The 72,089-nt window shown below is 37.1% G+C and overlaps 3 protein-coding genes across 5 annotated transcripts in view; 2 read left to right on the top strand and 1 right to left on the bottom strand.

Annotated features, from left to right (window-relative positions):
- Nucleotides 1-8,828, top strand: part of TMEM181 (transmembrane protein 181) — a gene marked incomplete in the record, with an annotated part of 34,578 nt that extends 25,750 nt beyond the window's left edge. Inside the window, 9 exon segments of the mRNA XM_072409364.1 lie at nucleotides 21-151; nucleotides 274-365; nucleotides 1,299-1,356; nucleotides 2,417-2,519; nucleotides 4,057-4,108; nucleotides 4,339-4,421; nucleotides 4,841-4,930; nucleotides 5,865-5,931; nucleotides 6,773-8,828. Of these exon segments, the coding sequence (XP_072265465.1) occupies nucleotides 21-151; nucleotides 274-365; nucleotides 1,299-1,356; nucleotides 2,417-2,519; nucleotides 4,057-4,108; nucleotides 4,339-4,421; nucleotides 4,841-4,930; nucleotides 5,865-5,931; nucleotides 6,773-6,851 (755 nt within the window).
- Nucleotides 8,829-18,431: 9,603 nt separating this feature from the next.
- Nucleotides 18,432-57,538, top strand: TRIM67 (tripartite motif containing 67). 3 transcript variants are annotated; one of them, XM_072409362.1, is made up of 10 exons: nucleotides 18,432-19,775; nucleotides 33,083-33,178; nucleotides 34,718-34,840; nucleotides 36,692-36,802; nucleotides 40,995-41,154; nucleotides 44,488-44,633; nucleotides 50,297-50,435; nucleotides 51,289-51,592; nucleotides 52,705-52,867; nucleotides 53,235-57,538. In XM_072409362.1, the coding sequence occupies exons 1-10, from the start codon at nucleotides 18,897-18,899 to the stop codon at nucleotides 53,295-53,297; spliced, it is 2,184 nt and encodes a 727-aa protein (XP_072265463.1). In that variant the 5' UTR covers nucleotides 18,432-18,896; the 3' UTR covers nucleotides 53,298-57,538. The 3 variants fall into 3 exon arrangements, with proteins under 3 accessions (XP_072265463.1, XP_072265464.1, XP_072265462.1); XM_072409363.1 differs by having other exon boundaries at nucleotides 18,433-19,775; nucleotides 40,995-41,148; XM_072409361.1 differs by having other exon boundaries at nucleotides 18,434-19,775; nucleotides 40,995-41,148; nucleotides 44,476-44,633.
- Nucleotides 57,539-66,497: 8,959 nt separating this feature from the next.
- Nucleotides 66,498-72,089, bottom strand: part of FSAF1 (40S small subunit processome assembly factor 1) — a 6,928-nt gene continuing 1,336 nt past the window's right edge. The window contains exons 2-7 of the mRNA XM_072409360.1: nucleotides 71,100-71,419; nucleotides 69,711-69,764; nucleotides 68,946-69,041; nucleotides 68,738-68,824; nucleotides 68,100-68,152; nucleotides 66,498-66,958 (exon numbers count right to left, since the gene is read on the bottom strand). Of these exons, the coding sequence (XP_072265461.1) occupies nucleotides 66,829-66,958; nucleotides 68,100-68,152; nucleotides 68,738-68,824; nucleotides 68,946-69,041; nucleotides 69,711-69,764; nucleotides 71,100-71,419 (740 nt within the window). The 3' untranslated portion in view covers nucleotides 66,498-66,828. The remainder of the gene's footprint in view (nucleotides 66,959-68,099; nucleotides 68,153-68,737; nucleotides 68,825-68,945; nucleotides 69,042-69,710; nucleotides 69,765-71,099; nucleotides 71,420-72,089) is intronic.

The raw sequence follows: 72,089 nt of genomic DNA, 5'->3' as shown, positions 1-72,089 counted from the left end.
GTTTCACCTGTTTCTTTCAGATCCATTCTTCCCTCTCACATTCCTGGTTAATAGCTGGTTTCCTGGCATGTTGGATGACCTGTTTCAGTCACTCTTCCTTTGTGCACTTTTGCTTTTTTGGCTTTGTGTTTATCATGGCATTCGAGTTCAGGTACACAATATAAATCTATTTGGTCAGCAATAAATATCTTTTTATGTTATATAAGTGTTAAATACTATGCATGTGACATAACTTTACCTACATTTTTTAATAAAGCTTTCCCTGTCTCTTAGGGTGAAAGAAAGTGTATGACATTCTATTTGCCAAAGTTGTTAATAGTTGGACTGCTTTGGCTTGCTTCTGTGACTCTAGGAATATGGCAAACGTAAGTATTACTTATGGTTTTGTAACTGATTCTGGCATAGTTATTCTTAACAGTAGCTGGGTTTTCATGCTAAAGGAACTGTCAGCTTACATAAAACCAGTGGCCAGAAAATTCCTTAGAGGTTATAAGGTGAAAAAAATGTTTTGTATGTCTTTGTCAATAAATGCAGAAAATTAAATGTTTTGCATAAAATTTTGTAGTCTTACTAGACCCCTTTAAATAAAAATGCTGTTTGGAACCTAAGATGAGGATAATCATTTTCAGGGTTGCTTGCTGGTTAAATATATCCATATTAATATCACAGCAAACCACAAGGACAGTTTTTACAGTGAGTGAACATTTAACAAAGTAGGTTTAATCTTCTGTTTAGAGAACCATTAAATAGTCTTCCACAAGAAATGTTTCTAAAAAATAATTGAAAATTGTTTGAGACCTGTCATATTAAAAAGACTGTCAGTGGTAATCCTCTCAGTAGAAAAAATAAATTTGCTTGGTTGTCATGTTGACCCTCAATATTTGACTTACACTGACATTGATCTTGAGTAAGCAGATGGGTAAATACTGCTGACATCTGCAGGTCAAAGACAAGGAAAAAAATGAGACAGTTGGTCATCAGCCACTGTATGCCCACTGTTTACTGGTTCTTGAGCATTATGAACTCTTTTCAGTCTGCTATTGATTTGTCTTACATGAGTAGAGTAAAATGTTCACCCAGTGATTTTTTTTTTTACCATTATAAATCTGTATGGATTTTTTAAATTGCAATAAGAGATTGCACCACATCTTGTTTGTTTTTATTTGGACTTTCTCTGGATGATATGATGATTACATTTATTTAGGATGGATTGATATATGCACAATCGTTGCATTTTTTAAAACATTTATATGAATCGCTTACAAAAACATTTGAATGTATTATTTTATTTTAAACAGTGTTAATGAATTACGTGATCCAACTTACCAGTACAGAGTAGACACTGGCAATTTCCAGGTAAGTGTTTTGGATACATGTATATTTTGTATAAAGAGATGTGAAGTAGAGTTTTTAAATGTGATTACTGAAGACTATGAATACTTTCAGTATTTTTGAGAGTGTAGATTGTGGGACATAATTTCATTTGGTTTACAAATTCGTTTTATATCATTGGAGATAATGACCCCTTAATGATCTAAAGCAGAACTACACCTGAAATACTCATCTATGCCTGCTCCATCACAGGTACCTCCACCTTCTCCCTTTATTACCTGCACATCCCATCCTAATTGGCTGGGCAGGGGTGATGTAATTCTGTCTGGGCCAGTGCAGGGGAAGCCAAGATTGCAGAGCTTTTTTTGACAGTTCCCCAGCATGATCAGACTGGTAAAACAAAATATTGTAGAAAAGAAATTGCCTGTTTTTTTTGCAAAAATGACCTGCCTCATCGGAATTTTTTTGAAAGGGGAACATTAGTTTGACTTTAACATACTTTGAATCAAGTTAAATTACAGAGCGAAATACATGGAGTTTATCATGCTCAAAATTTTGAGGTAGGTGTAAACCTTACTGAATACGAATACATTTTGTTTTGTTTATTAAACATTTTCCATATTTTAAATACTTTTTACTTTTCATGCCTTTATGCAGTCATTTCACTTCTTGTCACCCTTTCACTTCTTAAAGCTCAGTTCCTGTTATGGACAACAGTGGACCATTTTATTAAATAGACAAGCCATTTCAGTAAAACATGCCTAGTTTTTACCACATATGAAAAAAATGTTATTTAGCAATCCATTGAGTTAGTTCCAGCTTAGACAAAATAACACACAGGACTGAATAGTGACATAAGCCTTAGTACCACCACCGTGTTTGATGGGGACATAGGCATCAAGCATTCCAAAAGTCTTGAATGCTAAAAGGGATAGATGGAGGCTGCAACCCAACAACTAAAGGCAAATAGGGACATGTGCCACTGGAGACTTGTTTATCAGGGATGTAATGAGAATTTGAATTTTGAAAGTAAAAACAATTTCCTTTTGTCAATTAATCATTTTCTAAATTCTTTTCGATTTAGGGCATGAAAATTTTCTTCCTTGTGGTGGCGACAATGTACATCTTATATCTTTTGTTTCTTGTTATACGAGCATGCTCTGAACTACGAAATATGCCATATGTTGGTAAGATGTTTTGTCAAGTAAACTGACTAAATTCTGTACATAAGTGAGAAGAAAAAGTAGGTGTATCTTGTCAGTAATAACAGAAACAGATTGCGTAGCATCTGTGTATGCCAGAAAGTGCCAAAGTTCTAAATGTTTATTTAGAACCGGTCTGTGATAATACAGATTATTCTGTCCCTATTTAGACCTGTCTGATAATATGTAAACAAAACTTGGTTTACAACACAAGTTGTCTTTAAATTACTCAAGAGTAGAAATCAATTTGTATTGAATTAGAAATAAAAGCAGTAGGTAAAGTGCATATCTTATCCACATTATTTTCTGCAAAGTATGAAAAATTCTCACTGTGCGTTGATGTGTTTTAAGGCAGTTCATTTATTTTGAACCGGCTGACAGTATTTTTAATACACCAAAATGTGCATTGTGGTACACTGCATTTGCAGATGCATTGCATGAGCACCACAACTAACCACACCATGGCAAACCACATTACTGTGTATTGTAGTAGTGTGCAAACAGATGTATTGCTGCAGCATGAAAATAGTAATGATGTAGTAATCCTTGAGTGGACAGTAGACAAAGCACCAATGCCGTCAGCTATATTGTGGGTTGCTGTGCAGTCTGTGGTGTCATTAGCTCTACAGAATTGGCATTACAACAATTAGCCTGATTTATTAAAGCTCTCCAAGACTGGAAATGATTGACTTTCATAGGAGAACCTGGATGATCCAGAAAACCTGGAATAGATTTCTTTAAATCATTTGCTATTATTTGGCAAATGTTTTCAATCCTGGACTAGATCCATTCCAGTTTTGCCCGATCACCCAGGTTCTCCCATGATATCTTTTCCAGTCTTTGAGACCTTTATTAACCTCCCTAGCGATAATCCAGAGTGTGGCTCAGGGTGAATATCCATACCAAGAGCGGTACCCCCCGAGCCACACTCGAGGTGGAATTGCCAAGGAGTTTCAAAACCTGGTAAGCAGAGCCCGTGGCGTCCACTAGCGATGCCCTGCATCTTCTTCTCCTGGCGATGCCAGGCGGGCATCTGTGTAACCTGGCGATGCCCGGCCGGCATATGCGTCCCCACCGTGTAAACGTTGGTGACACGAGGCCAGGGGACGCTAATGCTGGCAGGGCATCTGCATGCGAGCGTGTGGCTGGGAGGCAGGACCAGGCGGGAAATTTAAAATACGAAGTATTTTTAAATGTACTGCTTCTGTATTTAAAAATACTTAATATTTATACCGCCAGGGAGGTTAATAAGGCCCAAAGTGTTCACTCCTTCCTCTCCACATCTGGCAGCATTTTTTTTGTGGGATCATCAGGAAAGGACTAATGAATCTTTTCTGTCTGTGTTCCTAATATTTTTTTTCCTTCCTAAAGTAAATGTTTCTAATGAAGCCTTGGATATCAGAAAAACCTGATAGAAGTTTCAAAATGCATGAAATAAAAATGACTGAGGGTGGTATTTAGGTATCGGTTTGGTTGTGCTTCTTGATATTATATTTATTAAAATCTATTTTCTCTTTTTCAGACCTGCGGCTAAAATTTCTGACAGCTTTAACTTTTGTAGTGCTTGTTATCAGGTATGTCAAAGATGTTAATGTATGCATACTGTATCCGCTATGAAAGCAAACATGATTGATTGTGATATAAAAAGGCTTTTCATTGTGCATCAGTTATTAACTTTAATTTGCTCACATACTCAAATGAGTCCTGAGACATTAATAATTGTCAGAAAAATGACACCAGCTGAATAAACCTTTGTGGTCTTTTATTATGATTGTTAATATATTTTCCTCTGTTTGTCTTGCAGCATTGTTATTTTATATCTACGATTCGGTTCACGAGTATTGCAGGACAATTTTGTTGCAGAGCTTTCTACGCATTATCAAAATTATATCCTTTTGCAACTGCTTGCTTCATTTTAATTTTCTAACTGGTTGTAGTAACTACAGAGTAAAAATTACTACTGTGGGTTAGTGTCTGTCTCTCTCTTCATTCTATGTCCTCTTTGTTCTACCTTCTTTCACTAGTCCACTTTTTTATTTATAGTTTTGTCATACAAAAGTGACAGAGGTAGGGGTGGACACACTATAGCACTGCAAGGGTTGATAACTATGGTCATCTCTTATTCACATAATTTAAATATAGAATATTAGTGTGTGTAAATATATTTATAGTTACCAAAAAGTTTTTAGTTTGTTTGTTTTTTGTGATCTGCTACTTTAGGCTCTTTAGTATTTATTGTTGGTTGTCAAAAATCATTGTACATGCTTCTTAGAGAGAAGTCTTTTTTTTCCCTTAACCGTGAACACCAGCGGAGTTCCTGTCCTTCTATGGCCTGCTAAACTTCTATCTATACACTTTGGCATTTGTCTACTCTCCATCAAAAAATGCACTTTATGGTAAATGTTTGGAAATAATTCCTCATGTATTTTCAGAAAATTCTTGTTTAATATTATACCTGATTCATATAGCACCACCACCTTCTATTTTGATGTACATACTACAAACATAAACTGCAATGTAGGAGATGCAGATAAAGTTTAGATGAATTACTAACCTAAAACTATACCTAAAGGTGGAAAATGATGATGAATATATACACACAGTAAAATAAATACAAATCATAGGTGACTTAAATCAAGTTATATGCTTGACTAAAAAAGTAAATTATTACATTATTTGCTATATTTTATATATTATATTATATATTATTATATTTGCTATATTATATAATATTGCTATAATATTTTGAAGTGAGATTACTTCAAGTAGAGATCCACTTAAAGTAGATTGAAGTAAACTTTAAGCAGACTGGTTCTTTATTACAGAAGGGACCGGCTATGTCTCTTCTGCAACAAAACAAGCGTATGTGTTTGAAATAATTTACCTAAACTCGCTTTTGACAAAATCAACATTCTGTTCTCTTCCTGGTTTCAGTTCCTTAGACTTCTTAATTGGCTGGACCAGAATGATGTAACTCACCCACATGTGCACCGGAGTTCAATAATTTCTAAGAAATTTGGCAAATGTGAGTCAGGTTATGCCAGAAATTAGTGTGTTTTGCAGAGTAGACATAGCCTATGTCTTCTACAATAAAGTACCTGTCTGCTTGCATATGCATGTGTTGCTCGGCTTTTTGCCAGAAACCCAGAGCAATCAGGCAGAAAGGAGGGATGATGTAGAAGGGACATTGTCTGTCCTGTCTGATCATTTATTCTTAAAAGTGGATTTTAGTTCTTTTTAAATGAACATGTTGCTAATGATATATAAGGAATATATGATTTGTGCTGTATTATGATAACATACATAAACTGACTTCTATTCCTTTTACAGAATCACAGTTGAAAGATAACCCTGCCTTTTCAATGCTCAATGACTCAGATGATGATGTAATATATGGGTAAGATTTTTTTCTTTCAGTTGTGGGGTACATATTTCATCCCTGATTTATTCACGCCTCATCACCTTTTTGTGGCTTGAAATTTTGCCTAATGGCTGGTGATTTGACTTGACTTTCAAGTGATAAATAGTAGCAGTGCCAATGTAGAGGAATAGGGATTTTATTAAGCCTGAAACACTTTTTTTATTTTTCAGTTTTTCTTTTTTTTCTTTTAATAACAGTGGCAGTGATTTAGGTATGTAAATATTCCTGCAAACTCTGTAGTGGTAGGCACTATTCACAGCAAAAGCACTAAAGTCTGAGAACAAATTGTCATTCTGCAAGTCCTTGGAATGTCTTGTTGACAATGGGGGATAGTTTGGTCTTGTTGGTAAGGCATTGTGGGACTCTGAAGAACAGTAGATGGATATGTTGTTCAAAAATTACCAAAACCAGGTTTTCTTGTGATTAATATAGAGGCTGTACAACCTCTTAAGTGAATGACTTAATATGTCGGATGTTTGGGAGTTTCTAGATTGCACATTAATGGAAGCCGTAATAAGCCATTATGACTATCAAGTTAGCTGAGCTGCTGAATGTAGGATTTCAGGGCTTCTGCTATGAACTTTTAGAATAAATTGCTCCATGGTGCCTGCAGCTACAGAGGTCTGTGAGGCTCTACTGCTTGGTATGGATAGTTAGTTAATTGCTTTAGTATGAGCACACAATCAAATTAGGACCAATCAAGTTGCTGGTACTTGGAGCACAAAACAGATTTGTCTTATTCAGTGCATACATTATTGTAAGCTATATTTGAGGCTTATTGGTGACATAAAAACTTTATATTTCCTTATGTTCTCAGGAGTGATTATGAGGAAATGCCTCTGCAAAATGGACAAGCGATAAGAGCTAAATATAAAGACGAGTCTGATAGCGATTGAGTAGATTGGTATCATCCCGACGGTGTGCCTTTATGTGCAGGAGGAAACATTCGGAAGGATGGACAATTTCTTTCAACCTCAACAAGTTTTTCTGGATTGCTGCTCTTTCCGCAGGGGATTTTTACTTTGTTTTATGTGTTGTTTTTCTGATGACCAAATCCAAATGACCCAAGGGAGCCTTGAGGACAGATGTCAGTCTGTTTTGTAGAGTGTACATTAAAGCTACGAACTGGTTTAAATATTACTTCCAAAGCACAGCAAGCTTTGTCAATATTTTTTATTTAGCAAGTTGCTGGAGTAGCGTGAATCTTAGTTGGAACAAGTCCTCTGCAAGTGTGAGTGTGATGTCTGTATGTTTATGGATCAGATTCATTTTTTTTCCTTTAGGAGATTGTATTTATGAATTTTGCTGCACAATTTCTTTTTAAATGTTGGTGTTATTAAAGGGTGTAAATAAGGTTTACATGAAGGATATCTGTTGAAGTGCTTTATCACACAGCAAAATAATAGGCACTAATTTAAAAAGGGACATTTACAGTGCTAAATGATGTCATTTGATCATTTGTTGAGATAAATATTTAAAGCAGTCATGTATATTAACCCTTGTCCATAGCAGAGTGCTTACCTAATGAGACATTGGGTGTCAGAGTGCCATTTCTCATCCCTTGTTCTGTGAGCCAAAATCTTGTGTTTTCCAGCACATCTGATCATACTGACATTACAAATAAAAGCCTGGAACACCATAAATACCCCACAGTAATTAAGCTACTGTGCTGTTTTCTGCATTATCTTCATTTATGAAAACCTTGACAGAGGAGGATACCAACTGAGCATTGCCAGATCATTTCTGCATTTTGCATACACGTGTAAGTTAAAAAGATGGGAAAACGCCTAGTAATGTTCCAGTCGTGAAGGTGAAACACTCCAGTTGTCTCCACAAGATACAATAAAGGATACCTAAGCTGAAAATGAATTTAACTTGGTTTGGAAACTGAGGATGTATAGATAAGAATGCTTAACAAGAAACTCTCAAGTTGTCAAGCAAATAGGAAGTTGTTGCAGATTTAGTATAACTTTTCCTAGACTGAGTGTGGCCCTGGTAACCTTGATTTATGTGCTCATAAGACATTCTTGAAACTTTAATGATCAGGATATTTATAATTATGGGATGTGTGCAGAATTACAGCCTTGGTGCACATTCTGAGGTATATACTTCACCTTTGTGCTTGGGTTTACAGAACTTAAAGATTGATCATCTATGGTTTATCTGTAGGTTTGGGGAAAATAAACTATGGGTTTCTAAGTTTACAATACAGAGAGGCCATATGAATACATTCAGCTTCATAATGATAATTGGAGGCACTGGACATATAAATTGTCTCTTCCTTGTCTATTGCCAAATTTCTATGCTTTGCTACCATATGCCTTCCCATGGATATCCCCACAATTTACATACAGTGTCATGATCAGCAGAAGCATGGAGAGGGGAGCTCCTAACAATCATCACCACAGCACTAGATGTAAAAAACAAAACCTTGACTACCAATATAAATATGCTTTACCAGCAGCCAGCCATTGTTTACCACTAAACAATTTTAATGAAATGTATGGAAATAAATCTTTCATTTTTAGTATACTGTATGGCTATCTTTATCTTTTAAAATATTGGTGCCTGGGATTGTTACATTTCCAAAACAATAAATAGACTAATATTGGCTTGTAAGTTAAATATGTTTACATTCTGAAATCATCCTGGCAAGAATCAACAGCATATCAAAACCATAATTGTCAGCTGTCCAGGTTTCTTTTTGCAAATATGCAGTAAGTTTGTGTTTTAGGTATATAGTATGCACGTTGCTTAAATGTTTGCCCACGGCAGTAGTTGGCTTATACAGTATAAATTGGCAACGGATACATTTTTTTTATTTCATAAATTATTGTTCCCTTTTTAATAATTATTAAACAATGATGATTCTACTCTGCTTGTTGTATTTTTTTGTGTGAATTTTCTTTATAACTAAACTCCAGAATTACCTTTCTCTCCTGTCATGTAAGCGAAGCTCTGCACACCTCACCTTCCATACAACATTATAACTTGCAGCTGGTATCTTCAGCCAAACTTTCCTGAAAATGGTGCATGTGATTCCACCAAATTATGAATGTTTTAGTAAGGTTTATATTTTACAGGGGTAGTGAGTGATGAGAAGAGAACTCCCACCACCACCCACAGATCTTCCTTTAATTACTTACAGTTTTTTCTCTTCCCTGGAACTTTCCAAAGATATCATCTGGGACTTAGAACTTCATTTTAGTTGATGATACTGCTTTATGTTGAGTTTATTGGAAAATAGACATGTGCCTTATAAAACTGAAACTTAGCTCTGGACAAGCAGCTGAATACAATTGAAAGCTGAAAACAATTCATATCCAATAATCCATGCCTGGGATTTACACAGCTGGGCTGGGTAACTGGCCTGGGCCACTCATTCTCTTCTTCCCCACAACATCTGCTGATTGGACAATGAAAGTATGTCCTTAGCTTTCTGTAAGCCTACACCAGGTGGATTACAATGATAAGTTTGATAAACACCAGGCTTATCAAACTTATCATTGTAGAGAGAAGTAAAAGTAAGAATCTTTTGCTGGGGTGAGTTTCATAAAAAAGAAATGTTTTTTTTTTACCTTTCATGGGCAAATTGCTAAACAAAGGCAAGCATTGGTGAGCTTTAATTAGATATAATCTAAGGACTTTCATATTACCACCTTGCCCTCCAGTTATGTAGGCACTACTGGAAAGTGCAAACAGGTAATAAAGGGGGTTGCTCACTGCTTACTCCTTCTACCAAAAAACTCCTTACGTGACCCTTACTTTCTACAAGTATGCTAAAGAGACCTACATCTACCCTCTGTGGTCCAATGACCCTGCATCCTTTTTTTACCATAAGGCATTCATTAATTAATAAATAAATAAATAAAAAGCATGGTTATGTATTTAAGGTCCCCCTTGAGTCAAATAGCCGCTGGATGCAATGCAATTCCAAAAGCAGGGACTCCCTTTGCACCTCTGGGACAACCCCCTACTGTGCCTTTTGTGGTGCTAAGTGACTGATACCATTCATCAACTCCCTGGTCAAAAATAAAGGGAAAAAAAGAAAACCTTAAACAGTCACTATCAGTCACATCTATTGACTGATCAGCTGCTAATTATTTCATTTTCATATTGGGGTGTAGAAAACACTATAATGTAAATGGGGAAAAAAAACAATGAAAGAAATGCCACTTAATCACACCAGGATTTTATTATGGGAATTATGTTACAATATCCTTGCTGGAATGGTAACCATCTGTTAAATTGATCAGTGTGTAACCTTTTCTATACTTGTTTGGATGAATAAACCCACTGCATCTATGCTCATAACTTTGTATATATCTATATTACTATTACCTCCGTTGGCTACAGATCAGATAGTGTCATCCAGGGTTTTGTGGAACCCAATGGTTCCTCCAGAGGTTTCCTAAATTTTAGTTGATTAACCTCCCATTTGATGGTGCCTGTCTTGTTCCAGAGTCAATGCCACTTGGCAGAGGCAGCTGCAGAATACAACTCTTTAGTTTTACATTTGTATTGGTTAAGTGAGTTGCAAAGCACTGAATATTTTACTTATTCTTGGCAATCTTCTTAACTTTGAACACAATTACATGTACAACTTAATGTAGCTAAACACAAAATCAAAACTTTAATAAACTACACAACTGTTTTGCAATTAGCACAAGCTGGTTCTGTGTTCGATTTAATCCCACCACAACACCACCTGGTGGACAGATTCAGAATGGCAACCACTGCCAAACCCATGTTCCTGTACAATCAACTATGTTTGCACTTTAATTAAACAATTAATCATGCAAAATGTTTAAAAACATACCTCCATAGGGTATTAGCCCATCAGAGGTAAAAAATTTGACCTGATCATGCACTTTGTTTGTCTGTGTTAATTTTTATAAAATTCATCCATTATGCATGTTATGTAATTTTCCAAACATTACCCTGACCATAAAAAGGCTACACACCAATTCTTTGCCTACATTTTCTTTCTACCATACACCTGCTAATCCAGCACCATGTTGTAATTATAGGGTTAATTAACAAAAGGAATCATTTTAGTTCACCCATCACACATTTACTTTGAACCTCCAATCACATGCACAATTTTTTTTCTGATCACACATTTGGGTGTTTGGAGTGGATGTAGATTTCATTGAAAGCTGTAGTGTTAGTCAATCATCTCCTATATGGTAAATCTGTCTGGAAACAGTTTATTTTTTTCTGTAAGAGGCTTAACTGCTTAGTGGTGCTTAGTGTGTATGTCCAGTGGGTTAGTTGGTTTTATATGGTAGAAGCAGGTGGTTCTCGTGTAAGACCTAACACAAGGCTGATGAGCGTTTACACATAAATTCTACATATTTGTAATGGGAGCATGTTTTGTGAATTTGTCTATTGTATGTATGAACACCAATGTCAGACAATGGTCATCCTTACCCATATTCTAATTACTTGATCTGATTATAAAAAAATACTTTCATTGTGTTCTGCCAAAATTAATTGGAACATTCTTGTTATTAAACATATTTTAACATTATTTAAGATGTCAAAAAAACATTAAAAGTACTAATTACCATTTGTAGTTTCTTGAACCATTTAGCAGAAATAATATAATAATGATATGTTCATAACTTAGGTCTATGACAGTTACAGATTTACTAAATGTATGGCATGTAATGGCCTACAACCCAATCAAAGTCTTCAACAGAGTTTCTCAACTAAGGTTTCTCCAGAAGTTGCTAGAGGAACAATAAGCAATTTGTGACTCTCAGGTAAATTTAATTGATATCGATGATCTTTTTAGCTATCTATTTGGGTGACATTCTTCCCACTGACCAGCAAAGTAAGAGACATTCGTCCCACTTACCATCACACTAATGTACTGCCAGCTGTGGATATAGTAATTATAACGGGTTTCCTGAAGATCTGAATGGTATTTTAAGCGTTTCCCCATGTTAAAAAGGTTGTTACCATGTTAAACAGGTAGTACCACGTACTCTATGGTTATTAGTAAATCTAAAAGAGGCTCAACAATCAAATGATACTTTGTGGCCATCTCAGGGGTTTGTATCTAAGACACAAGAAGTGTGAGCTGTTAGAAGACCTGCTGCTTAAAGAAAGCACTCTTCAAAGTCAAATGATGTGTTAAACCCTTGCAGGAGGGGTATTTTTGCTGGATTGGTGCTGTATGCAAATATTATGTTTTTAATCCATGTGTTCTTTATTTCTACATCTTTTTTACATTAACTAAAGTTTCACTTTACAAATTTGCAATCAGAAGGGGTTGTATTTCAGAAAGGGACAAGTGTTGTCTAATCTGCAATAAAACATAATCACCTGTCTGGTTGGCCCCTAACTGTCAAACTCAAATTGCACATCCCAGATTCCCCTACAGATGCTGGGACTGACAGATGGAATCCTATGATTAGAGACATGTAATAAAAAGCTGATCAATGAAATCAATGTAAATTAAAGGTTGGTTGTACATTGATAGGCTCCATGTGAAAAGGGTCTTTACTAGGTCTTTTCCATCATTGGAAAGTGGTAAAGTAATCAGTGAGTACACCTATAACTCTAATACTAAATCTAATACTAAACAATTACTCCAGTAAACATCACTTGTCATGTGAAAACACTTAAACCATTTATAAGCTGAAATGTCACTGCAACCTAATATATATATTAGGTTTTACCCTAAATTTTTGGTGAATAATCAAATCTCGGGAGGGGGATTGTATTTCAGCTTTTTATTTTTTTTATTTTTTTTTTAAAAGAATACGCTATTGCCATATGGTTTGTTTACGTTCTGTTTTTTTCCTTTCAAACTTTTCTGGGATCAAAGAATTAATTAGCTGATCTTGTATTTAGATAAAAGTGAAATTTAATTTACTGTACAGGTAGTCCCTGAGTTAAGGACATCCGACATACGGACGACTCCTAGATAGGAACAGGGCTTCCCTGCTCGCTCGTGTGCAGGATGGAGGCTTGATGGGGGGGGTTGCATGGCTAGCAGAAGATGTCTGAGCTGTTCTACAAACAAGTTGTTTCTTTTTGAACATCAAAGCACAGCTTGCTCCTGAAGTTAATGAATGTCTAGGCTCCCCAAAGTTTTTTTTTTTGTTTGTTTGTTTTTTTGCTCTCTGTCCTAATTGCATTTAATAAAGTAATGTACCTGTTCTGTTTTACATACAAATTCAACTTAAGAACAAACCAACACTCCCGATCTCGTATGTAATCTGGAGACTACTTGTATCTGCCTATTTGTTACTTGGTAACTATTCACTCCAAGTCATTAGTCAATAGGTTGAGGAAGGGTTTACCTAACTTTCTGTACCAGAAACAGGAAATTAGAGGTAATCTCCCAAAACTCAGGCTCAGAATAGCCCTGCCATCAAGAAAATTTCAGATTCTGAAAAATCCTTTGTTGCACCACCAAGAGAATTGACCTGGTTCACAACCTGGAGGAAATTCTGGATTATGCCATAGTGGAGAGATTTAGAATTTTTTACTTTACTTGTGACAATGACCTCACAAACGCTATCCATTTTTTGCCTAGATACATACAGGCTTTAAATGAGCTACGAACATACTGAAAACCGGAGCAGAACCATTTTTCCTAAAGCAATGCATCAAATCTTAAGGTGCATTTTCAAGGCTGCTTTTGAAAATGAAAGGTATTGTGATCCACTGCAACACGTATTGTACATTTCTATGTGTTGCAGTAACAGTGTTAACACACGCATTACTGTAATGCATAGGTATGCCCTTTTTAATTTAAGAATTGTTCTACAGAACCTACAGTTACATGTTATAGGCTTAATCTATTCCTTGCTATTTTCACACAGGGTTTTACCTATGCCTAGCCTGCTTTACCTTGGGATCAGGACCACATTCAGTGGTTGATATGGTGGTCTGGTGTAAAATGCACTGCTGATGTAGTAGTTCACAGTTTTGCTCAGATTTGCATGTTGTGTAATTCAAGGTGCTAAATATGTTGTTGAGGTTGCAAAGCAGACACGTTTGTTAGTATACTGCTTTGTTGCTGAGTTAGAAAACACAAATGTAGTAAAATTACAAAGAAATTAAAATTTAAAGCAAGGCTCAAGGGTGCACAACTATCTATAAAAGAAGGACAGCAGCAAGACCTTTGCTCTTACTGATCCTGGAACAAGATGATCTGCCATGAAGATCACTCTCAATTCACAAAATATTGACTTTAATTTTGAAGAGTTAAAGATAAAAGAATGATGTACTGAAAGTATATAGTGGCTACCATTGCTGACCCCTCCTTCTGAAAATGCCAATTGCCTTGCAGATATGATGACCAGTTGACTTCAAAACTATGATTCACTGACCAGTAGCAGACATGCAGATTAGGTTAGAAGGTCTGACCTCACTTGCTCCATACATGTTACAGGTCATTGACAATATTGAAATCAAGGCAATCATAAGCAGGAAATAACACTCACAAAAGGGGGGAAGCAATGGCTTCTTCCATTATTATTCTTAGTATGGTTTTTTTTTAAAACTAAGGGCTGGTATGAGGGGCCCTAGGCTACATACTCATATCAGATGATTCTTGTCTGAAAATCTTGTTAGGGCTAGTATGAGATGAGAATCTGGCATGTGTACAGCGCTCGTTTGACGACAATCGTAATACAAGTGAAGGGGAAAGAACCCAGCAGGGTGCCGCTCTGTCGTTCTCCCCCTCTCCATAGAGCAGAACGGCGCTGTATGTACATTGCTTGTTCAGTCTTTTGTCCTTAGAAAGGATCGTGAAAGATTCTTCCCAATGACAATTATTGAACGTGTGTACATAACCATAGGGTAGGGCATCTCCTTAATGTCATTACTAGATTTGATATCCCAGTACAAAAAAACAAATGTATCCCAATGCAGAACACACAAGCATCACTAAAGATATTTACATCCTTTACAAATATTCCAAACTAAACTCACCTCTCTGTGCTCTTCCTCTGGTGCTGACATCTTCACCTGGTCCTTTTCCAGGTTCAGGTTCTTTGCCCATTTTGACTGGTAGTACCTGCACAGGTTAACAGGGGGGCATCCATTCCCATCATCCAGCATACCCAGATCCTTCACTGAGCTGCTGTTAATCTGCAAATGATTATGAACCATTTCTTGTTTTTTAGGTTAAGCTCCACTTTATAGGCAAACCCCACTCAAAACATTTGTATTTGTTTTAGATGTGGCAGGGAAGGGTTAGAGCCTCAAGTTGTCATTGCTGTCTGTGTCCCTGGAAAATGTTCTGACTTCCTAATGAATGGACGTAGAAAACACTGTAAGACATTTCTAGGAGAGATAGGAAGAAACTTCTGACAATGTTTTATTGCTGCCTGCACCTTCCTGTCCCAATGCTGGCCATTTATATCATTAGGCATCACAATTTTGCCGATAATGTCACACATAAGAATTAAAATCTGGGAAAATTGTAATTCTTTCTTGTTTTATCCACAACACATTTTGGCGCATTATTTTTATAAAAAAGAAATTGTAAAATCTTATTAGGATACATTCCAATACTTGGATGTACATAATCAGAAGGTGATTTAGGAGCAATATTTTATTTATTTGGCCTGGTTAGTGTTAGGGATCCACTAGCATACAAAGGACCCAGGTCAGAATCTATCTATACACTGCACGTGATCTGGAACAATAAGGCGAATTTCTTGCATAGAAGCACAAAAAAGCAATAAAATGAAATGTCTGTGTGTTCCAAACCATGGATTTAAACATGATAAATAATCCAGCTCACGGCTTACATGCAATCACTAAGCCCTGGGAGGAGGGAGCTGTTTCTGTGTGTTTGTGTGTAAAATGATGTCACCCTGCAAGTGAGCGCTGGATAGCCATGGCACAGGGACACCAATCAGAATGCAGATATAGGGAGGGGGAGGCAATGACAAATACATGGCTGGAGTAACAGCTACTATACCACACTGCTGTGCTGAATGGGATTCTCTTTCTTTAGGTTAGACACATTTAAAGGATACAATTGTAAAAGGCGATTTAGGAAGAGCTCAGCCAAGTCTACCAAAACATCCATCAAATGCCTGTGTGTGTGCAAACCTCAATCCAGGGGGCTTCCAGACAGGAGTGGGAGAAGGGTCATATGGTGCAAAAATTATAAATACAAGAACCCTTTTAGACAAATGGGTAATGACACATTTTATTATATCAGTGGGTGAATCCCCCAAACCTGCACCATCCTTCCAGGTATATATTATTCCAGTATGACCCATGATGAATGGAAGACTCAGACCTAAACCTTTATTATATAGATCAGTAATACACTGATATGACAGTCCTCTGTATCACAATACTATTATATAGGGTACATAAAATGATGTCTGATGGATGAAATCCAGACCTAATTCCCTGCCATGAGGATTAGTAGTGAAAACACTATCACATGGGGCTAATACCATCATCCCTGATGCATGGAATCCAAAGATTCATACCCTTGTTATGTAGATTGGTAGAGAACTGACATGACAATCCTATGTACTATTACATGTGGCATGATCCCTGGTGAGGAATGAAATCCACAGACATAAACCCCTGACTTGATGAATTGACTTAACAAAATGAATGAAAGTTCTAATACATGGGGCTGGACTAATATAATGGGGCTTATAACATGTGTAAATGAAGATGAATGGATTGCACAGAAAAAAGCCCTTGATGATTACTAGTGAACTGACATGACAATCAAATGTACTATCACGTGGGGCAAGTACAATGATCCTGGATGATGACGGTGGTAGGGACAACAATGATTTTTGTGGTAGAGGTGGTGATGATGAGATTGGTGGTAATTAAGAAAAGGGTGGTGGTGATGATGGTATTGATGATGCTGGTAGTAGTGATGATGGTGGAGGTGGAGATGGGCATGATGATAGAATCCACAGACCTAATCCCTTTCTATACAGGTAAGTGATGATGGTGGTGATGATGGGGAAGATAATAAGGGTGATGATGGGAATGGTGGTGGAGGTGATGAGAACAATAGGGATGATGATGGAATCCACAGACCTAATTCTTTTTGTACAGATGAGTCATGATGGTGGTGATGATAGGGATGGTGATAAGGATTATGAAGGGGATGGTGGTGAGAATAATGATGATGATAGGGATGATAATGGAATCCACAGACCTAATCCCTATCTATACAAATGGATGATGTTGATGGTGATGATGATGATGGGGATGATGATGGAGTTTACAGACCTAATCGCTTTCTATACAGATGAGTGATGATGGGGAGGATGGTTGTGATGATGGTGGTGAGGAGGATGAGGATGGTGGTGGAGGTGGTGAGAATAATGATGATGACGGGATTGATAATGGAATCCACAGACCTAATATTTTATTCTATACAGACGAGAGATGATGGTGGTGATGATGGGGATGATGGTGGTGATGAGGATGATGGTGGTGGAGGTGATGAAAATAATGATGATGATGGTGGAGATGAGGATGGTGATGGGGATGAGAATGGTGGTGGTGAGAATAATGATGATGATGGGGATGATGATGGAATCCACAGACTTAATCCCTTTCTATACAGATGAATGATGATGATGGGGATGATGGTGATGATTGTGGTGATAATAATGATAATGACAAGAATGATTATGGAATCCACAGACCAAAACCTTCTTTCTATACAGAAGAGTGATGATGGTGGTGATGATGGGGATGATGGTGGTGATGAGGATGATGATGGGGATGATGATGGTGGTGGAGGTGGTGAGAATAGAGCTGATGATGGGGAGGATGATGATGGGGATGAGGATGGTGGTGGAAATGGTGAGAATAATGATGATGATGGGGATGATGATGGAATCCACAGACCTTATCCCTTTCTATACAAATGAGTGATGATGGTGATGGAGGTGGTGAAAATAATGCTGATGATGGGGAGGATGATGATGGGGATGAGGATGGTGGTGGAAATGGTGAGAATAATGATGATGATGGGGATGATGATGGAATCCACAGACCTTATCCCTTTCTATACAAATGAGTGATGATGGTGATGGAGGTGGTGAAAATAATGATGATGAGGGTGATGATGGTGGAGATGAGAATGGTGGTGGTAGGAAAAATGATGATGATGGGGATTATGATGGAATCCACAGACCTAATTCCTTTCTATACAAATGAGTGATGATGGGGATGATGATGGTGGTGATGAGGATGATGGTGGTGGTGATGAAGATGATGATGATGATGGAATCCACGGACCTAATCCCTTTCTATACAGATGAGTGATGATAAGGATGATGGTGGTGGTGATGAGGATGGAGATGAGTGATGAAGATCTATTATGTGTGTTGTCCAATCCTCACACCGGGATATTTGTACCCCGCACCTATTTGTCAGCATCATGTCACCCTCCCTCCCTCTTCTATATTTTTATTCCCCCGGCAGACCCCTCCTCTCCTCCCCTCCCCCTCCTCCGCCTCCTCTCCCCCTCCGTCCTGCCAGGCTAATCACAGCCTGTGTTCCGCTCTCCGCTCGGTTGGATGTATTTGGGGATCGGTGGAAGGTTCCAGCTGTCCGATGTCCGGGGGTATTAGGGGTTCGGGCCGGGCGCTGTCCGCAGGTTGGCGGTGCTGATCCCAGCCGTGCTCAGCGCATTGTATGAGGCCCGGGCGCTGTCCGCGGTGCTGAACCCCGAGCCGTCCATTATACCGGGGCTGTCGCTGTGCGGTGCCCCTAGTAGTGCCCGTTGTATGTCGGTGCCCGGTATGTGAAGCCGGTGCCCCTTTTGTTCCCCCCGGTATTATCGCAGCCTGTTCGTTATTCCCCGGTGGTGATTCGGTGTGTCCCCGCGGTTCTCACACACAGGCCCCGTCTCATGACATCAGTGTCCGTCCAGGGGCGGCTGTAGACGGTGAGAGGGCGGTGCGGCGGCCATGGAGGAAGAACTGAAGTGCCCGGTGTGCGGTTCGTTTTTCCGGGAGCCGCTGATCCTGCCCTGCTCCCACAATGTGTGCCTGCCCTGTGCCCGAACCATCGTGGTGCAGACCCCGGACGGCGAGCACTTACCGCACACGGCCCGGCCCATGCTGCTGATGGGGGCAGAGTACGATTACCCCGACCACCTGGATAAAATGAGCCTGCATAGCGAGACGGACAGCGGCTACGGCTCCTACACCCCCAGCCTCAAATCACCGAATGGAGTGCGGGTCCTTCCCCCGGCCCCCAGCCTGGGCGCCTCAGCCTCTTCCCGGGCTCTGCACGGCAGTCTGTGTAGTTCCTCCTCCATCACCTGCCCGCAGTGTCACCGCAGCGCCTCCCTGGATGAGCGGGGTCTGCGGGGCTTCCAGCGCAACCGTCTGCTGGAGACCATCGTGCACAGATACCAACAGGAGCGGGGGGCAGGGCAGGCCGAGGGCAGCTCGGAGGCGGCCGGGGGACTGGGCAGTGCCAGGTGCCAGCTGTGTGATAGCAACCCGGCGGAGGCGGCTGTAATGTGCGAGCAATGCGATGTCCTTTACTGCTCTTCCTGCCAGAAGAAGTGTCACCCCATCAGAGGACCCTTTGCCAAGCACAGGTTGGTGTCACCCGCTCAGTTAGCGCCTTCCGGCGCCTTCAGAAGCAAACTGCCCGGCGCGGCCATGGCGCCACCCAACGCCAACAGAAAATTCCCAACCTGCACCGATCATGAGCTGGAGAACTACAGCATGTACTGCCTGAATTGTAGGACACCAGTGTGCTATCAGTGCCAGCAGGAAGGGAAACACACCAAGCATGAGATGAAAGCCCTGGGCATCATGTGGAAGCAACACAAGGTAAGTCTGCCGGCACACTTACCTTTATTTACTTTACATGCCATGCTTTAAAACTGAACTCCAGGCCGCGGCTACATGATTGGACATTCCTGAAACTTACCAGGATGATCTGACTTACTGTGCTGCCCAGCCTGTGATTGGACAGTAAAGGAGCAGCAGCGCTATGGTGAGGTCATCTTCCTGCTCTGGTCCTGTATGGCTTCTGGCAGCTGGCACTTTCCCAGGCCATGGCTGCCCACCTTGTCAGCCACCTGGACGCACATACCTTGCACCCCAATGACTGCTCACCCCTTACCAGTCATGTAGCTGCCCACCTTGTCACCCACCTAGACGCACATACCTTGCACCCTGAGGACTGCTCACACTTTACCAGTCGTGTACCTGCCCACACCTTGCTAGCCACCTGGATGCACATACCTTGCACCCCGAGGACTGCTCACCCCTTGCCAGTGGCTTGGCCACTCACACCTTACCAGTAATGTAGCTGCCAACACCCATGTACTGGTCCTTAAAGAACCAGCATTTGCACATTTAGGGTAGGTGGTTCTGAACAACTCATTGCCACCCTTATTTATTATTACTTGGGGGCTGCTGCAGGTAAGTCACTACGCCTAAGGTCAGGTAAACATGTCAGGGGTGTATTGAAGCAATACCTGCACCACAGCCTCTCCACCAGTTTATCATAGCCCAGTGGTTGTTATATCTGCCCGGAGTTCAGTTTTAAGTTAGATGACAATGTGGCATGTATGTTGTATACTACTAACTCAATATTTTTTTTAATCCCGGGAACAGTAAGTGGCTCTGGTTAAAAAGTTTTAGGTATAAAGGCGAAAAGTTAGAACTTCTATAAAGTTTGTATTCTTCTCTCTGTTCCCATCAGGGTCACTAAAAAAGCATGCAGGGATATTTCCATCTGATCATCTAAGTGTTATAGATGGGACATCACTTACTTTGGGGACACAACTATAACAATCTGTGCAAAGTTTTATTGAAGTTCCACCTAATGCAGTAAAAGGGTTCAATATTGATAATATTGTGTTATATCCTTAAGAAATGTCCTGGTTGCCTGATGTTAAAATGACAAATAAAGTTCCTCATTAGGACAAATGTGTAAAACAAAACTTGGATGTGCACTGTGGTGCTGTGCTTAACCCAACATACAGAGATATGGCGCTATTCATTCCAAATAGCCATCCAGTGCCTTTTTTGGTGGCTCAGGTGACACATTTACAATTCACAATTCCCAACAAGTGGATTGCCTTAGTGCAGTGTATGTTAAGGTGTAACATTCTGCACATGAGTGCTATATGGCAGTTGTGAACCTTGGTGCAAAGTAATTAGCAAACCTCTTAATAGCAAAAGGTAAATTGTAGTTCCAGGTTTTATGGTGTCACAGTGTGTGGTTTTATTTGGCTTGTGTTTGAATTGTGAAGTCAAAAAAAATTGTAAATGATGGAAATCCTTTATTATACTCATATGTTAAAATATGTCCTCCTGGGTGCATAGCAAACTGCTGCTGTGCCGCCATGAGAGGCAAACTGCACCACAGGCAAACCCATTTGCACATGGCTCTCATGCTGGTCTTTAGGCAACAACCACATGGCCAAATGAACCGTGCCACAATCTGCCATAGCCGCCTGCAGCCACGTGCACAGAAAGAGTCCCAGCCTCTGTCATTTACTTTAATGGCTGAGCCTGTGGCAGAATGCTACAGATGTGAAATGAGTCTAAGTCATAGCAGAACAGTTTGCCATGGCTATGACTGTGTACGGTCAAACGCGTTAGTGGGGACTATGCTGTTTTATCCTGTGTGTGCGATAAAGAAGTTCCACTGATCTGACTCTTTCATGAATTGTCACAAAAACATTTTTGGCATTGAATAGGCTAGGGACATAGTAAAACATCACCTTCTGTCCAGGGTCCAACATGTTACAGGGACAAGAAGTAGGGAAATCGCTCAGGTACAGACAAAAAAAAGTATCGAAATCTTTTTTTTTTGTACAATGTGAGACAGTCGGAAACTTTGTCAGCTTTTTAAAAACTTTGTCAGCTTTGTGGAAAAATTTTGAAGTTGAACAAGATCAAAGTTTATCTTTTTGAAAAGCTTCTTCACAATTTCACTGTTTCCATAATATCCTTAAAGAGAACCTGTCATATGCTCTATGGGGGTTCTTTGATTGAGCATGTAAGTACCAAGGATTTTCCAGCACCAGTGACCAGACTGAGAGCGCCATCATCCGTGGAAAAAGACTGGGTCATATGCTAATCCATAACTTAAAGTATCATTGATTTGCCACAATGCTGGCACAGGCTGGCATATCAGCTGAACCTCTGAATGGTCAGCTACCATTTAGAAAATATTATTTCCTTGCCTACTCATCTGTATTATTCCTATTTATGTACAAATGATCCATAAAAAAACTATCACACGTGTAAAAACTATGGGGTCTGTTTCTAATGCAGTGAATCTGACATTCACTGAAACATTCCCAGGGGGAGAATCATTTACTGCTATAGAAACACATGGGAAGACTCCCTATCAGAGAATGTTTCAGTGAATGTCAGATTTGATGCTTTATTAATAGACCCCTATTAGAAATATAAACCATTTATTTTTATTTTATTACACATTCACCCCCTCTCCCCAGAACACACATTTTTACAATAAGGTATGCCTTACATTGCTTCTTTTTTATTCTAGTTTCTCTCTTCCTGCCTTATTCTTTTGTTCACATAGCTGGATCTGAGTCTTACCTTGGGTCAATCAGTGATCATCTGTTTTTTTACTGCCACTGCTTACATGACATTTACAAGCCCACTGCAGTGTAATAGAAAATATTGTTGGCATGATGTTGTGAGTTTGTCTTTATTAATTGATCCTGTGGGTTTAGCTGTTTTTTATGGGTTAGGGTGGTGCTTGTTGTGTACATCCATTCAGGGCTGTGTGTGTATGTATATTTAAAGCTCATCCCCAGAGAAAAGCATAGCCAGCTAGAGCTGGGGGAGGGTTTGGTGATACACAGGTGTGCTTATTAAATGTAACATTCATTATTTATACAATATATATATTTATCAGCTAGGTGTAAGCTACAACAGATTTCTGATTGTAAATAATGTAGGACGTCTCTTACAGGAACGTTCCATTCTGCCTTCAGATATATAATTTCAACTAGCAGATGTTATCTTTTTTTCTTTTGTCTGATGTAATTTACTTTTGATGCAATGTAAGTAATAGTATCTATCAGTAATGAATTTCCAATAGGTTGCATCACACCAAGAAAAGAATGTGTGCTTTTTGGATACCTACATATATATAATATTATTATTATTACACAGTATTTATATAGCACCATCATATTACGCAGCGCTGTACAAAGTCCATAGTCGTATCACTAACTGTCTCTTGAAGGAGCTCACAATCCAATGTCCCCACTATCTGAGAATAACCCCTCCAATTTTTGACATCATGGTCCTTTTGGCCTTATAAGATATTCAGTGGACCCATATGGGGGCCAATTTCTATGAAGCCTGACAAATATATATTAGAAGTTCTTACACCAAAAAAGGACCCCTATACATCAGCGTGCCCCCTTTAACTGGTGTCCTCAAACAAGTCAAGAAGAATAAACTACCAATAAGAATCCTATAAGATGTAGGATATCTACTAGTTTAATGATTTAAGAGCTGCGGCCAACCAAGAAATCCTACTTGAATTGCACACGATAAGTCTGTTCTTGTACATCTCATTTTTCATCTTTCATCCTACTTAACGTTTTATGAGTAATCCAACAGAGTCTTGGATATCAATTGCGGTCTCAATTGAATCCCCTGAGGAAGCTTTTTAAGCGAAACAGGTCGGGTATAGAAATATAGATTGCAATTGCTCCAATGACCCTATGTGCTACCTCTAACATGGGTTTAATATTTACCAAGCAAGTATAGAATTTACTGTGTCTAGCCAGGGTACTAGTATAGTAGATGTATATTAAGCTTAGGGCAACTTTTGTGAAATTAAATATATTTGTTTTGAAGCAATTTTCCCAGAAAGCCTTTCTTTTTTCCTTTCTTCAAATTGATATACTATATGATTCTAGGCTTGGCAATCTTAACATTGACTTTTCTGAATTGACTTTCCTGGGGGTTAACAATATTACAATAGTATCTATCACTAAATAATTCCCAATAAGTTGCATCACACCAACAAAAGAAGGTGTGCTCTTTGGATATATACATACATATACTGATACAATAGGTATATTAGATACTATTGGATAAAATAGTTTTATTATTGAATAAAATACATTGGAAAAGGAACAGCGAAGCACAACTAAATAACTTAATAGGGAGCACAACAAAAACATACTTAGCAAATCTGGTAGGCTAGTGTACAAATATAATTACAAATATACAAAAATTAATTTTAAAGGGACCTGTGCACCATTGCAAAAGTATTGTTAAAGTAAATACATTACAAGATGCCTGTCCTATCCTTTATAAGCCAGAAAAGTCTATGACAGCTCCCTTCTAATTACTTTGTTACCTAGCTGTAATGGTTACGCTGCCATTCGCCAGCCCAGTAAAAGTGTGCTTGCTCAGAAAATAACAAAATGAGGTAAAAGTAACAATGTGAAATTAAATCAGAGAGGAGCACAGACGAGGCTATCCTGATTTTGATACAGTTGTGTATATATAATAGAGTACAGGTAATTATAGGCATTGTATTGAAATCTATATTATACCTTATGTGATTAAAAATTCAAATATAGCAGCCTTAACTGAGATAAGGATGATTCTCTAAAACATTAAAATCATAATAGGCATTGGCCTGATTTATCAAAGCTTATCAGACTATCATGGGTGAACCTGAGTGATCCAACATGAATCTAGTCCAGGATTTAAAACATTTGCAATATAACAGCAAATTATTTTAAGAAATTAATTCCAGGTTTGCTGGATCACTTCGGTTCTCCCATGATATGATTTCTTCCCCAGTCTTGGAGTGCTTTAATAAATCAGGACTATTGTGTATGTATGTCTGTCATACTGCAAAGCATTTTCCTTTAAAATATTTATGCAGTATCACAATAATGTAAAATATTATAAATATAAATATTTGTATATATTCTAGGAATGTATAAAATATTTTGTAATATTAACTTACTATTCATCCATAAAAGTAACCTATAAAGATGGCTATTACCTCTCATTACTCAGGCTTGTCCCTGGCTAGCGCACACAAGTGGTCTCCATATATCAACCATGCCAAAATATTGGAATATGGTATATATGGTTTAATGGTATACGATAATGTGATCATTATCAGGATCTGTGTACTTATCATTTATTAGTCACAACAAGCAGTTGGCAGCTACAGCTAATTAGGATTTGAAAGATATTTTCTTCTCTCTGCCTGCTTTTCCTTCTCCAAAAGACTGTGCAGATTGTATTTTTGTACTCCCATATGATCCTTACAAATACATTTTGTTTTGGTGAATACTGAACATGCACCATCTAATGCAATATGTAGCTTTGACATGTATCTATCATGTCTGAAACAGAATATCATTGTTTAAGTGGTTTTGACAGCATTTTTCAGATATTGCCAGCCCCCAGCCCTAGCTGATGAGGCATCTAACATTTCATGATATTGCATCAGATTTCCTAGGTGCTGCCAAACTATTATTCATCAGTGTTCTACTCATCATTATTGGATTCAAAAATTAAATCAGTAACTGAAATACCATTTTATTGCAACACTTCTGTAAAAATGTGTTCTGATGACTGTATTGACATGCATTGATGACACCCAGTCTCATTATATATATAATCCTTAATTTTATTTCTTCACATTTACTTTCAGACAATGCCCATTGCCCACTTTGGCCAATTGATTGTTATTTTGTTGATGTGTTATAATAAATATATCTCATTTAGATTCAACTAAGAAGCATGAGTTGGGCTGCGGCTGCTCAGACTTTTTTTTGGAATGTGACATTCAAACCGTCCTACAACAAAACCATGGCAGTACCTGGCGCATCTCTAACAACCTAGAGGAAGCTGCGGCTGCAGCTCTCTGGACATTTTTCTTTGGTGACACAAGCGGGTATTAAACTCCTATTTACTGGGAATACCCTGCAAAAATCACCATATCGGATTCCCCCATTATTTTGTATTTTCTCCCTTCATATCCTCCTGTGATCAAGACAAAGGAATACATATACAGCACCTAAAATACCACTCCTCCAATCTAATACCACCTACTGACCCCATGATACTATACATTGTGGAGAATGTTCGGCGTAGTTAAGCACAGTCACCCCTGAGGAAGCCCAATGAGGGCGAAACGCGTCAGGTGTTAAAAGTCTGCAAGCGTTTAAACTATCTATCATCTCACGTACTCTCGCGTTGGCTACTAGCCACTACGTGTATCACGGACAACAATCTATATCTATGCAGTAGATGATAAATGTCTAGCAAAGGTATCATTGTTTAATGTTTTGGACTGGAATTACCAAGGTCCCAAACAAAATACTATGCCTAATATTGTAACTGTGTGATGCTATTTGCTAAATATAAGTATTATTGCCAAAAAACCCTTTCTGTTTCTCTTTGCCTTTTTTCATGTAACTATTCAAGTAACTACAACAACCTTTGTAGTCTCATATTCCCACTGATATCAATCTACTATACTTTGTCCAAAGAAAACAACTAATTTCTGACATTAGTTTAGTTACCTCTTGATGGATGAGTTTCTGTATTACATAATAATTTTCTCTTAAAAATATCACATTCACAAATATAAGACTTACTTCTCACATTTGTTTTAAAGAGCTAAACGTTCTATGCCGCATACAGACATCTGATGGGTGTCAGATGATTGTCAAAGGAAATGATCTTTCATTATTATTTCTAGGGATAAATGAATAAATGGGGACTGTACACACAGCAACACTCTGTTCTATTGAGTGATAAATGGGGGACGTGCAAGCAGCACCTCACTGTGCTCTCTTCTATATCTAATGCGCAGCAGGCATTTGCGATCACTTATTCATCAGTTCTCTGTGGCGGATTGATGAATGACGTCAAGGAACTGTCTGATTTTTCACCCAAGACAATTGTTTGTCTCGGGAAACTAATATACGATTTATTTATGTAGCTTTAGTCTTACTATGTTATCTTTAGTGTTACTTTATCACCACCTCAAATGCCTCCTTTACCTGCTGTCACATTGAAATGATTATCACTAGGCAAGAGCTATTAGTGGGAGTAAAAAACCAGTGCAATAATCTTTTGTGATATACCAAAATAGAAACAAAAAGTGAGAAGAATTCTTTTGATAGTTGTCACTGAAATATGTTTTGAGATTGGGAGATTTTTGCTTTTAGCAAAAACATGAAAAACATTACAATGTTCCTCCACGTTGTATTTTCAGGATAGTGGTCAGTAGGCAGGTCAGAAAGTGAGGAAATACTAAACCTTTCCTGAAAACTAGAAAATGGGCTTTAACTAGACTTCCCCTTTATATGTGACAGGATACCAATATTTTTTCAACTGTACATAGTATTCCTGTACTTTCTACTACTTCCTAAGCTTGTCTAATTGCTTTAAATGCCTTACTGCTACACAAGTACGTATTCTGTAGTGAAATGATCAAGAACCTCTACATTTTTTAAAATGTTTTTTTATTCTTTCAATCCAGACTATAACAATACAATAACAAAATCAAATTATTTGTTTTAACTAATCATACACTCATCAACAAAGTTTCACGTTATTGAAGTTATACAGCAATAACTAAAATATGTTAGAGCCAAAACAGTTTGTGCAATAAATGTTATTTCAACAAAAAAAAAGTACATAAGAAAAAAAATCTGGGGTGTCGGGTAAGACATTTTCTATATATAAGTGTAGAGGAAAACTAAGAATGAATAAGGAAAGGAGAAAGTTTGGTAAAACAAGAAATATAGAAAAAGAATAAAAGGGAAAGGGAGGAATAGGAGAAAGGATTGTGAGAGCACACAGTAGAGGCCGTATATTCATCATTAGTAGGATTGGGTGAACCTGCAGTAGTGTCTTGTTGCATCAGAAGAGATCTAAATTCAGATGTGTAGGTAAACTGCATCCAATAGAACCAAATTTGCATGAATTTCCTAGGGTTCCCATCATTGGCAGATACCAAATCAAGAACCTCTAAAGTGCCTGTCTCTCCTAACCTAAAGTATTCTTATTATAACGGCCATTTCTATCCCTAATTCTAAGACCCATTAATGTTTTCACAAATCTGTAGGTATCTTGTGATTCAGATGGCACACATGTAAATCTTGAAGAACTAGAGCAGAGGTAGGCAAACTCCGGCCTTTAGGATGGATATGGCCTAGCCAGTATTCCAGTCTGGCCTAACGCCCCCCTAGTTATTTATTGTTGGATCTGGTCTAATTGAATTGTCACGTTATCCCGAGTTCCCGCGATATCGAGTTCCCGCACAGTAACCCCAATTACTATGCCTAAAGAACAGAAGCAATACGCTGCTACCAGTCTCCGGAAGGTTGACCTCGAAAGTTGTGTCTTCAACCCCGAATGGACTGACGAATTATTCTTTGTCCAACGCGGCAACAAAGTCCTGTGTTTAGTGTGCAACGACACCAACAGCACTTTCAAGCGGTCGAAGCTCAAGGGGCATTTCAATGCCAAGCATGCACACACGTACAGAGATTACACCCCGGATGAGCGGAAGACTGAGGCTGCTCACTTCCAGTCACAGTTGGAAAAAACCTTTCCTTGGACACCTTGTTTCTTCTGGCCTAGTGTGCTTTCTTGACCTCCTGAAATGGCCTAGTAGTCCAAAAGTTTGCCGACCCCTGAACTGAAGGATGATGGTGTGAGTACATAGTCAAGTCCAGCTGGTATAATAGATAGGCTCCTATATCATCTTATTGGTTCAGCCAGCACACCTTGCAGTCACACCCTATCTGGCCTAATTATGTGGTATTATAATTAAAATGTTGGAATAATTGCATCCCGAAAGCCTCCTATAGGCATGATGTCACACGTATTTAGCCCATGTTTTGTGAACAAGTAGGTACAATACAGGGGTCAATGTCACACAGAAGACATGAATTAATGACCACTTCTTAGAAGTCAGGTGATGCTCTTCGATTCAGATTCCATTAGCTCATTTATTTCTCATTCTTTTACCTTGGGAAAAACTGCAGACGGCTGTTATATTACAGCAGAGAGACAAATCAATATACCATTAATGTGTTTAATTAAAAAAGGAAAAAAAAGCTTGATATGCAAACTTTAGGAATGATATTGATAGTGAGCACTTAAGGATACATTATGCCCAGTCAAATGCATTATGAATTATGATAATACAATCTTGAGATGACACTATTGATAATTGCTTCTTTTTTTATTATTTAAAATTCATGTTAAAATTCTGAAATGTTGTGTGATTTTAGTCTTCTATTTTAGTGTGATTTTAGTTCCCACTTGCATATATATATCTGAATTTAAAAATTAAATTGTGTATTCTTACTCAGCATCAGATAATTTAGGTAACCAATCACTATCGTCACAGTTTATCCAATTAAAACACTCCACTAGAGTCCCACCAGTGGTGGACTTGTTAGAACACTAGGGGGTCTATTTATAAAGCAGCGAATTTGACATTCACTGAAACAATTACTGGTGGAGAATATTCCAGTGTGTTCTCTTTAGGGTCATTGGGCTTGATTTATTAAAGCTCATTAAGGCTGAAAAAGATACACTTTCATCAGTGAACCTGGGTGATCCAGCAAAGCTGGAATGGATCTGGTTCAGGATTCAAAACATTGCTTGCAAATAGTAAAACATTGCTTGCAAATAGTAAACGACTTTGAAGAAATCCATTCCAGGTTTGCTGGATTACACAGCTTCACAGATGAAAGTTTTTTTTTCCAGCCTTGGGGAGCATTAATAAATGATTCTGATTACTCTCTTCCATATAACATATAATAATTTATTCACAGAAAAATCCATATTTACTGTTCTAGGTGTACTCTTCTTTATCGTTTTTGGTGATCCGACTTCTGTTTTTTATCTATCATGCTCAGAAGAGCCATTCTAATGTTTAAACTTTAACAAATTTGTTCACCTGACTTTTTGATTATGAATTAAAAAATGATAATTTTAAAGGCTGTTTTAGGGTATTAATATATATATATATATATATATATATATATATATATATATATATATATATATATATATATATATATATATATATATATATATATATATATATATATATAAAAATATATATAATTTTGTTTGTATGCCTCCCCACCCACCTCACACATTGTTCACAGCAAATCCCTCCCTGGCCATTTCACCACTACAGATCAGCACAGTACTGACACATTCAGTATATTATTGATGTACTAGAAACCTGTCCACAGGTATACAACCAGTATCTAGACTATTCATTACCTAGTCCATGAGCAGCAAAATGATGTAAAAAGTTTCAGTTTGTACCACCTGAGATACTTTTGTGATGACTAATGTGAGAGATGCAGGTATGACATCCACTTTGTGTACTATGCCATAGAAAAGATCCACAGAGGTCAATCATTGCCATACTGACACAACCAAAACTGTGGACATGATCTTTACTGTACGTGCCAAACTAAAGTCAGCAGATACATAGCTGGTGCTTCACTAACACATCAGGAATTGTGTCCACAGATGCACAATATACCTTCCTAACAACCACGAACATGATCACACAGATACAATCAGCACCATACTGAAAAAGCTACAATTATCCACAAAACCCAGAATATATTTTGACATAACCAGTACCACATAGTTTTTTAAATAATAAAACATATAGTTAATATAAAAAGTAGTAGATGCTATCGATGTGTCATCTACGCTGCAACAATCTATGTAACACATATGCATAGGTGGGAACATATTCTTGAATGTATAGAGGGGCCTATGGATTGCAGTGCACCCTAAATCCAAATGTAATTTTTATTAATATTAATAGAATATATTGAATATTTTAATGAATTATTTGGGTTCATTTTAGCAGTAGACCATACACACAGTGGCCAATTTTATCAAGATGTGACAATGGCCAGTGCATGCAGTTGGCTTCCCACTGTTATACCCCCATTCCCTCCACACTCTTCTCCTGCACATACTGCTCACTGACATACCCTGTGCATTCCCCTCCTACATGTACTACACCATTAAACTCCCAGCCCTCCTGTCCCGTAAATACTGCTCACCTCCATAACTTCTAGCACTTCTTTCCTGCACATACTGCCCACTCAATGTAAACTGAATGGACTGCTTAAGCTACGTACACACGTCAAATTTTTCTCGCCCGATAATCAGCTCAGGGTGGATATCGGACGAGAATCTGGCGCGTGTACAGTCCGTGTCGTTCATCGTCTGTGGATCTGTCCTGGCGGATCCACGGACGATGAATGGTGAGCGATCCTAATGCAAGGGAAGGGGGAGAGCGACGGAGCGGCACCTTGCTGCGCGCTCTCCCCCTTCCCTTGCCTCCCCTTCCTCTCCATAGAGCAGAACGTGGTGTATGTACATCACTCGTTTATGCATCGTGCGGTTCTTATCGCTGGAAAAGATTGTGAAAGATCCTTTCCAATGACAAGAATTGCACGTGTGTATGCGGCTTAAGGAAGGCTTTTGATATAATACAATGTATGTATATTGTATTATATGAATATTGTAATATTGTAGAGTGGAAGGCACATGGCCATCTGTGCAGTTGGACAATAATGGAAATAATCTGTATTACATATTTATTTTTTCTTTTTAAAAAAAACATTTGCTTTTAGACAATGAGGTCCTAAAACAACACTGATACATCATTCTTTACCCCAGTTTTTTACCACCTACATTTTGTGACTAGATCAAGCCAACAGAGTTATCATCAAGACTTCCACAAAGTGATCTTTGTAGCATACCTGTAAATTATCTCAACAAATTGAATCTCTAAACTAAAGGTCACAGCTTAATAACACAGCTTGCAAGAACACATGTACTAATTAGAGACTCTTCTACCCTTTCATTGTTCGCTTTGATCGTTTCGGCAACCTCCTCTTTAGTCACACTTTGTAAATTTGGATTTGTGTACAAGATCTTGTGTCTCAGAAATAAAACATAAATGTAAATATTTATGGACTGATTTTAGCAGCTTCAGAAGTGGCAGAAAGATGGCAAGGAGTGATGGATAGATAGATGGACACAATACAAACACGGCACGTCATATAGAAAGAGAGGATCTCTGATCCTCTGATTTTGTTGCATACAGAGCAACTGCACAAATGTCACAATTAATATTATTATTATTACACATTTTTTATTTATATAGCGCCATCATATTATGCAGTGCTGTACAAAGTCTATAGTCATGTCACAATAAGGAATCAGTACAGCTGTTGCATAATTTACTAACAATGTATTAGTAAACCATTGTTGCATTACATAAACCACCAAAGCACATGCATTTAACATGCAATACACCTATGTACTAATGCTTATGTGTGCTCAATCCAGGTTTGCTTGATCACCCAGGTTCTCCCATGATAGTCTATCATCTCCAGTCTTGAAGAGCTTTAATAAATCAGGCCAATTGTACGCAGACACATAACTGCATTCTTACAGTATTTACTATGCCACCATGTTGCACCTGGATAAACACCCAGGCTACCGGGTACCGTGAATTTACTAATAAGTATGCTTTGCCATGGAGTGTGCATGCCAGGGTTTTCAGAAGGGAAAGTGAGTAATAGTAGTTACCATGTCCTCCCAGGACAGGTATTCTTGAAAGGTTAGAGCCGTGTTTCCCAACCTGGGTATAGTGAAAGCTATAACATGGTCCTGCTCTCTTGCAAGTAAAATAGTTTTGGTTATTAGATTAATGTTGCATGTACAATTCTGTGTATGTAACCAATGTACCTTCTACCTTTATTTGTAAAATGTATATTGTGGTTCAAGAAATAAGCAACTAAAAAATACTGTATTTGGTTGAAGTTAAACTTTTCTTAATTTGATAACATTAGCACAGCAACATGATTAGGATAATTGGACAGCTTATACAAAAAATAAGAATAGGTTTACTTGGTAAATTGGAAAGACCAGAGATTTTATGGAACAGATGTATGTGTGGAGGTGGTTACATTTTTATTCTTAGTGATTTACATATAAGGTATAGCAATCAGCTATTACCAATTTCTTGAATACTAAAAGATGGAAATGATGTTCACACCTGTTACATTTCTTCTACACAGGCTCAACTTTCCCAGGCTTTAAGTGGAGTTTCTGATAAAGCAAAAGAAGCCAAAGAATTCCTGGTTCAACTAAAGAATATACTTCAACAAGTCCAGGTATATTTTTTTCAGAACATTGACAATCTGATTTCTGGCACATTTTTTCTGAAAACAGTTTCCAATTCTGGCACTGCAGATTTATACAAAAGATAATCCTAAATCATTCAAGCTGAAATGCAGCCTTTCCTGTGGCCTTGTACAGTTGTACATTCTTCTCTTGTGATATCTTCTTCTGATATTGCTTACAAACAGCCTGGTTACAATTTTTTAACTAAACTTAATTGGAATTACAATCTCGTGCTGATTATTCAAAGCTAGCACACTTCAATCAGCAATGTGCAGAGAGACCACTGCTTCTACACCGAGAGTAAAGGACCTTCTCTCAGAGACTGAGTCTTCAGCTCATTTATAGCTGCTCTCAAATGAAAACAAACCGGAGAACATTTATCAATCATGTCACACAGAAGGCAGTACTAATGAAAGCAGCGGGACAGATCATGCAAATTATTTATTACAAAATTATAACTTGAGTTTCTATTTTTTCTTTTCGATATAAAGTAAATCTTTCAGGATCCTTTCCAACGATAAGAACCACACGATGCACGAACGAGTATTGTACATACAGCACTGTTCTGCTCTATGGAGAGGGGAGGGGGGAGGCGATGGAGCGGCACCCTGCTGTGCGCTCTCCCCCTTCCCTTGCATTAGGATTGCTCGTTGTTCGACGTCCATGGATCCGCCAGGACTGATCCACGGACAATGAACGACACAGGCTGTACACATGCCAGATTCTCGCCCGATATCCGCACCTGAGCCGATTATCGGGCGAGAAAAATTTGACATGTTTATGTAGCTTTACACTGCAATCAAATGTAACTTGACCCTACAAACTTCTTAAATATTTTAGAGCAAAAATCTGTTCCAAGTTCAATAATAAATCTGTTTGTAACTTGCACATCTCTTACAGATGACTGCCTAGGAATTCAGACACCCAGGTCACAAATTAATATTATTATGCAGTACTTTACAAATTATATAGTCATGTCACTAGCTGTCCCTCAAAGATGCTCACAATCTAATGTCCCTACCATAGTCATATGTCTTTAATACAGTCTAGGGTCAATTTTGGAGGGAAGCCAATCAACCTCACTGCTTGCTTTTGGAATATGGGAGGAAACGGGAGTACATGGAGGAAGCCCACGCAAACACAGAGAGGACCTGCAAACTCCATGCAGACAAGGGACCTAGCACTGCAAAGGCCACCGTGCTGTCCTTAAAAATACAATACAATACAAATACAATAATAAACCTGTCAAAGTGACTTAGCTAAGATAGAGGCAGCCTGATTTGTGTCTGTGTCACTAATTTGTTTGATAAAAACTCCTTTGCCTAAAATGTATTCAGTGGATTAAAATTTAAAGGTAATTTGGGATTTAAATACCATTGTTATCTTGGTCTTTTATATGCACATTTTTTCCATACAGGAATGCTGATCCTAATGGAATGAATAATTGATTTAAATTTTCTTTTTAAATTTCATATCACCTTTGTGTTACAGTTTAGCTAACACCTCTCGCATGATTGGCTTTCTTTTAGGAAAATGGTCTGGAATATGAAGCATGCTTGGTTGCTCAATGTGATGCTCTGGTTGATGCATTAAACCGTCAGAAAGCGAAATTGCTTACCAAAGTCACAAAAGAACGAGAACATAAATTCAAGGTGAGCCGTAATATCACAGACACTGAGATAATGAACTGATAATATACCAGATTGTAGTAATCATAATATTAATTTAGTTGCATAAAATCATAAATCAAAATGCCTAAAGTCAAATTTTTCTTTTTTGGTATGTGGTAGCATTTTTTTTTTGCTTGTGTGTTCCTGATTCCAAATATTGAGTTGCAATAGAGAGTATCTTCTTATAGGGACACAATTTATGAATGTAATAAACAAATTCAAGTAGCCAAAAAGCCTAACTCCATTCATTGTTCTTCTATTTCTTTTTAGCTTTGGATAAAGCAGGGGTAGATTTTTTTTTTTTGTCTGTCACCCCATTTTAGGAAAGCCCCTCCCAAGCATCAGACTTGTGTTCTTTGGGCACATGCAGCCTCATGCTCTGATGTATGAAATTTAATAGAAAAGGTCAAAAGTTGCACATCTGTCTATAAAGTCTACAATAAATTCAGCCTCCACTTAAAAACATTTCACTGTGAATTTCACCGCTTTCCCTCCCAACCTTCTGTATCTGTAAAAATTTTAGGAAAATGTAATGACTGTATACTTCATCATTCCCCATCTCACCTTTAGCATGGACCCTTCAGCTGGAAAAGATCATACTTGTATGTGTTAATTGAATATCAGCTGCCTGGACAACCCACTTAATCTTCCGCTGGTCTTAGTTCATCTCAGTTCATCCCCTTAATAGTCACATCATAATAGTAACAGCCCTGCATAGAGTAAAATTTTACTTTATTAAAAATGAATGAAAACAACAGAAAAGCTCACATGAATTAGTGCTGCACCCAGCACTCAGAAAATCATATAAATAGTCAAGCAGCTACCTCATCAGCACTCTTACAGTCTCAAACTGGTGCCATGATGTAGATACATGTATCCACTCAATGGGCCTGATTTATTAAAGCTCTCCAAGGCTGGAGAAAATACACTTTCATTGGTGAAGCTGGGTGATCCAGAAAACCTTAAATAGATTTCTTAAAAATCATTTGCTATTTGTTAGCAAATGTTTTCAATACTGGAACAGAACCAGGTTTGCTGGATCACCCAGCTTCATCAATAAAAGGGGATCTTCTTCAGTCTTGGAGCGCTTTAATAAATCAGGCCCAATGTGTTTCATGCAAGACACTTCTGTAAATCCTTTGTAATCAGTAATTTAAGAAATTATATTTGGCTTAATTCTTTTATAAAATGTGTGGTAATTTGCCATTTTTACTATGATGTCAATTATCAAAGTAATATTTTTCTAAAATGAAACCAGTGCACCTCTAATAAATAAATTGTAACCCGTTAAGGATTTATTTCACTAAGTTAACCCTGGTTTAATGCTAACCATTCCCACCTTAACAAAAATGTGTTTTTGTTCATGTCTTCATCACAGAGATTTCCTCTCATTACCATACAAGAATTTTAAAAGGGAAACAGAAAGCAATAAATAAAAAAACCTTACAAGGACTCTAATGCTTCCAAAATCTGTCCAAAAACAACAAAGAAGAACATTTGGCTTTAATTTAGAGCATGTCCTAAGGGAGGGTTTCTGCCATATATTGAATATGTGTGAGCCATAGAGAAGTAATATGGGATGGTAAAAGCAGCAGCTGTGAAATATATACAGATAAGTTTGTGTTTCATTGAGAGTATTGTTGGGAGTTGACCTGGTAATATGTCCAGTCTTGGTTTGCTGTGATGTACAAGACATGTAAAGTAGAAGCAGCTAAAGACACTGCTGACTGCTGGCATTATGCTCTTGTGAGCTTTCATCTTGCATTAGTCCCACCGGTACAATATACTAATCCATTGTAAAGGGGATAATCTTTTATGTGTGTTTATTTCTAGGTTGTCTGGGACCAAATAAATCATTGTACACTGAAACTGCGCCAGTCCACTGGGTTGATGGAGTATTGCCTTGAAGTAATCAAAGAAAATGATCCCTCTGGTTTCTTACAGGTAAATGTGCAATATAATCTTTTTGTTAAAACATATTGGATATTTGCAGGTTTCTTATTTCATGTGTCTGTGGCTGATAAGGATTCTGTACTGTACACTTGGGTCTGTATGAAATCTCTGAACCTTAGGTGGGATTATTCTCCAGGTTACCTAATAAACACAAGACCTTGTTTTGCAGAAAATAATTTTTTCTGTTATATCAATTACATAGAGAAAACAAAGCTCCCATATTTGCCAGGATTGACAAAGCAATTTTTAATCTTACTAAAGTGTCATATGCTGTTCTAAGAAATAAAACAAAGCCACTTTCTCCAGCACGTCTTTAAAACTTACCATCTGCTTCTGTCCCTGTGAATGTATCCTCAAAGGCAACCTGCCATTTCTAAATTTAAGGAGTAACCTTTTAGCAGTTTATCAATTCAGTTTTTATGTCTATTTGTTTTCCTTTTTCTTTATTATATTTTTTAAAGTGGACCTAGATCCAAGAAGCAGGACTAGTAGACTCCATATCATGTCATTACACCAACTAAGTATTGCCTACCAAAATGCATGCTGGGAAATTGACATCAGCACTGTAGGCAGCCCTACCCAGTCTTCTTTAGTTCCTCATTTGGGTATTTCAATTAACACCTTAGTTTATTCACTAAACCATGAATATTCACTACTCCTTTAGTAAATGAACTGCAAATATTTTCTCAGAATACTTAAAGTGTACCTAAACTCAGAAATTTTAGATAAGTAAAAATTCCGTTTTTACTGCAACACTTTAAAAAAAAAACTGCAGCACCGCCTCGGCGGTCGAGAATAAATGGGAGCGCAAAGCCTCCTGGGATACATAAATCACGCATCCTGGGAGGCTTTGGGTGCTCCCATGCACAGAAGAAGCCTTTTCGTGGAGAAATTTTTTTTTTCAACCTACATTACCCAATTTCACACCTGGGTCGGATGACGTAGGAAGAAGAACCCGGAAGAGACAAAAATGGTGGTGCCCGGCACGCCGGGATGACGTGGGACCCAATGAAAGTGACCTCTGGATGGATCGGACTGCCCTGCAGGATTGAAGGTAAGTGGATTTTTTTTTTGTTTTAGGCACGTTTGGGTTTAGTTCTTCTTTGAACATTAGTTAGGGGTTTTCTTTGTACCAGCCAATTACACTCCAAACTCTCCACAGTTGCCACAACCATGTTCACTGCATCTTCATCGAATGGTAGCATCCTTCTTTTTCAGCCAAAGAAGAGCCAACATCTAGTCCAGTGTTCAGCTAGGGTTCCTCTGGTTGCCAAGGGTTCCTTGAGCCATGAGCAGTTTGGACCTTGTAGGTCACTTTAACTGGCACCAATGCTTTTTATCTATTGTTAAGGGTGACATTTTTCCCACTGGCCAGCAATGTAAGAGATATTACTGACCACCACAATAATATACAGTGAACTAGGGATAAAGCAATGGTTAGCAGTGGTTCCCTCATGTTTAAAAGGTTGGGAAAGACTGATTCAGAAACTAGATTCCACACTTCCCCGTCTTACATATGCCAAGAGCATACACTCCACCACGTATTTGCAGCAGGTAGTGATTATTAAATTATGTTAGTAAAAGAGAATAATCTTTTGGTGGTGGAATAGAATTGGCACGTCTCTTCTAACATAAAACTGTGCATGCTAGCAATTTCTTTCTGTCTTTCGTCCTGGCTGAATAGTTGACTTGTACTGTAAATGTTGTTTTAAGCAGGTAAGGGATCTACCTATTACATACCTACCGACAAGTGAAGAATAATAAACCAACCTTAGATTCCTATTATAAGATGTATAGGGGGAATGTGTCCTGATTTTTCTATTTGTGATCCGCATTTGATTGTGGCAAGTAACTTGCTAAACTCAATAAATGTCTTTGGTCATGTAGGGAATTTGTCTTTTCTTGGTACTCTGCACAGGAATACTTGCCATTGAATTGATCCTGGAAAGTACAGTCACCTGGCAGGGTAAACTAGGTGGAATCATAACATCAAACCACCAATAATGTTATATTTAAGGCTATATTAGGTTTTCCTGATGTCTGAGGCAAAGTATGAAAATGCAATGTCCCCCTATTAAAAAAATTGATGAGCCAAATATGTTTCCAAATACAAGCTTGACATCTGCCACATAATCAATTCAATTATTGCTAATTGCTAAAAGAACATAGTTAGAACTGAATACATCACAACCAAAGATTGTAGACCAAAAAATATTAAATATACAGCAAGTAAACCCAAATGTCATCAGATGTTCAGAGTTTTTATTCCTTTTTAATTAAACTTCAGTGAACTAGATTTTTGTAATTTTATGTAATCATCTGACAGTTTAGCATTATGATACACAGAGCACTGTTTATCCTAAAAATAAAATATTGCTTCAGGGAGGAAAAATAATTAAACTCTAGATTATTTTCTGTTGATTTATGTTTAATAATGAAATGCTGGCATATTCACCCCAGAGTAAGTCAATGGATTTATAGAAAATAACTGAAAACATCTTAATCTTGAATCAGTAAATGCCAATTAATGCAATGAGTGCTTGATTTAAAGTTCCCTAAAAGTGCACATAGATTGTATTCCAGTGTCTGTAGAGAAATAAATAAGTATAAATATTGATTAGACATGTATAAGACTATAAGAACATTAGACTGCTTGCATTGTTCATTGTTTTGTAGCACACATTTACCCAATATATATGCACAGTGTTACAAATCTGACATTTCTTGTATGTCAGCTGGCATATTCCTACTCTGGTATATTCCTACTCTGGTAAACTAGCGTGTTAAATTATTTCAAACAAAATCTAAATCCTTGTTAGGTTACTATTTGTTTATTCAATAATATTCATGATATTAACAGTGATGTCCTATTAACACATTTACTGTATTATGAAAAATTGTCATGGGAAATAGATGTTAATGATCTATAAAAATAGGTTGTATTTTTATTCAGCGATGAGGGACTAAAAACAGCTGTTTCTCTTATTTTTCCATATTGACCAAACTGAGAGTCGTGTATGTCAGCACATGCACACATTTGGGGGTTCCTGAAAACAATAAAAGCAGTGGAAAATGAAATATTAATTTTTAAAATAGTTACATTTTTTTCAAAATGTTTTAATTATTTTCTGTACCTTTATAAACTATATATGGGAGGGTTTTTTTTATACAGCCCACCAAATTAAAGCATGACTAAGGGGGAAAAAAATCACACCTACCTTTAATCCCGCACATCCCTCAACGGCGCTAGACCTCTCCTTGATCTGTTCCGGGGCCGTCCTGGAATTCTTCTTTGTCTCCCACCCAATCTTGCACTGCGCAGATGTGAGATCGGGTGACTTAGCCCACTGTAAAGGGGGAAAAAAAAGAGATCTTACTGTGCATGTATGAGATCTCTTTCCCCTTAGTGAAGATATTGCTCCTCCTTGGTTGAGTTTTTTTCCTTTTATATTATTTTGAGTCTTTATCTCCTTGATTTGCTTTAGTTTATCTTATGAACAGGCTATGAACATTCAAACATTTGCAAATTCCTAACAAGACCTAATTTAGCTTTAAAACAAGCTCCTTATTGTGGAGCAATTAATACTCAAAATTCACAAAAATAAATCATCAACTGTGCAAATTAAATTCAAATCAAATTTAATCTCAGCTAATCTCCCTATGATATTAAAACAAGGCTTGAAAGTCCATGAGTCACTCCTAGGATAGGGATTCAGGGTGAGCTGAACATTTATAGCTGAACATTGGAGGTTAATTGGCCCTTGCAGCAGTCTCTACTAGCCTATTGTAATGTGAATTTCCACTTGCAAAATTCTATTGACCAGTGGGGCAGCCTATCTTAGTGATAGGGTTGATGTCAGAGTTTGTCAATACAGTTTAGAATTTGGCCAAAAAAAAAGAAGTTAATAGAGTCTGTTGCAGATACTATACTATCGCATCGTGCAGTTTTGTTTTTGTTTTTTTTATTATTATTACTGGTTCTCATTAAATCATTTTATTTTATTCTGGTAAATTACTGATATATGACATCCGGTAAGGTACTAACTTAAACTAAAAACTTCCTCTTAAAAAGGCAACTTAAATCATTTCGTCAAGGTGCATGTAAAGTCAGGTAGACTATGCTAGGTATGGAAGTATGTGGGCTATGATTTTATTCGTTGCTAGTTTTTCTTCTCTTCTGAAGATTTCAGATGCTTTGATAAAACGAGTACAAGGCTCTCAGGAACAGTGGGTAAAAGGTGCCCTGGAACCCAAAGTCTCTTCTGAATTTGACCTTACATTGGACAACGAACCTTTGTTGCAGGCCATTCACCAGCTGGACTTCATTCAGATGAAATGTAAGGGTGAGCTCACCGCTCTTATTTGCTTTGTGTTTGAGTGCTGTCTATAAAGTAGGTTAAAAAAAAAAACATGGCAAGAGACTGAGTGTTATCATTTAACGAAGGCTGGTGCATGACTGAGGTGAATTGAAGATATTTAATGACTGACATGTCAAATACAATTTATGAGAACTTTAGTCACATTTTGCTATATATAAATTTGTGTGAAACATTTCTCTGCTAACTTGCCAACTTCAAATAACAGTCAGCTTTCAAAAGACTGCAAAGAATTTTTTTTTTTTCGGACTAGTTAAATATGATGTGTAACTGAAAAGCAGATATGGTTGTGCGCATTAATTTTATTGTATATTTTTTTAAACATTTAGGGCTAATTATTCAAAATAATGTAAGTTATGTATTAATAATGTAATGTAATATATATATATATATATATATATATATATTACATTACATTATATATACATATATGTATATATATTATTTTGCCAGTGTTGTTGTTTTGGTTTTAATCAACTTTACTAGTGAGTCTGTTTTTTTTTGTCCTATGTCCACTTGCATCCATTGATATCTCAACAAAACACTATTTTTCTGGGGTTTTTTTCTTCTAAATTACACTATGGTTGGGACAGTGTATTTCTAATTTTAGGTGTTGTATGTAGGGCTGGGTTTATACTTTTTGCTCCCCTAGGACAGCTTGATTTTGCTGCCTCTAACCAATAACAGCCTTTGATGCTGACACACACAAAACACACCATAAGAGCTGTTCTACAATAAAAAAGTGTGTAAGGATAGATGGATGAGGGAGAGAGAAGGAGAAAGGAGAGATAGAGGAAGGAAGAAAGAGGGGGAGAAAGTTAGGGAGATGAGAAAGAGCGAGAATGGGAGAAAAGAGAGCGTGAGAGAAAGGAAAATAAATGGGGTTAGAGAGATGGAGGGAGAAGGGAGAGATAAAAGGGAGAGAGAGAGAGAGAGAGAGAGAAGGAGGGAATGTTTGGGGAAAGAGAGAGGACAAAACAGAAAGAGAAGGAGAGGGGAGAGAGGGATTATTGGGAGGTGCACTGGAATACAGAGAGTAGAGTAATACCTTCAATAGAGATGTCACCCTGCACAGATCTCTGCACTGCTTGTGACTATAGTATAATCACTTTCACTACGTATTACTAAAGATCTTATTGGCTAGCAGGAGGTTTTAGTTCCAGTTTGTGCATTACCATAAAACGCTATACAATGTTCATTTATGTTCAGGCTATGTGTAATAATAAGCCTATGGTGTTACCAGCTGCATTCTATAGTTAAGTACAAGGTAGACTGAATAATTTGTGTTTTAAAATGTTATTTTAGGGAAAACAATTACTGAGAGTTAGCTAAACTGCTAAAAGATCAAATCAGTAAAAAAGAAGCAAACTACTAGTCCTATGGGTTGGCAATAGATGGCTGAGATCTATTAGCTCATCTATTAGCTCATTTGAGTTCACTAGTATTTTCTAGCAGTGCTGGGAAAGAACAGAAACATACTGTTTAGCAATAGTGAAGTAGGTGGATCCTATTCATACTTCCAAGCTTTAGAAAACCTGGTCTAATGAATAAACAAGAAGTCTGACAATTATATTTATTGGACTGAACAGCACACTTGATTCAGTGAAAGTCCCGACAAAAATGTCATGAAATGACAAACAAATATGTTAAAAAACTGACAGATAGAAAGCCAAAGCCAAACTAAAAGATCCTTTGATGGATGTAATGTTTAATGAATAGAACAGCTATATGAAATAAAATAATGTTATACCACTAGTCATTTATTTTGCCCATAATTACTTTTAAATGTAATTCTATCTTGGGCAATTAAAGAATAAATGCATGACTCACATTATACTTATATAACACAAATATAGATTCATAGCGCCAGCAGTAATTACTACTGTAACAGATGCTATAAGAAATCTTTTTCTGTTTTATGAATTTGTAATGAAGTAAACAAGTTAAATTTAAACATTCTAAATTCACATTTGTGATACACACATTTCAAATATTTATTGGCCCTAACTATCTAAGAGGCTTAATATCAAAACTCTGTACTAACAGAAACTTACAAATTTTCATTGCTGACATACTTTGAAGAATGACTTACTTTGAGCCTGATATTAAGAACCCTTTTGGAAATACAACCTGACCTATAACATGACTACAGCATCATGTGTCATAACTGAGCAGATGATTTCTAAAAACAATACCAGACTGCCAAAGAGCTAGGGGCATAGAAATTTTCACTCTTGGCTTTAGTTTAGATTTTGCAAAATGTAATTTTACAAAAACAAAGGAAGAGTTACAAATAAGCAGAAAGATTAAAATTAAAAGGAGACATTGGGAAAGGCAGAACTTGTTACTGGAACACTATATCCTAGTGTAGCAGATATAACTTGTTGGCCTGATTTATTAAAGCTCTCCAAGGCTGGAGAGGATAGACTATCATGGATGACCTGGAATTGATTTGGTTCTGGAATAAAAACATTTGCCAACTAACAGCAAATTATTTTAGGATATCTGTTCTAGGTTTGCTGGATCACCCAAGCTCACCCAGAATAGTCTATCTTCTTGTTCTGTAGACCTTTAATAAATCCGGCCCAATGGATCACCTCAAATAACAAGTTGCTATTGGTAAAAAAAAAAAAAGCTGTAACGTTTTATAAATCCTTTTGGACCCAAGTGTCTTTAAAGAAACTTACTATTGTGGGGTAAAGATTGTGTAACATACACCACACACAGATTCTGTTCAGTATTTCCACAGAAAATGGAAAAAATCTATCTCAGTAATATCATGAAATACTCATGGTTGCACAGTGTGAACTGTCTGGGTTTCCAGATAAATTGTATCTTCAGCCAAAATTTGTTTTTTACTTTTTTAGGTTAGGCGGAACTGGTAAGAACAGCCATTCAGTCAGGGTTCCGGGGAACTCTGTTCATCCAGAGGTTGGTAGGGGTACCTTTAACTGTGACTAATCAACGTTCCTTTGAGGGGAACATTATGACCATCACTGTAAGGATGGCTTTTCCCCACTGGCCACCAACAGAATTATTTGAGCATGGGTTCTCTGAAACAAAAGAAAATATTTTAAAAAAATCCCCTGTGTAGAAAGCTTGAGATACGACTGGGCTAGAACATCAGTCACATTTGTTTGGGTGTCAATGGCAAGACTGGCAAGACAGTGTTTCTGGACTTCATAATAATTTCTTTTGGTAGTGTGTTTATATATCTTTAAGCATAAGAATGCATCTGTATTAAATAGCTGGGCATAAAAGGGCAGAGTTACACTAATATGTACTTAGTTCCCGTTACAGTGCCCCCGATACCACTACTGCAATTGGAGAAATGCTGCACTAGAAATAACAGCGTCACCCTAGCATGGAGGATGCCACCTTTTGCCCATAACCCTGTAGAAGGATATATTCTCGAGCTGGATGATGGAGATGGAGGTCCATTTAGGGTAAGCAATTACATCTTTATTGGGTTCTTTTTTAAGATTTAAATGTGATATAAAATATAATATGAATATAAAATCAGAGTGCTCTGATGAGCAGACCCAGTTTTCATTTTTGTTGGTAATCATATTGATTGGGCAAGTGACAAATGGTTTCCTTATCAATATACTTTTCTTTTTTAAGATTTGGAGACTCTCTACTAGATATCTGAAAAAACAGTACAGACACCTGGAGATGTGACTTACAATTTCTTGTTGGATATGTATTGTTGGATGTTTTGTTTTGTTTTTTAACCACAGAATAAATTTGATTGTATTAATTCAGGTTGAAATATGTTAGATGTATCTTTCCAATTACTGTTTATCTTCAGTGTTATGACCAAAATGTGGGTACATTTCAGGAACCTATGGGTCCCTAGCTGTAACATGTTTATTATTCTATATACATTTTTTCTATTATTTATAGACCATCATATATAAGTTTAGTAGAACTACCGTAGGTTAGGACCAGGAAAAGAATTGAATTGAAAAGTGTAAAAAAAGTAATACTGACTGAGGTCTTAAATAAATGTCAGAGATCTTATTATTGAACTTACAAATGTAGGCTTGGGGCTGGCCCTGCACATTAGTTTCTTCAACTGATCTCTTTACCTACAGATATGCAAAGCTTCCCTCACTTTTCATCTCTTAAATAAGTGTACATTCCACTGCACTGGAAACAGTCTCATCCATTTCTCTCTAAATTGCCAAAATCAATGTAATAATGACAATGAAGGAGTTTATCTATGCAACACCAACAACCAAGCCAATCCAGTCCTTAAGGAGGCTTAGGTATTCCCTTTTTAAGTAGACTTACAGACCGGCCTAATTACACACTTTGCACCACCTAGCATCTCACACTACACCAAACCACTTTTTTCCTTCTTTTTTCTTCTTACCCTAAAGCTAGGTACACACTTGCAATAATTATCATTAGAAAAGGAATGACTAACAATTATGCATGATTATGCACGATTATTTTGAATGATTGTATTGTGCATAATTCTGTACATGTTGTAACAATACGATCGTTCAAATATAATCCACCAATAGTGTATACACACTAGATATGATCGTTTGAAGGATGCAGGAAGTGACATGTAAAGGAGAAAGTGTACTGCAGAACCATCCACGGTCACTGAACGACCGTACACACAATAGATAGTGAACAATCGTCGCTCATACATTTTGTCGGCATTGTTGTATACTTTTTTTGTTAATGATTTTCGGACGATCGGTCGTTAGTCGTTAGTTTCCAACAATAAATATTGCAAGTGTATACGCAGCTTAACACCTTTGTTCTCATCTCATATCACCTGCTTTCTCTCTACGTTTTCTATACCCATTGTTTCACCTAACCGTAACTGTACCTAATGACCCCATCCATACTTTCTTCACCAATTCCCAAATACATCACTTATCCATCACAACTTAAACTAAAATCACACCTTAAGGTCTTAGACATAAGATAGCATATAGCATAAGATTAAGTCTACTTAAGATAAGACAGACTATGTAGAATTCTACTGCATATGTAGGTACCACATTTCAACTTTATTAATGCTGGTATCCCACTTTATCTTTATCAATGTGTCTTCCTTTACAAGGTATAATATGAACTTCAAATGTTCCTTAATCTTCTAAAGTTATAAATAGTTAAAAAAGTCAAAAACAACGTTTGTAACTAGAAAATCCCTATTTTATAAAAGACATCAGGTAAAACAATATTCCTCAATCAGAAAATCACTAACCACGACTCTAATTAGAAGCCTGGTCTAATATGATCTGTTTCAAAATGTTATACAAATAACCCATATAAAGGATGCATCCGCAACAGAGATGTGTATATATAGACCTGGTAAAATAATGCACAAAAATTAATAGTACCAATATGCAAGTTATGCAAGTAAATGCAAATTATATGCAAGTATGCAAATATGCAAGTAAATTCAAAACAAAGGTGCATTCACAAAATAAATATAAAAGTAATATTACAATTATTGTGCACATACAGTGAGAAATAGCAGGCATACTGATATACAATGAACTGTCTTGGTTTATCTTTCAATAAAAGTTCAGTCTGTACTTCAGTGAAAAAGAAATGACAGTAAAATCCATTTAGGATTAGAGTAATACTATCACTGTGAGTCCCTCTGAAGTGCCAGCCAAAGAATAATTACTAATCCAGATAGTGACATGTGTCAGAGATTTATATTGTTACACTGGATTTAGAGAGTTTTTTTTTACTTCAACTATTTGGGATAAGTCTTTATTATAACAAAGCTTCCAGACAATGAAGGAATTAGTAATGTGAAATACAGTTTACAAATAAATTAAAAAAAATATATATATTTTCTTACAATTCTTTAATGGTTGCCACATAAAGCTGAGATGACATTTTAGGAAAGGCCAAGGGCATAAAATCAAAATACAATTGTGTATTTCATCCATGTAGTAGTATTTTTTTCAGTCAAAAGCATTTAAAGAAATACAGGCCAAAGGTATTCTGTGTAAACTCAAGTTGCCCTGGTTAGATTTATAACATATATAATTAAATAAGTAAATTGAAATGTCTTATGTATGATAAAACATAAAAGGAGTCTATTATAAGGATATTATAAATATGTTAAAGCTAGGCTCCAGTCACAGAGATAGACCTCTTACACAACATAAAGGTAAAACCCAATTCCAGGCTAATATATTTTGTATGTCTATCTAGGAAAAGAAATATGTGCTAACGAAGAAGTCTTAAATGCTAAAATATGCTTTTAAATAAACATTTTAAATTTATAAATTTTAAGGGTAATGTATTTAACATATAGCCTCTAAAATATAAAAAAGGAAACATAACTGTAAAATGCAAAGCAAAATTTGAGGTCTTACATATCGGCTTTTCATTTGTTGTTACGAAGGGTTAAAAGTTTCAGATAATATGGTCGACAGGTAAAGCCAATTCTCCCTGTTTAACCTTACTTGTCTAATTCAGGAAGAGGTGCAATTACATATAAAAACAACGTTTGTAACTAGAAAATCCCTATTTTATAAAAGACATCAGGTAAAACAATATTCCTCAATCAGAAAATCACTAACCACGACTCTAATTAGAAGCCTGGTCTAATATGATCTGTTTCAAAATGTTATACAAATAACCCATATAAAGGATGCATCAGCAACAGAGATGTGTATATATAGACCTGGTAAAATAATGCACAAAAATTAATAGTACCAATATGCAAGTTATGCAAGTAAATGCAAATTATATGCAAATATGCAAGTAAATTCAAAACAAAGGTGCATTCACAAAATAAATATAAAAGTAATATTACAATTATTGTGCACATACAATGAGAAATAGCAGGCACACTGATATTCAATGAACTGTCTTGGTTTATCTTTCAATAAAAGTTCAGTCTGTACTTCAGTGAAAAAGAAATGACAGTAAAATCCATTTAGGATTAGAGTAATACTATCACTGTGAGTCCCTCTGAAGTGCCAGCCAAAGAATAATTACTAATCCAGATAGTGACATGTGTCAGAGATTTATATTGTTACACTGGATTTAGAGAGTTTTTTTTTACTTCAACTATTTGGGATAAGTCTTTATTATAACAACGCTTCCAGACAATGAAGGAATTAGTAATGTGAAATACAGTTTACAAATAAATTAAAAAAAATATATATATTTTCTTACAATTCTTTAATGGTTGCCACATAAAGCTGAGATGACATTTTAGGAAAGGCCAAGGGCATAAAATCAAAATACAATTGTGTATTTCATCCATGTAGTAGTATTTTTTTCAGTCAAAAGCATTTAAAGAAATACAGGCCAAAGGTATTCTGTGTAAACTCAAGTTGCCCTGGTTAGATTTATAACATATATAATTAAATAAGTAAATTGAAATGTCTTATGTATGATAAAACATAAAAGGAGTCTATTATAAGGATATTATAAATATGTTAAAGCTAGGCTCCAGTCACAGAGATAGACCTCTTACACAACATAAAGGTAAAACCCAATTCCAGGCTAATATATTTTGTATGTCTATCTAGGAAAAGAAATATGTGCTAACGAAGAAGTCTTAAATGCTAAAATATGCTTTTAAATAAACATTTTAAATTTATAAATTTTAAGGGTAATGTATTTAACATATAGCCTCTAAAATATAAAAAAGGAAACATAACTGTAAAATGCAAAGCAAAATTTGAGGTCTTACATATCGGCTGTTCATTTGTTGTTACGAAGGGTTAAAAGTTTCAGATAATATGGTCGACAGGTAAAGCCAATTCTCCCTGTTTAACCTTACTTGTCTAATTCAGGAAGAGGTGCAATTACATATTAACAAGATTAAGTTAGATAATCCCAGATGCCATCCATCTAAAGAAATTAACCTCAGTTGTTAATTGCCTACTATATATATATATATATATATATATATATATATATATTCTCAGAATCTCTGTCATATTTATATGATACATTTTTACTGACGATTTACTGATTTTACAGATAAAAATAAATTTGTATTTTGAAAAGAAAAAGTATATAATGCTGTTCTCTACTCTATAATAGCCTGACACAGAAGATGATAATGCAATGACTAATGTGCATGTGTGTCTGGGGGTGGAAAGCTAGTAAAGAACAGAAGGCAAAAGGTGGTTGTAGGCAGAATGGTAAATATTTAAAATAGGTCGCATATAGAGTACCACAAGAATAGTCACAATAACACTAATGAAGTAACTTTCCGTGGCCTAATGGAGAATCTGCTCTTGGGCTGTTGCTGTTTTAGCACAACAGTTGTGGTCTAAATGCCAGTAAAGCTGCAACTGCACAGGTTGGAAGATAAGAAGAAATTAATGGCCCCTACACTAGTAGTGCGATAGGACACAGAGAATTTTTTAGTTTGAATTTTTTTGTTAAATCGGCATGAAATGGGGGAGAGGGTATAAACTCATGGAGCTGCAAAGTATTGGAAGTAGAGAGGGAGTGAAAAATAAACTATTGCAATCGGAGGCTAAACAACTGCCAATCATCGGCCAGGAAGGAGGAAAGAGGAGGCAAATTCTGGGTTTAAGGGGAAAGATGAAACAGAATAAGCAGAAGGAAAGATGATCATAAATAGGGAGGTAAAAGGAGAGGAACAGCTGAAAAGTGAACATTGAGAAAGGTGGAGCAACGACGTGTAGGAGTTGGTCTGGGAGGAAAGAAGAAGAAAAGAACATTTTTATGATAAAATGCCAGTTTCTTTTATTTGGGGTATAAAAAAAGGAACAGATTTATATCTCATAACAAGAGATCAAACAATAAAAGCAAACAGTGTAAGAGCTGGTGTCAGGCAGCCAGTAGGTGACCTTTTTGAACCTGTGTTTGACCTGCTTCAAGCTGCCATTGCATTCCTACAGGCTTTTAACACTGGTCCTGACTGCAATGAGCTTCATAAACAGTTGGTTCATTGCGCCGGTGTAAATTATTAAGATGAGGGCAACATATTACGATTATCAATACCTATTATGTATAGTGGAAATGTAAAGATTCAGTTTATACAGGGTAGGTTTCTAAACCATCTATCTGCTATAATACTTTATTATAAAATACATTTTCTTTTTTTCTTTTTCTGTTGTTTTATAAATAGGAAGTTTATGTTGGAAAAGAAACTTTGTGCACAATCGATGGCCTTCACTTCAACAGCACTTACAATGCAAGAGTCAAGGCCTTTAATTCAACAGGACTTGGACCTTATAGTAAGACGGTAGTTTTACAGACATCTGATGGTAAGTACCCTAAGAAATTTTCCTTTGTTTTAATAATAATGTAATATTGTTAATGCTAGATATGACCATGATACTAAACCTGGTTTTTATTCTGTTGGACATCAGTAATGATTCATTCGCTCTCTGCCCTAATAAACTATCAGTGGCATTTTTATAGAGAGTGGTTCACTGCGGGTCAAAATCCCTGTCTTATATGTTTTATATTTTGGTAATCATTTCACCTGCAATTAATGTTTGGTAAATATGGGAATATTAATCATCTAGACCTGGGGTCGGCAAACTCCATCCTTTAGGCCAGATACGGCCAAGTCAGTAGTTCGTCCCGGCCTAACTCCCCCTGGCCAATCAGGCCCAATGCCGGCCGGATGCCAGATCTGCCAGGGGGGCGTTAGGAAATACCAGAGCCGGAGCCACCGGAGCTCCGGTGCCGCCTCCTTGCTGCTCCTCCCCTATTTGCCGCAGCCAGCCGTGATACTTCCGCCGCCGTAGTAAATAAGGAAAGCTCCCGGAAGGTAAATCCCTCTCCTCCGCAATGCATACTGGGGAGAGAAATTTCACTTCAGGGGGCGTTCCCTGATGGTGGACTGAGCCATTAAGGTGGGACTCAGAGTTGGGCCTAGTGTGCTCCCGCCCACCCCTGAAATGGCCTAGTGGCCCCTGATCTAGACCTTCTTGCACATGTATACTGAGCTGCTCTGGCAGCAGATCAGAGCAGTATTGAAAAGCTAGAAGTAAAGCTGCATACGGTGCCTTCCTCAAGGCAAACTTGTTGATTTTCCTAGTATTTATGGAGTAACATAAATTATTAAATAACTTGATCTGTTCTTCCTAAATAAATCTTATTTTTTTTTAGTGGCTTTTTTCACATTTGACTCAAATACTGCACATCGGGATATTATACTGTCAAATGACAATATGACAGCTTCTTGCAGCAGCTATGATGACAGAGTTGTTTTGGGCACAGCTGCATTCTCCAAAGGAGTCCATTACTGGGAGGTACAAGTAGACAGATATGACAACCATCCTGATCCAGCATTTGGTGTTGCCAGAATTAATGTGGTGAAAGATATGATGCTTGGAAAAGATGACAAGGCCTGGGCTATGTATGTAGATAATAATCGAAGTTGGTTCATGCACTGCAACTCTCATACTAATCGGTAAGTTACATTAGGTGATAAGATCTTGATTGTGAAACATTTTCTTACATGATCTACATTTTAGATCCTTATTTTTGAAATAGCAAAAATTTTTTTTAAATTTAGCACATGAGACGTGGAGATGCAGACTTTATTTTCAATAATGTATATATTATATTCAGTAATGTATTTAGTTTAAAAAAGCAATACAGGTAATCCCTTACATATGAGATAGGGATTGTAGGGTTGTTTTTAAGTTGAATTTGTAAGTAAGACGTTACAGTCCAGCTATTTCCTTGCAGCCAGGTGTGTATCTGTATGTCTGCACACTGCTGCTGGGTGTTGATTGCACTACCAAAAAAAAAACTTTATGGAGCCTAGACATTCATTACCTTCTGGAGAAAGCTTTGCTTTGGTATACAAAAAGAAAGAACTGCAGAGTCTGTCTTGGTCATTAAACAGTTACAAGAGGTTGCAGAACAGCTCAGCCCTTAAAATCACCCACAATCTCAGCTGTGTTTTCCGCCCCATCAAGCTACCGTCCTGCACACGAGCGAGCAGGGAAGCCTTGTTCTTATCTAAGAGTCGTCTGTATGTCAGATGTCCTTAACCCGGGGACTACCTGTATATAAAATACAGTAATAAACAGCAAACAATCAGCAGTAATCAGTTAAAGATAAAATATGAGTGATAGATCTTTGTAGATCAATATTCCTCTTTCTATTGCCATGTTTAGCAATACACCTATATATTATATTTTATGACTCTCATCTTTAAAAAAAAGTCAAATGCCAAGTGTATTCCTCCTAAAAATATTATAGCCTTCTGCTTAAATGTTGATATAATTGTTTTATTGTGTGTGGTTCTGTGTTGCTTAGATAGCTAGGCTGTATTCAGTCTAAGCAAAAATATTTTTTTCTGCAGTCATGTACCCATTCTAGTATTCACTTTTGCCTGCTTCTATTATAGGTTTCAAAAAGTCAATACAGGAAGGAATATTACCATAAATGTTTATTCTTTTCCACCATCCACTGATGTGTTTGCTTAATGCTCCTGGTTAGAATGCCAGAAATGATTATGAGTAACCTTCCAGTGCATGTATAAAAACTTCTAACATACATTTCCATTTACAGAACAGAAGGCGGTGTAAGCAAGGGAACCACAGTTGGCATACTCTTGGATCTTAACAAACACATACTAATATTTCATATCAATGGCAAGCAGCAAGGACCAGTAGCCTTTGAGAACATTGATGGTGTCTTTATGCCAGCAATAAGTCTCAACCGAAATGTACAAGTAAGTTATGATAAACCCTTCAATGTAAAATCTACTTCTATGCAACTTTTATGTGTTATTTCTTTTTAAACGAATGCAACTGATGCAGTAATAATGACTTGGCAATGTATTGTTATGCAACTTGGTTGTTAAGAAAATATTTACTTACAGTTTATGACTTTTTTACTGTAATGTTCTATAGAGTAACTTTCTTGGAAAAATAAACCTTGACCCTAGGAGAAAGGAAAATTGTATTTTACTATTTTATGGTCAGTTAACGTTATTGGAGGGAGATAGGAAAAATTAAATTATCATATTAAAAAAAATGACAGTATCATTATTTAATTGTTTATTGGTGACCTTTTATTAAATTTTCTTTTGTCTGTAGGTTACTCTCCATACAGGCCTAGAAGTGCCATCAGTCTTCAGACAAAGCAAGCCACCAAGCTGAATCTGAACTCTTTCCAATGGTGCAGAATTTTACATTTTTAAGTGGGGTATCAATATCATCCATGGCATAAGATTTTAAAGTGGCCATTTCACCCCCATTGTTCAAAGTTTTTATGTGATGTTTGCATAACATCCTTAGAATGCTGATGTTGAAGGAAATGTCACCACAGATGTTTATGAACCACAGAAAATTAAAACACTGTAGTATGCAATCAAAAAAAAAAATCACCACGTATTACCAGTCACAATGTAAGAAAAAAATGTGATATTCCTTAGAATGATAACATTGCATAGGTATGTAAATATTGATGAACCAAGTTTACACAAAACTTTTCCTAGCCATGACAGTACCAGGTATGAAGCAAGGCAAGAGTTAGGGGACTGCAACCCCAATTCCCGGTCAAGCTCTTATATTGTCTATTCAATAGACTCCTATTATTTATGTTTTTTTATCATCAATGTAACCATTTTATACATTTACAGATTGTAAAATATAATAGTTATCAGTTCCTGGCAAATAAAGAAAGTTGACTCAGTGGCATATGGAAAGTATACCCCTTTTTGCTCAAGTTGTTATTAATATAAGTAGTTGTTATTAAAAAAATGTATAGAAGTGTGTAGTTAGTGATACAATGTTATGTCTTTAAAGGCTGTGGAACTGTAATTGAGAATTGAAAAGCAGCCTTTGGTGCTACACTGTTCAGTATGACATGTACAAGTGTTTATCTTTTGCCTGAAGGATATGGGATGATTCCAGGACTTGGAGGACCTGTGCTGTCTTAAAGGCATCCTCAAATACAGGGTGACTTACTTCTTGTGTAAGTCTATACAGGGTTATTGCAACCTTTCTGAGAAAGATTTTCAACAGTGAAAGGGATGTGTTGATGTAGTGACTGACTTCATATAAACCCCCAAGTGCTACAACTACATATGTAATTTCAGTAATTCATGTTCTGTGCATCAATCTAAATGTGCTACAAATACAACAATAATTCACATCATGCTTTGATATTTTTTGTTATACTTTAGAGAAATATTTGAAAATGTCAGAGTCACTGATTTACAAACTGAAAGCTTCATGTTCCAATCATCAAAGTGTATTCCAGCAACATTCCAATATAGTTTAAATATTTTATGTTACCACGAAGTACAGAGGGCAGTAATGTGCAGTCAAGTTAACAAACTCAAAATTAGATTTTATCAGTCTTATTACAGTATACTTCTGGTTGCCATCATTCCTTTTAGTATCCTATGCTAAGATAATATTAATTATATTTAACACGTCAAAGCTATTATCCGCACATGTGGTGTTCTTGAATAAAAACCCCAGACAGATATGAAAAACAGCAAGAAGGGCATGCATATAATAATTTAAAAATTATCATGTTTAATTAAAAATCTAGCTATTTGCATTGGACATGGCATTAGTCCTTTGTAATTCCCTGTGCCATAGAATTTAGTCTGAGGGAGGTAGGGCCAGCATTAGTATTCATCCTGATGAAATAGCTATTTACTGACAAGGAACATACGGACAGGAGGAGAAGGCATAAAGGCGAACTTATTTGTTGCTGCTGTTCTCTCTGGACGGGAAGCAGTGAGATGACCCTGGTTTGTTTAATAGCAGTAGAGAAATCGCCCAAAATTTATAATGCAGTTTGTCTGAGTTATGTATATCTCAGGAATAGATTGACAGAGTTTCAACCAGAATCTATAGAGATAAATCAGCTGCATATGTATTTTTCATTTGTGTATATAGATGTTTACCTGGAGTTTAGCTTTAAGATACTTCTAGTATCTTAGGTTAGGAAACATGGCATCATGCCAATGTGGTTACTTTATATTATTCTTTCCATAGCCTAGACATTTTTGAACATTGGTGAGAAAACCCAACTAAAGACAAGAAGAACAGGGTGTAATGGGTACAGAGTGGGAAATATTTAAAAAATGAACAATTTAACATGATCCCTGCCTAATGATAAGCTTAGAATTGGGAGCAAGAGGACAGGACATTTCAGATTTATTGAGATGATAATTAATTGGGTTTTTATTTTATATTAGAACATTGGCTTACTTTTTTCTTTCACATTTATATAAGAGTTAAAAAAGAATATATTATACATACACATATACTTTTGTGCATTTAGTATGTTTGATATAATGTCACATGCCAAAGGAGTTGAATTTGAATGGACATTCTTGGTAGAGGCAGTTAGCGGCATGTTGAATTTAAAGCTGGACTATGAGCACATATAAAAACACAACATTAATGTAGCTAGATATTCATTAATGCTTTAGTATATGTAATTTTGTAAATGAAGCTAACGTAAGCATTTGTATTTCACTTGGTATCAGGCTCCTATAATCCCCTATACAGCAGCACTCAGAATGGGATAAATGATTTTGTTTCCATGGTGTCTGTGTGATTATATACATTTTGCTTATCTCTTTCTGGGAACGGTAAAGGGTACTAATATACGCCTGTACTCATTCCCCTTGGTTAGGGAGAAGATATCTAGGGGCTACTTACAGGTTCTACCAAAAGAACCTCAACAAAACGCAGCATACATTTTAAGAGACTGAATGTGGGAAAAGGATCCCCTCATGCCTGGGCAGCTAGGCTCCATGTCTGGGTAAAATTTTTATTTTTTAAGTTATTGCAAAGACTAGGGATGAGCACGTGTGCCCAGCTCCCTGTGCCTATTATTATTATTATTATAACCTATGTGCAAGATTTGTCTCTCAAAGACTTCAGTTGAATTTTCCATGATTGGAAAGTTAATGAATATTCAACAAACCCAGAATCTACCAACCCAGGCATGTTCCCCTATCAATAGTGAAGATGAAGAATAAGAGGAGAACAATTTTTTGTCTGCTTCTGTTCTTTCATTGTTATGACTGGGGGTAGAGAACAGGACACCACTGTATCCCATAAAATATAGGTGGTCTCATTGATTGACTAGTCCAAGTTATAAAAAAAATGGCTATGCATATATTTTTATGATCCAGATTGTAACTGGAAGCTTTCAGTTTATTTACTCTTCCCTTTATAAATGAACCTATAGAATGTTATGCTCCTGCTGATTAGAGAGCTCTAGCTGTGACACAGCAGTGGGCATTTCCGAGTTCTGCATAAAGACCACTGACCACACAGACAGCAAAGACCAAAGCTGCTTTATGAAGAACATTAGTTATAAGACTTTGTCCACCTTTTGTTTGATGCACCTTAAATATATTGAGAAAATTTCTACTGAATTGGAATTTAAAGAGGAAAAATCAACATGTCAATGTTAATATTGGCCATGGCAGTTGCTTATTCTTCTTCCACTCTACAACAGCTTACCTGTGTGATAATGAGGAAGATACCCTGTGTAAGCTCCAGGTCGGATCTTGTTAGAGCTTAATTAGGGTGGAAAACTTTAACACTTGCTCCTGTGCCATTGGGCCAATCCTTGTGTGGCCAATCACCAAGTGCCAGTGCTGCCACATGGAGTAGGTGGAATCACATGGTCTTCTATACCTGGAAATACTGGTAATTTTTACCAATTTTCTAGGCAGATAGGGAAGTGAACAGAATATAAGTACTAGCAGCTGTATAAGGTAGCATTAGTCAAAGCAAGGATTAACAATCCTGATGGGATAACATTATCTTCACTTTGTACCTACTGTTACTAAAATGACCCAAACAATATGACACAAATCTGTCTCGGTCATTTACTTTAATTTGACACATTTAAATCATCACAATGTCATTAGAATTGTTACATACATAAGGAACTTAAAAATTGCACTCACCAAAGGATCATAACTTTTTTACCACTGTGATACACACACTTCTGGAAGTGTTATCCTTTCCAGTTTCTTAAAGGGTGTACCTCCAAACATGTTCTTTTGTCTTGAAGGCATTACAATTAAAGAGGCCTCTCTGTGATTCAGACATTACTGTACTAGAGCATGAGAAGTGGCCTTTCAAAAAATCTATTTAATTCATTGTATAAAAATAAAAATGCTTTTCTACAACTTGAGGTGAGGTGCCGATAAAAAGAGGATTAATATTTTTTTTACTTGCATGAAAAATCTCCCCTTTTTTAGGGGAGAGGCCATATCCCTATCAACACCTTGCCATCAAAGTTGGAATACAAACTTTCCTTTTGTGATTGTAAATGTAGTGTATGTAAAGTATTGTGTGTCATTGTTTTGTAATTGCTTCATATTGTACATATTAAACAACAATGTTTCCTTGTCTCATTTTGAACAATGGCAAGATCCCAGGTGGTCATTCACAATGTCCTGTTGGTGTATAATGATGCTAACAAGGCAGTATCACATTTGGAGAACACAGGGATCACATAGTAAATTCAAATGCATGTTCAAGTGATGTTTACCTTCCGTAAGTGATTATAAAGCATGGGTGATGGTCATATTCGTTGGTAAGATATATTAAAGGGTACATTAATAAAGCTTGCATTAATCCCTTAAAGATATTATTTTCTCTTTAAAGGGGGCCTATCACTAAAACACAATGGGGTTGATTTACTAAAGAAGCAGAGGCTTTTTACCTAGCAAAGTAAATGTTAGTGAAATAGGTGACATTGTATTTATTCAATCACGTATGAGTAAAAACCCAAAAAAAAATTCTCTAGTACATAACTAGATATTTGCAGTAAACATCTTCAACAACATACACTTTGCAATGAGAACATTCAGGTCCCCTTTTCACAATTGTGGACCATTGTAAAGTGTTAACCTACAGTGCATTAAGGCATCCCTTATATTAAGAATGTGCTGCCATGGCACGATAATGGAGCAAAAAACACACATGATCTATTCTTTGATAGCGCAACCCACCAGAGCATACAGTAGGTACATTGTGATAAGCTGCCATTTGTTTACATTGGCTGCTACTGCATGGTGCCTTAATGTGCATTCATAATAAATGGCATTCCTCTGTACTGAAGCAACACACATCTTTTTTTGTGTGGTATTGCAACCCATTTATGTAAATGGGCCCTCACTTTGCTAAATGAAAGCCTCTACTGCTTTAGTAAAAAACAACACTATAAATTGGTACAACATTAAATGGCAGGCAAAACAAGGTACATACATCTTTATTATGATAATTCTGCTCAAGTGTATCCCCTGGGAGCTCCTGAACCCAGAATTTATACACTATGCAAAAATACAATCAAAGCTCAGATTCCCCCCACCATATACAATGTGACAACCTTACCTTGTGGTGCCTCCACTTGTATGCCATTTTGTACTTTACGTTCTATTGACAGGTTTGCTTTAGGGATGCCTATTTCTTGTTTCTAATGCAAAGTGATAGAGGTGAACAGGTGTACGATTGTAAAGAGGACCAGTCATCAGGGAGATGCCCGACTTGCACAACTGTTCAGCTGATTGTCTCAACTGCTATCTTATTGTTTAGCATAGTAGAATCACATTTCTTTACTGATCCCTTACTTCTGCTCTACTTTTCCGCATTCACCATTGGAGATTGTGAAAATATGGATAGTAGCGACAGAAAGTTATTTAAATGCCAGTTATCACAATGAGAATGTTAGCTAAGTGTCTGCCGGAAAGTTTTTTCAATTGAATTTTCAGACGCTGTTATGAAATTTACCATGATTATTTTCTGTTATTAATCAATCATCAATGTTTGATTAAGAATAAAATCTTCATGTGTTCCACAAGCTACAATGTTTTAATCTGATGTTTTATTATGACCTTTAGTATTTTTGGGGAATTAAGCCCTAATAGGCCATCTGGATTTTTTTTTTTTAAATATTTTTATTGCATTTTTAAATAAAAATCCAAAAATTGGCAAAAAATGGAAGTAGTGTTATCTTTTAAACATTTCAACTGATGTCCATCATTTTGATGAAGTGAGTACAGACAGAAGTGCAACAACCTTAGAAAAGAGGGGAGCTAAAAAAAAACTTTGTGTTATATGGAAAAGCCATTCAAGTCAGAGAACACACTGGTCATTTTAGACCTATAGATACAGTATATCAAAATGCTAAATCGACATCTCTAAAAATAGGTTTCCTTTGTGGGTTTTCCTTTGTTGTAATATCAAGTTATCAAGTTAGTATTTCTGGGATCAAAAACTTTTTATGGAAATTTAAAAACCTTTTGACACTCTCATTTTGCTCAAAGACTCTCTAGGAGACCTGGACAATAGTCATAGTAATTAGAGAGTTGCTTGTATCCAAAATCCTCTGCAAACAGTTGAGTTAATTACTTATGGCAGAATCCAGCACTGCGCCATTTTATAATGACTGCGACAAATGCCTGTCCTCCACTTTACTAGGTACTCCTACAATCATCTGATTAGTCTGGCCTGCAGAACATGACGTTGTAGGAACCATTAGGGAGAACCTGTGGGATAGTTATAATGGAGATGTGACTGCTAAGTTCAATAGTGTCATTTAGATTCTGATCTAATAAACTAGAACACATATACACATATATAGCCATTCTATCCAAAAATAAAAAAAAAAATTATATTTGGAGATGAACTTTAGAACAGTCCTCCAATAATGAGTTGCAACTCCCATGTAGTCAGTGCCTGTTGTAAGAAGAAACATCTTGCATGGGGCATGGCTATCAGCATGTAGCTTGTCACTGGCTCAGCCAGGTAATGTAAAGAAAGTTTTTCTTAAAGGAGGGTTTCCTAATGAGGCTTATGTATGAGTGCCAGGACTTGTTTAGACTGTCATACAGGAGCACTTATGAACTAAAACAGAATGATGAAACCCTGCTTGCAAGATATTGTACAACAATTTGGGGTAAAACCTCATGTATGGCAACAAAGACTTTCACCAGTGGGGTTTGTATGGCCTCCTTAACTGCTATCATTTAACTGACAAAGATGATTTATGTTTCCTGTAAAACAGAATAAAGCCAAATATTCTAATTGAGCATATTCAGACTTGAATTATTATTAGACATTCCGTAATAAGCATTCACTATAGTAGCTGGCCTTTAATACAATATTTCTCTATTTGGGGATTCTGTTGGGGCAGATCTTCATTAATTTTTTAAAGTTTAGGACTCTTTCCGAAATGAAACAGTTTTAGGCTATAAGATTTGACTTTTTTTTAAATTTAATAAAGTGAATGCTAAACTGTTGCTATTACAGATAAGGTTTGTCACAATAAGAGCACAATGGCACACTTGTCTGATTCATATCTATAGATAAGCTGACTGTGTTGGTTAAAGTGTAACGAGACCATAGAATATAGGATAGATCTGGAAAGAGGAAATCAGATTATAACAAATTTATGATGTTTGCTTTGATGGACATGTTACAAATGTGGATCCTATTTAGTCATCTTAGGTGCTCCTAGATTTACTTTACATCTTTGTTTATTGGTTCCATTTTCTGTTTTCCCATAATAATAAAAATCATTGATGGATTTCTGTTTATTTTTATATCCACATCATCATGAAAAAAAATAATGTCTTTTCTAATTTTGTACTGCATCATCAATATAAATATATACCGTATGTCCTCATGGAGAGAGTAGCTGCTCTTTCTCTTTCTCACATTGTAAGACTGAGAGCTCTGTTTCAACTTTGTGGTTTTACAGATTTTGAATAAAATTCTTCTAATACTGCCAACAATCAAACTGTCTATTTCTTGTCTATTTAGTTCTAAATCATGATTAATAAACAAAAGTTTAGAATTGTCAGGGTAGGCAGTCTCAATTAACCTAAAAGTGCTATTCATAACCTTGCAAGCTCTGCTCAGTTCTGTAACAATGTAAGTTGAAGAGGACCTGTACGGAGAGATTATGGAAGCTGACATTGCTGAAATCATCGTTCAGAATGTTTGGTTCAGAAGACCTGAATGTAAATCTGATCTTATGGTTTCAGTGATTTTAGTCACACACCTGAAACAAGCATGCAGATAACATACAAAAATTAGCTGAACACCTGAGCTGTATAATCATTTGGTGAGAGGATCAGAACACCGACCAGGCAAGATGAAATATTAGAACCAGGTCAGCACTGGCAGCTTTTTGCACATAACCCCATAGTAAAGGTCTACTTTAAGTCAAAAGAGAACGTCAGGATGTTAGCTCTAATTCAAGACACACAAAAAAATCAGGTTTAACTAATCCCTACTCTAACCAAAACGATTTAAATTTATATATATTTGTGTTTTGGGTGCAAACAACACTGCATGGAGCAGTAGGTAGCAAGTCCTGCAATACCCCCAATACAAGTAGAGCTCAGACTAGTAGAGGGAGAAGGTGCACACGCAGCCAATCAGTTCTATTGCAGTGCTCATGTACTAAAAAATGAATATATTTTGATAGGACGTGAGAGCAAAGCAAAGGAGATTATAATCATTGGTCTGCTGATTGTCATTTCACTATTCAGGTGGGGAAGAGAGAAGACTATAGGTGTTAATAACAGCAGAGAAAAAGCAGCTCTCCTGTTCGCCAACGTTGAACTATGTGGCAGAGCTGTATAAATCACAGGACTAAAGAGAAATTTGTGTACATCTGCCTGGATTTAAGGTTGAAGATATTGTCAATATAATTGTGCATAAACACCAGTTTTGGATTTTGTTTTACAATTATGATTATATCATGTTTGGCATTATTTTCGTTTGTCTATATTAGGAAATAAACTGAGTGGACACAGTGTCATAAAGTGGCAGAAATATTAGTTTACATTTCATCTGTAAACATTTGATGATATAAAGTTGCAACTTTTTGTAATTGGGCACATTATGTAAAGAGACTGGAGCTTAACAGGATTGGGGATTGGCTTATGACTCTGGCAAGAAATGTCAACTGGGGACTGCCATGAGGAAGCTGCACTGTGGTTCTGAAATAAAGTGGGTTAAAGACAACTTTCCTTTTTTTTTTTTTTGAAAATAATTTTTATTGAGATATTCCAAGGTTTACATGACAATGAAATGGCATGTTACACAATGTACGAATTGTGTGAAAACCAATATGATAACGTCCTGAAAAAACACAAACCAAATACATAAACGCATTAAGATAATGTAATGATGGAAAAGTAAAATAAAGAGAAACTCCAGTCTCTCAGTTTTTTATATATTTGCAGAAGGAAAAGAAGAAAAAAGAAAAGAAATAGAGAGGAGTGTGTGTGGGGGGAAGATGGGGGGGGGGGTCCCGGCTTAATTTGTCAGTTCGGTCTTTACAATCAAACACAAGAACTCACTCTTCACAAGAAGAGTCACTAGCCAATCTACCATAGTCTGCAGATGTACTAAACTGAACCCAGTAATACCAGGTGTGGGTAAATTTATCGGTCTGATCCATCCCAGCTGTCATCAGGTCTTCCATACGGTAAACATCCGCCCTCCTCGTTAGCCAGTGTCCAAGGGTTGGCGGTTTGTCACACTTCCACATTGCAGGAATGCATGCCTTCGCAGCATTCAAGAGATGTCGTAATAAAGAGTTTTTGTATGCCTTTTTCGACATAATAGAGACATAGAGTAACGCCAAAGCGGGTTTATCTTTATAAATATATAAATATCCGTGAGCTTATGGACAAGGCCTGCCACAGAAGACCAGTAAGTAGACAAAGAAGAGCTCTCCCACAAAATATGCAATAACGTACCAGTAGCCGATCCACATCTCCAGCAGATATTGTCAGTATGAGGGTAGATCTCAGCCAATTTAGAAGGTGTTCTATACCACCGAGCGGCCAGCTTGTAATTCGTCTCCTGGTATTTATTGTAAACTGCAGCCTTGTGGCTAAAGTGGAGTAACATATCCTTTTGAGTTCCCGAAAATTTCACTCTCAAGTCTCCCACCGGGTCACAAAGCCAGGAGTTTCGGGTGCATATACAGCTAACACTGCCTGGTACGAGTAAGATAAAGAACCTTTTTAGGGGATTCCCCACTAAACACAGGGATTCCGAAGGCAACAGAGAGCGTGGAACACATAAGTAAGTTGTATACAGTGCCAGGGATCCAAAGGAGGCAATGCCTTAGCACGTTGCAACGTAGGCAAGGAATACTATGGCCTATCCTGTAGACAATTAAATGCCCTGTAAACACCCCTAGCACGCCACTGGCGAAAAATTGCATCAGGGATCCCAGATGGAAACTCCGGACATTGCAGTATGGGAGACAACGGAGATGGATAATGAACTACCTTTTGAGAGGAGAAAAACCAAGAGACTACTTTAAGAGTCGTCCTAATCATAGGTTGTTGCGTAATAGAAGCTTTGACCAAATTTGGGGCCCATTTGACGCCATTTCTGAAGGTCCTTCCTAATACAGTTGAGGAGTGGCAAAAAGTTAAATTCCACAATGCGTGACAAAGCAGCAGGTATCTGTGTACCTAGGTACTTAATGGAAGTGCTAAAAAGGAAAGACGGTGTTAGAGCCAATTGAGTTTGTCTCGGGATAGAAACATTCAGAGTCTCTGACTTCTAGAGATTAATTTGATAAATCTGTATATGTAGCATAGAGCATAGAGCATAAATTCTGCTAGCAGATTAGGAAGGGTCCTGACTGGTAAAGAGATATAAAATAACAGGTTCGTCTGCATAGGCTTTCACCTTGTGTTCAGAATGACCGACCTAGAACGGATATGTTTATGCGCACTCTGGCTGTGAGGGTGGTGTATAAGGCTTTAACGCACTGTAAAAGGCAGCCCCAAATTTGTGGTGAGAAGATAAGACCAATCTACCCGGTCGAATTCTTTCACATCTGTGGAGAGAAGCATAAATTGCAATTGCCGGCTACGAGCGTAATCTATAAGGGTACGGGTCGTATTGTCCCTAGCCTCTCTTAGTGTCAGAAAACCACTCTGATCAGGATGAATAACTTTGCTTAGTACTGGTGTCAGCCGACAAGCCAGTATGCTGGTGAATAATTTTAAATTGTAGTTTAATATGGAAATTGGGCGGTACCTGGCGCAAGATTGGGGGCTCCAAAACAGTGAAAAATCTCTCGTAATATACTAAAGTAAGCCCATCTGAACCTGGTTCTTTACCGGAGGCCGCATGCTTTATAGATGTCTGCAGCTCAGTATTGGTGATCGGCTTTTCAAACATTTCCATGATCTCCGTAGATAAAGTAGGAAAGTCAAAGGCCTTGAGGCATTCCCAAATAGCTGCAATTTTATCTGGGGGGATCTGTCCAGAAGAACCACTTTGCAAGTTGTATAAATTGCTGTAGTATTCATTAAAAATTTGGGCAAATGCTGCGGTAGCATGAGTAGCAGTTCCCAAAGAGTCTTTAATACTTGAGATATACATAGAGGCTTTTTTGGAATTTATTGCACGGGCCAAGGCCTTTCCACACTTATTTGCAAGTTTTTTAGTAAAAACACTAAAGTATTTAAGCAGCTGAAATTTGGCTTTATCTCTATAGTGTTCATTTGTTCACGCACTGCGAGCATATTCAACTCCAGTTCGTCTGTTTGCAACTGTTTATGTTTTGATTCTTGAGTCTGCTCCCCTATTGAATAGGAAGACCCCTAACAAAACATTTATGTGCCTCCCACACACGAAGAGGGTTTTGGATTGTACCTACATTTTGCGAGAAAAAGGATGTAAGCTCCTGTTCAATTTTCTCAGGGATCCCTGGGGACTCCAATACCATCTCATTGAGCCTCCAGGTAGTGGATCTGGGAACGTGAACAGCTGCAGAAAGAACCAGAGTGATTGGAGCATGATCTGAAAAAGAAAAATTGCCAATGGTTGAATCAAGTACCTGAGGAATAACATCATGTGGGACAAGGAAAAAATCCAGCCTAGAGTATGTCTTATAGACTGGAGAGTAAAAAGTATAATCCCTGTCCCCTGAAAAGTTAAACGCACCAGATGTCTACCAGTTGGTGCTCATGTAGAAGGACCTTTAGCTTCTTATGATATGAAAGAGGCAAGTGTGAGCGCCCCCTTGAGGGGATGGATTGAGTGTGATGTTAATATCATCCCGGATCACCACTGTACCAGTCCCAAGTTCAGTCACCAGATCCAGCACATGTTCTAAACAAGATAACTGATGCAGTAAGTAAATATTAACAAAAGTAAACACTTGATTATCTATTTTACCCTGCACCAAGAGATATCTTCCCTTAGGATGCGACCGCACCAAGGACAGAGACCAGGGTACGGATTTGCTAATGAGGATACTGACTAATCTAGACTTGTAGTCCGGTGATGAACTATATCCAAATTGAAATTGGGGGTTTCGAACATTAGGAACCTTATCATGTCTAAAGTGCGTTTCCTGGAGGAAAGCCACTTGACAATGAGATTTAGTGAGATTGTTCAGTAAAATTGACTATTTAGTGGGAGAGTTCAGACCTTTAATATTTAAAGAGGTAATGGTAATGGACATTTTCAATCGTACAATATCATAATTGACACCACATAACTAATATGTAATATCAGAGACAAATAAAAAGGGAGGGGCAATGAAGGGCCAAGAGGACAGGAAAAAGACAGAACAACAGAGAATGGAGAAAAAGGAAAAAAAAGAAAAGAAAAAGATGGAGATGTGTTTCCAAGTTAAATCTAAAAACTAAGGATAATCCTTGGTGAGACCTATTGGTAAGTAGGACTGTAGAATATATATTTACTTTCTCTAACCTCTCACTGAGGTAGAGGACCCTATGTGGGGAGTGTGATACACAAGGCCAGAGGCGTTATGCTCTAACCCATGGCTTTAAGTAAATAAAAGTTAAGTGGCAAAGCTTGAACCCTTATCAGGAACATATATGTTCCAAAATCAAAACCATTGTTATAACAAAACATTAAACAACCAAGAATGTTTGAACTAATAACAAGACAGGACACTACAGCCTAAAAGCAACCCCTAATATTGTAATTGACGGACTATATTCGTGGGAACCCTATCAGTACACCACACCTCGTGAGGGGATCCTTTTGCAATGGATAACTGAGGCCATCACAGTATTTAAAAAGAGGGGAGTACTGGATATCATACAACTTAACATAACTTAACTTTTAACATATACCTGAGAAATGTTTTCTTCTGAACCCTCGTAAGACTTTTATGGGGCTTTACCAAAATACATCTTCAGCATCCAGAAAGGGTAAACATTTGTAATATCTGTTTGATTAGCTTTTGTTACCTTTTTGTATTTTTTTTTATTACTTCTTAGGTCTGCATGACTTATCATATGAGCCCCAAAAAAAGCTATATATATATCACAGAAAATCAGAACAGTAATCTTTACAAAAAGTTCCATTTTACTGAACATAGGTAAAACAAAGACACCACTTAGTGGGTCAATAGAATGTTTGCCACAGTTTGTTTTTGGTGGTTCCTTAAGGCTCGGCTTATTGAGGTCCAGCAGGCATTCCTTCGCCATTGAGAATGAAGTCTTTGGGAAAAGGATTTTCCCATTCACTCAGCAAGCGCCACTTCATACAGGAGTCTTTGTAGTCCTTATGCTTCTCTAGTAATCTGTACATGATACAATATTCGGCGCTCACTTGTGTGCTGGCATTGGAACAGTCATTTCTCAGTCATTGTGTAGAATATATAAATAGTCCTTTTTCATTTACTAATTTTGGATTGTTTAATCATTTGAATATCTTTGGTACTCAGAATAAGTGCTCCATCTCTAAACCTCCCGACCTGGCCATCTGGAGCAAATCCTGATGATCGTTTTGTTTTCTTTGATCGTCTGCAAATAACAGAAGTAAACAGTAAATACTATGGAATTCTACCATTATTATTGCAAATAAAAAGTTCTTCTCCACCAGTTAATTTTAATAATGAAAAACAAAAAGTTTGGACAAAGGATTAAACGTGTTTGCCACATAAAGATTCATATCCTTTACGTGCAAATATAGCCATTTTACAAAAAAAGTTTACACCAAGTTGTAAACACAGCTCAAGGTGCAAAAAGCCCATGTCATCCTGAGCCAGCCCATCCAAATGGCTAAGGCTGCCAAAAGCCAGGTAGAGGATTATATTGGAGATGGTGAGACAGCAATAAAGTCCAATGATCTAAACCCAATCACCAACATCTCATATAAACTTTACCATGTCAATGTACCTTAAAAATTGTTTTTAAGTTTCCTTGTACGTGCAGCTTCCATTAAATTATACCTGGTGCTCCTACTATTTTCCTGCTATGAAGGGGCAACCATGTCCCAATAGTGTGTTTGTATTGTGACCATTGCACACATGCCCCTGACAGGGACTACAAAGGGCCAATGTATATTAAATATGGTCTCTAGTAATTGTACTAGAAAATGGAACATCCCAACACCACTAAACTTCTTAAGAGTTTCTGGGAGGTAAATGTAAGACTTTCTCCTGGTCGGTAGAAAGATGTGGAAAAAACATTTGAGCACCAATAGAACAGGAGGTAAATCTGAGGAAGGTGCAGAAAAACACTTGACCTCCCAAATTACAGGAAATGGGTCAACCCTCCAAATGTGGAACACTTTTTAAATTGTATGTTCCAAATGAAATACTACATAGAAAAGTATGGCTGCTGAATCCTTACTCTACTAGTATAATTTTTATGTAGCCTCATTTGTTGAAAAAGAGGTCACATTTCACTATTACATATATATTTAGAATTACATGCAGTAATTTCTCAATGTGTGGGAAAAAACTCACACACGCATATATATATATATATATAATCATAAAGGTCAATCTTTCTACAAGTGATTACAGTGTTCAACCCAGAAAATTTTTTAAGCTGGGTGGGAGGAAATTGTAGGTGGATGGCTCTTTAGTAACCTCCCAATAACTGCTGGGTGGTGCGCACAGCTAAAGGGCTGGGGAGAACAGCGAATTATAAATCTCACCTTACTTTGGGTCCCGGTTTCTGTTTTTTTCCTATTGGTTCCACATTATTTTCCTAATTTTGAGAATAAAGAAGATCATGGTGAAACTAGTGAAAAAACATGTAACAAATAATAATGCAACATATAAATAAAACAAAACTATTATTTCCCTGGTAAAAGGACATCCGTCATGCCACAAAGATGAAGGCTGTCATTGCAGACTTCCATCTTCTGCTAATGCTAGTTGTCTAGTTGTTATGCTGATCTCCTTGATTTAGCATTTTGAGTAACTGTCTCAGGAACAAGTAAGCAGATAAAGTCTTCTGACATTTCTCCAGATCAGGACACTTTTTGTGGGTCAGCTACTCAAAGTATTAAAGTCAGATATTCCAGATACCAGACTACCTGCTTCTAAAATGGCTTCTTCTTCTAAACTAGTCCAACAAATGGGGAGTACATTAAGACCATGCATACAATAAAATCACATACAGCAATCAGAGGATGAAATAAAGACTAACTCGGGAGGTCTTCATGAAATAAAATTCTAATACATTGGATACCACATAATTTCATAAGAGTGAGATATAGAAGAAAAAGTAAAGGATATAAGCTTGAATCCTAATTATGGAAACAAACACAGTATCATGAGCTTCACAAACCGTATGGCTTTTTTCTGTCCTTGCTTGACCCTGTTCCTTTTTCCTCTCTTGATAAACTTTGTAGTTTACATATTCTCTTTTAGGGGGCTGGAAAGACAAAATTAAAATGTAAGTACAATCCTAACAACAAACATCTTTTATTGTCTTCCTTTTGTAAGAGGCAGATTACTAGAATTAGACAGGCACAAAAGCAATCATCTATAGGTACCTTTGCTCCAAGCATAATTGCTCGCTCCTGTTCAAATTTTCTTTGTTTTTCTTTCTTATAACCCGTAATTCCAAACTTGTGGACCTCTAAACGTGCCTGTGAAGAAATATTCCCATGTAAATACCTAATTATATGGAATTTGTGACATAGCAGGTATGAACAGTAAAACTGCTATCTAGCAAACAAGACAACTGTGCACCTGAAACAGACCAAGGTAAGCAATATGACATGTTACCACTACAGCAGTGCTCTGAATTTTTCCAAAATAAACCTGCATGCCTATGGCACTGTGTTCAGCAGCCCATTCATTTAAAGGGGTGGTCCAATACCCCCAATGAACAGGAATGTAGGTTTAAAAGTGCAATGGGTAGCAATGTCAATGTGTTGCCATGTGCTGGCAAGAAGAGTTTGGGGTGCTGTTAAAAATGGATGCCAACTCAATGCACTAGTGCGAATGAGCCCCTCCAATAGATTACAGACAGTACTTAAAAATAGCTTGATGGCATATACAGGCTGTCTGACTATGAAAGATCATGTAACTCCCCCCATGTGACAGACAGGTGCTTGGGGATTGTCATATGGGGGGCAAAGAAACCTTAATAATACTTTTATAAAACAAACATGTAAAAGACAGTTATTGCAAACCCTAACACAATATGTAAAACCATGTTTCTATGTGATGTATATGTACAGGAACACATTGACTTCACCAGCACCTGATATTGTGATGAATATAACAATCTAAACATAGCAATATAAACTTACCCTTTCAAAATCAAATGTTTGATTGTTTTCTTCCTCTTTCAAATCAATGTTTATCTGTAAAAGTAAAAAAGTACAAACATGATACATATAAAATAAACACATAAAAAAACAAATTGGCTTCTTGGTTCTTCTGTTTTGTAGAAAAAGCAAGTTACATAATAAATATGTATTCATGTAAAAAAAATGGAATTTTTTTTATAGCGCTGCAGCAGTCTATAGAATACACAAATTCACAATAAAACAATGAGTTTTGGATGTTTATTGCTTTGGACCTAACACTAAGCAATATATTGAAAGCACAAAATGTGAATGGGCCCTAAGGTCTATGTGTGTGCATGAAGAATTTTTAAGCCTGGCAAAGACAAAGAGATATTACTAACAGGGAGGAGATTGGGCAGTTTGTATAGTATATAGATGGGGCACTGTATAGTCAGCTTTTCAGGATGAGAAGAAATCTGCAGATTATGTTTGTATGTCTATTAGAAGGTAAGGAAACTTTTGTTTTTTCATGAATACCAGAAAGCTGTCCATTATATCACATCTAATTATTTCTAAGGTACAACTCTTTATCTCATAATATAAAGAAGGGATTGTGGTGGCACAGTTGGCTCACTAGAACTCTTTCCTTTGGAACTCCATGGTCTCAGGTTCAAATCTTGGACAGGGAACTATCTGCATGGACTTTGGATTTTCTGGTGTTGGTGCAGGTTTTCTCTTCCACATCTTAAAAACATGCAGTTAGGTTAATTGGCTTCCCCTCAAAAACTGTCCTTGACTGCGTTTTTGACATACGACTATGGTAGCTCCATGACTTTGTAAGAGCTGCACAATAAGTCAGTACTATATAAAAACAATGATAAAATGACAAGTTAAAAATAATAAAGTCTTGATTGCCATCCCAAAAGTCCCTGTATCTTTGATCCCCTTTCTTTCCACTTTTTCCAGATCTTCCAGGTCAGTGAATTAGAGCTGATATTAAGTTGCCAGATCACAATTTGTTGCTAGGCTTGGCAAATGTGTCAAAAATACATCAAGATGCATCTGTTGCTCTTTTCCTTCATTGCCATTGAAAGAAAAAAAATACAATGTGGCCCTGTGAGGCCACAGCTTTATTTGTATACCAAAATGCTACAAACAAAAGTAACTTGCTGAACCACAAACAAGAGGAAAAAAATTGGGTTTTCTCAAAACACTGTAAGGATGTGTACCCCAGTGTTATATAACAAGTTTTTGTGCTTTAAAAGAATGCATTGTAAAAGAAACTCTACCCACAACTAAAGTAAAGAACAGACATACACAAGTTCCTTGGATGAAGTAGTGATACATGTATGTTACTGTGTACATAAAGACATGTAATATGTAGCCAGTACCCTTTACATGTTCTTTTACCTTAGAATCTGGGTGCACTTCGCGGCTCCTGGCTCGTTTTTTACTTTTGCGACTGACGAATGTTACAACTTCAACGTTCGGATTTGAGACAGAACTGCTTGAAACATTTGTGCTTTTTGACTGGTTGCGAAGCTCATCTTTGATAGCGTTAAAGAAAAAAGATGGATTTTTCTTTTTCCGTTTAGAAGTTGGAAGTTCTGAATTCGGGAGATGATGTTCCACGGAACCAGTCACTTCTTCCGTTTCGATATCCCGTGTAGATCCTTCGCTTTGTTGTTCACTGTCAGATACAATCTCCTTGTTGGCTTCAAGATCATCACCTGCAAAAAAATACATAACTAGTACATCAAAATATATATATATGATAAATAGTAAAATAAAAATAAAATAAAATGTATAAAGCAATCTTTCTTAACCTTTTACCCCTGAAGAACCGTTGAAATACATTTTCAGGTCTTGGGGATCCCCAGCTAAAACCCATTTATTGGGGGTCAGTAGGAAATAAAACCTCTTCTATTGGTGGGCAGTGTAAGCTAGCTCTCAGTTGGCTAAGAATAACATCATTAGATTCATGCTGCTGGCTCTGCCAAGTAGTGTGGCCCTAGAGATATTCAGAGATCATCCAATGGGAGGTCAATTAGCCACAGTCTGAGCAACCCTTAGCAACCTCTGAAGGAACCTTGGGATTCCCAGATCGTAAGATCCTTGGGACAGGGTCCTCCCCTCCTCCTGTGTCACTGACTGTATCTGTCTGTCTTTAGCAAACCCTATTTAATGTAAAGCAATGAGTAATATGTTGGTGATATATAAATACTGTTTATTATTATTAATAATATTAATAATAATAAAACCATCTCCCCAAAGTGGAATAAAGTTGATTTTTTACAAAAGGTTCTGACAGGCAGGTGGTTTATGACAGAGGAGACCGCATGATCTGGACCCAGCCAGACAAGACGTCAAAGACTCCAAACCCAAGAGAAGACCAGGACA

This window comes from Pyxicephalus adspersus, chromosome 4 (genome assembly GCF_032062135.1).
Source record: "Pyxicephalus adspersus chromosome 4, UCB_Pads_2.0, whole genome shotgun sequence".
Taxonomy (NCBI): domain Eukaryota; kingdom Metazoa; phylum Chordata; class Amphibia; order Anura; family Pyxicephalidae; genus Pyxicephalus; species Pyxicephalus adspersus.
This window is presented reverse-complemented; position numbering and strand designations above follow the sequence as displayed.

Bases quoted from the DNA above. Each gene is read 5' to 3' on its own strand.
- TRIM67 (XM_072409361.1), top strand. From the start codon at position 18,897: ATGGAGGAAGAACTGAAGTGCCCGGTGTGCGGTTCGTTTTTCCGGGAG. The intron at 33,179-34,717 runs GTATATTTTTTT...GCTTTCTTTTAG, and splicing joins ATATACTTCAACAAGTCCAG to GAAAATGGTCTGGAATATGA. The intron at 51,593-52,704 runs GTAAGTTACATT...TTCCATTTACAG, and splicing joins TGCAACTCTCATACTAATCG to AACAGAAGGCGGTGTAAGCA.